This window comes from Cervus canadensis, chromosome 13 (assembly GCF_019320065.1).
Source record: "Cervus canadensis isolate Bull #8, Minnesota chromosome 13, ASM1932006v1, whole genome shotgun sequence".
In the NCBI taxonomy this organism is placed as follows: Eukaryota; Metazoa; Chordata; class Mammalia; order Artiodactyla; family Cervidae; genus Cervus; species Cervus canadensis.
This window is the reverse complement of record NC_057398.1, coordinates 25,337,598-25,409,283: the sequence shown is the minus strand read 5'-3', so window position 1 is coordinate 25,409,283 and position 71,686 is coordinate 25,337,598. Positions and strand designations below refer to the sequence as shown.

General features: G+C 44.4%; 3 protein-coding genes across 3 annotated transcripts; 1 reads left to right on the top strand and 2 right to left on the bottom strand.

Annotated features, from left to right (window-relative positions):
• Positions 1-23,962: 23,962 nt before the first annotated feature.
• On the top strand, positions 23,963-30,364 carry LOC122451722 (protein Shroom3-like). Its single transcript, XM_043484635.1, is given in 4 exon segments — positions 23,963-23,970; positions 24,039-27,874; positions 27,877-28,052; positions 28,055-30,364. Coding segments are annotated over 4 exon segments (5,709 nt in total). The 3' UTR covers positions 29,744-30,364.
• A 16,639-nt stretch (positions 30,365-47,003) lies between these two features.
• LOC122451721 (PRAME family member 12-like) lies at positions 47,004-49,594 on the bottom strand. The gene is made up of 3 exons (XM_043484634.1): positions 49,350-49,594; positions 48,359-48,928; positions 47,004-47,577 (listed from the first exon to the last, which is right to left on the bottom strand). The coding sequence occupies exons 1-3, from the start codon at positions 49,592-49,594 to the stop codon at positions 47,004-47,006; spliced, it is 1,389 nt and encodes a 462-aa protein (XP_043340569.1).
• Positions 49,595-65,493: 15,899 nt separating this feature from the next.
• On the bottom strand, positions 65,494-68,350 carry LOC122451719 (PRAME family member 12-like). Its single transcript, XM_043484633.1, has 3 exons — positions 68,064-68,350; positions 67,069-67,641; positions 65,494-66,067 (listed from the first exon to the last, which is right to left on the bottom strand). Exons 1-3 carry the CDS (start codon positions 68,348-68,350, stop codon positions 65,494-65,496), a joined length of 1,434 nt encoding a protein of 477 aa, XP_043340568.1.
• Between the last annotated feature and the right edge of the window lie 3,336 nt (positions 68,351-71,686).

Sequence of the window (71,686 nt, the reverse complement as noted above, 5' to 3'; positions counted from 1 at the left end):
CCTACAGTCTGAGCACCACACCAACCATATCACAGTGGTAAGTTACTGTCAGGACTGTTTTCAGACATCTTTAGCTGACCTTAAGGGTGGCATGGAACTCAAGATGACACAGAGAGGTTTTGTGATTTTTTTTTAATTATTTCTCTTTAGATGATAACATTTCAGGTTTTCATTGTGCCTCTCATTGTACTTTCCATGAATCCCAAATATTTCAATTCATGCTGTAGCTGATACTGTTTTCAGATAGCTTTACCATGATGATATTTTTAATAAAAATATTCGTAAATTTATTTTTTGAAACGTAAAATACTTTTTTGTGTACACCTAACATTCATGTAGTAGCATTTTTTTCAAATTTACTGTTCACTGTAACTGTGGTAACAGGATGGAGGCTGTGTTGCTCCACATGACACTCCTTTTCCCATAGACTAAATGATGATCTGAAAGTCTTCCCCAAATAAAGTCTGGAGTCAGCTTTCAGGCTCTTGGTACCCACTTCCCAGTGGGACATGAATTAAACAAAGAAGTGGATGGATCTGAATGTGCTAGTGGTTGAGATGCTTGTTACTGAAACCAGTAGGGAAAAGGCTACAGCTTTGTGCCCAGTGAACCCACAGTATCAAAAAGAATAACTGAAGGGTTTCCACCCTTGCCAGTGCATAGACCTTGGCCCTGAGTAGATTCTTCTGAAGGGTTGGGAGACAGTCTATGGTATGCTCACATTTGCCCTGAAATGGATGCTTTGTTGCTTGGCAGTTTCCACAGGATTCCTTTTGGTGAAGAGTCAGGATGAATGTCCCAACCCCACCCAGACTCCTGGACCTCACAAGAACAAGCCTGCTGAGGGATGAGGACTCCATCATTTCTGCTCTGGAGTTTCTACCCACGGAGCTCTTCCTACCCCTCTTCGTGGAAGCATTCCAAGGGCGACACATTGAGACCCTGAAGGCCATGGTGCAAGCCTGGCCCTTTGTCCGCCTGCCTCTGGGGGCTCTGATTGACCTGCCTCATGTGGGGCCCCTACAAGCAGTGCTGGAAGCACTTGACATCCTGCTTGCCCAGAAGGTTCACTCAAGGTGAGCCTGACTTGGGGGACCTGGTAAAATCCTGGGTGTCCCAGAGAAGACAGCTAGGGTGAGGGAATGTGGGTAGAAAGGGATGGACCAGAGGGTTCTGAAGATGGAAATGAAGAAGGCTTGGCTCACTAACGGACATGCCTCTGGAAGGATAAGGGTGCCTGTAATGAACAGGAGCCTGAAATATCATGTACTTCTCCTCTTAGTGATCCTTAAAGTTACTAGAAGTGAAGATTCAGAGAGGACAAGAAATGAAAGCGAGATGGAAGAAAGTGAGTCAGAGAGGGAAGAGGGCAAGACAGCAGGTGACATCAGTAATCTGAAGTTACAGCAGAGGAGAGCAGTGTGGGCTTAATTTTTGTGGCTATTTTTTCTTTCTGGGTGGGTTTTAATGCATCTCTACCAATCTCCTTTTTCTCTACAGGAGGTGCAAACTGCGGGTGCTAGATTTGCGGGACACTGGTCATTAATTCTGGAGCATGTGGTCCGGAGCCAACAATCATGGATGCACAAGCTCAGGAAGAGCACCAGCGATTGAACCTAGCTCAATAACAAACCAACACTTGGCGCCATTGAGGGTTTTCACAGACCTTTCCCTGAAAAAGAGGACCCTGAATAACTTCCTCACCTACCTTCTCTGGTGGGTGGAGCAGAGAAAAGCTTCCATACATCTGTGCTGTAAGAAGCTGAAGATCTTTTCAATGTCAATGGAAAATATTGTGAAGGTCCTGCGCTTGGTGCAGCTGGACTGTATCCAGGAGGTGCAGGTGAATTGCACCTGGCATCTGTCCACCCTGGCCACATTTGCTCCTTTCCTGGGCCATATGAGTAATCTGCAAAGACTCCTTCTCTTCCCTGTCTACGTGCCTTCAGGAAGCAGGATCAGGATCACATTGTGCAAATTACCTCCCAGTTCCTGAGGCTGGGCCACCTCCGGGATCTTCATCTGGACTCTCCCTCCTTTCTTGAAGGCAGCCTGGACCAGATGCTCAGGTGAGTGTGCACCACTGTCTGGGTAACACTGAACATAACATTAGAATGTCAAAGTCACTGTCGCCTGAAGGGTGGTGTCCCATGACCACGAAAATAAAGATTGCATGCTAAACTGTTACAGTGGCTCTTGAAAGGGACATATTGCTGTGAAGGTACAGATTATTGACTGCGATGCTTGGATCTAGCCCTGGAAGGTTTGTAATTTCTTCATTCAGCAAAGGTGTTTATGTTCAAATGACTTCAAAGTAGAGGAAATAAACGGGACTTTGTGGGGGAATCACATCAGAGCAGAGCATTTCTGAAGAGAAGCTCTATGCTCACCAGGATTGTGACCACAACGAGCTTGTCTTAAACTATCTGTCTGTATAACTCGTTTTTTTGTGCTCCAGACAAGGTAATTAATATAAGGGTAAATGATGCTTCTGGAGATTATGTTAATCCAGCTGAGCCAAATGGATAATAAAAAGTGATGGAAAGTTTGTAGATGATCCAGGAATGTAAATGAGCCCATTTGACTGGCATCACAGTTGATGCTGTAGAATCTTGTGTAAGTTTATTCTTTATGAATTTCTCTCTAGATCCACACCTGGCCAAAGACATAGGCATCTGGAGCCCAAAGTTGGACTGAAGGAATCCCTAGATGAAATAATTTTTTATTTCATTCACCTAGCAATAAAATTCAGTGACAACCACCCTTGATTGAGGCTCTGTGTCAGGTTCTCCTCTGAGCATGTTCTAGTGCATTCTATTATACTCATTCAACCTCATAAGGAAGTGGAGTATGTTGTATTCTGCTTGATAGATGAGGGAGAGAATTTTCAAGATTCTGTGAGACTCAATCACATAGTGAAGGTAACAGGACTGAGCCTAGGTTGAGACTGGGCAATCAGTGTATTGCTCCTCATCAGATGGTCAGAATTAACTCTTGCCCTGAAGAAACCATTTGCCTATCACATGTAGCCACCATGGGGCTTCCCAGGTGGCACTAGTGGTAAAGAAACCACCTGCCAGTGCAGGAGACACAAGAGACTCAGGTTGGATTCCTGGGTCAGGAAGGTACCCTGGGGAAGGAAACAGCAATCCACTCCAGTATTCTTGCCTGGGAAACAGCATGGACAGAAGAGCCTGGTGTCTCTACAGTCCATAGTGTCGTCAAGAGTCAGACTCGGCTCAGCAACTGAGTACCACACCACCATGTAGCCACCTGGCACCCAGTTTCCAAGAACTAATTGTTTTGTTTTTCCCCAGGTGCCTGAAGACCACCTTGCACAACCTCTCAATGACTAACTGCCGACTTAAGGAATCAGACTTGATCCACTTGTCCCAGTGCCTGAACATCTGTCAGCTAAAAAGCCTGATTTTAGTCCTGAACTGCTCCAAGTTCTGCTGGAGAAAGTTGCAGCCGCCATCCAGGAATTGTACTTAGACCAGTGTGGGATCAGGAACTCCCAGTTTGATGCCATCCTGCCTGCCGCTGCTCCCAGCTCAGGTCCTTCAGCCTGTGTGGGAACCTCCTGTCCACAGCCGTCATGGAGAAGCTGCTGCGACACAACGCTGGGCTGCCTTGTTTAAGTCAGGAGTGGTACCTTGCCCCTCAGGAGACTTACAGCCCACAGGGTGTTCCCCTGAAAGGCAGACTTGCTCACCTTCGGACTCAGCTGTTAGAGATTCTGAGAGACTTAGGCCAGCCCAGAATCATCAGGATTTTCCTAAGTCCCTGTCCTCACAATGGTGATGACTTATGTCATCATGTGGAGCCCATTATATACAGCTATACTATCCCTGCCTAGATTGTCGCCTCCATGAAAAGCTTTCTTCTGGGCACTGGGAAACAGAAATCTAGGACATGTGTACTTCATAACATGAAAATCTATGGTTTCAGATATCAGCTCAATGTGAATGGGCAAAGAAAAGATGATCCAGTGGAAGTTCAAGATTGTAGGGGGAAATGTAGACTCTGGAAAATGATGGGACTTTCAATGACATGGGTTAAATAGCATAAGAATACTGAAAGTAATTTTCTGAGTATACTTGTGACGTACATGTTGACGTTATCCTTAGGTGCATGATTGTAAAGAAATGGTCAGAAATAAAGAAATCTTCAGTATATTTGGACTGGTGCCCTCCATGATACAGAATCATTTTCTCTGTTTTCACCTCAAGATCTTTAGTTACTGATGAAAGAAAATGCACCGAATTATCCATGATCTGAAACCTTACTATTCCCACTAGTTCTCCATTCTGTCTTGGATTCAGCATTTATATAAAGCTACCAATGAATTATAGTTCACCTAAGCTGCTTTACGGAGAAGGCAATGGCAACCTACTCCAGTACTCTTGCCTGGAAAATCCCATGGACAGAGGTGCCTGGTAGGCTGCAGTCCATGGGGTCGCAAAGAGTCAGACACGACTGAGCGACTTCCCTTTCACTTTTCACTTTCACGCATTGGGAAAGAAAATGGCAACCCGCTCCAGTGAGATTTGCTGAAGGCCAAGTTTTGCCTGTACATCTTATAATGATCATTATCCAGAATTCCTAGTCTCATTTAAGCCCGAGTCCTCTAACCTTCACAGTATGACTAGGTCAAGTTCACAGAACCTGGAAATCTCTCTTTCTTCATCTATGTGGCAGAGTAAAACACATTCCACTTCCTTATAAGGATGAATAAGATAATAGAATGGACTAGAACAAGCTCACAGCAGAGCTGCCATCTTGTCTCAGTCAACAATGGGCATCACGAATGTTAATAGTAAGAGACATACTTAAAATGCTTCCTACTCAGACTTCCTTCCACCCATGCTTGGGCCCCAGGCATCCATACCCAGGGTGACACGCATAGAGGACCAACCTGGGCATGTACCCACAACATCTCCCTAAGATGGCAGTTTGCAGGAGCTCACTTACATCCCTACATTATCTGCAAACCATCTACCAGTTTTTATGGTCCCATTGCTCCTGTTCTATTACCATCACCTCCAGAATCACGCATTTCCTATATATCAACTATCTTATCTGCGGCAAAAAGCCTTTTACTGACAGGGAATTTGAGACAGACTCATTATGGTCACAAAAGTGTTGAGCACAGAGCTTTGGTTTAGAAATGCTCAGACTTAGAGTTTTCCATCTTCAATTCCCCCTTCCCTTATTTATTTTCAAGTCATCTAAACTAAGATATCTCTTCCTAAAGAAGAAATCATATAGCCACCACACTAGATCCTCGCCCTTAATCTATAGCAACCTACAAGGTGTCCCTTTCCAGAGCCTCTATCCAGTTTGGACCTCTGCCTTGATTTGGGTGGTTATGTGATACCACAGTTCAGGATAAAGCAGCAAAGGAAACAGTGTGATTGACATCTAGAGGGTTTTTTTTTTTTTTTTCTTTTTGACCAATAAAAAAAGGTGCTTTTTTAAAAATAGTCTGGGTATGGCCTGGGTTCTGGACCCTTCAGCACCTTTCCCAAGTCAGCTCATCTGAGGCTCCTGTGACAGGGGTTTGACTGTCCCCTCCTTGGGTGCCTGAACTCTTTCCCCAGAGGCTAGGCACAAAATGTCAAGCTGGAGCTTCTGCTATTCGCTTCTCAACTTTGCCATCTACTGGGCCTCAACCTTTGCAAGTCCCCCCTACCCCAGCCTTTCTCCTGATGTAGATAAAGAAATACTGTGCATTTATATGTTATAGTCCATCTATAATTTGGAGGGCTATGGAAATTATGAGGAGAAGGGGATGACAGAGGATGAGATGGTTGGATGGTGTCATCGACCTAATGGACATGAGTTTGAGCAAACTCCAGGAGATAATGATTGCACAGAGTTGGACATGACTGAATGATTGAACAACATGAAAATCTACAGGAATTCTCCTTTGATACCCCATCCTCTGTTGTCCCTGCCCTGGCCCCTGGGCTCTAAGAGCACAGGCTTCCCCAACTCAGATACCAGTGAAACTGAGTTCTGTGCCTGGAGGGGTGGAGGGTGGTGAGTTGCGTTCACTGTTACCTGGCCAGTGGTACACACTCACCTGAGCATCTGGTCCAGGCATCCTTCCAAGAAGAAAGTAGATACCAGAAGGAGATCCTGGAGGTGGTACAGCCTGAGGAACTGAGAAATAATTTGGACGACATGCAGCTCCTCCTGATCTTCAAGTGGAGACACGTCCGTGTGAGAGAGAAGGAGTCTACACATTGCTCATCTGGCCCAGGAGAGGAGCAAACACAGCCAGGCTAGACAGACACCAGATGTAATTTACTCGCACATCCTTGACATAGTCCAGCTGCACCATACTCAGGATCTTCATAATATTGTCTCTGGGGATTTCCCTGGTGGTCCAGTGGCTTAAGACTCCCATGCTACCAGTGCAAGGGACCTGGGTTCGATCCCTGCTCAGGGAACTAGATCCCACATGCTGCAAGACCTGGCACAGCCAAATAAATAAATGATATTAAAAAAAAATATTGTCTCTGGACATTGACTCTATCTTTAATTTCTTACAGCACAGGTGTATGGAAACTTTCCTCTCCTCCACCCATCTCATGAGGTAGGTGAGGAATCCATCCATGGTCCTTCTATTGATGTGAAGTTCCATGAACACCTCCAAGGGAGCCAAGGTCCACTGTGTCCTTGGCCTCTTCTTAGCCACTGGTTCCATGAATGAGCTTGAGGACACCTGGACACTGGACCCAGACCATATTCTCCAGAAGTCCTGGCCAGTATTTCTTAAACCTAGCACCTGCAGTTTGCACCTCCTGTGGGGAAACAGCAGATTGGCAGCAATGATTTTAAGATCCACTAAAATGAAACCACAGCCTCAGGATTTAGGCAACACTCAGACATCCCACCTGGGCTTTTACTTCACATTCTTTTTTTTTTTTTTTCAAAGCAAGCACTTACTTCACATTCTTAACATTTCCCTCTTCTTCCATCTCTGCTTCAGTTTCCTACATCTCCTTTTCCCCTTCCATCCTTCCTTGTTCTCCATTTCTAATATCTTCCATAAGCATCACTAGAAGGAGGCAGAGAGTGTACTTTCAGGTTCTCTTGCACATTAGGCATTCATACACTTCCTCAAAACTTTCCCCAAAGGGTGCTCAGCAATGACTAAGTCTCTGTACTTCCTCATTGACATCATCAGAAGCCTCTGAACCCAGCTGTCTCTTGAAAGACTCCCCTAACTCTACCAGTCTACCTAAATCAGACTCACCGGGGGTGATCCTTCTGGACAAGCAGGATGTCAAGTCCCTCCAGCATTGCTTGTAAGGTTCACAGATGAGGCATCTCCATCAGTCCCCCCAAAGGCGGGTGGACAAAGGGCCAGGCTTGCACCATGGCTATCAGTGTCTCTCTGCAACTCCCATAGAAGGCTTCCATGAAGAGTGAGGGGAAGAGCTCAATGGGTAGAAACTCCAGAGCATTGATGGCCAAAGCCTCACCCCTCAGCAGCCTTATTGCTGCCAGGTCCAGGAATCTGGGTGGATTCCAGGCACTCATCCTGACTCTGATCCAAAAGAATGGTGTGGAAACTTGCAGTGAACAAAGTGTATCTCTCAGGCAAGCATGATCACCCCTTCATCAGTCTCCCCACTCTTCAGAGGAGCCAACTTATAGCCATATCCACTTCTCCCACGGGGTTGGAAAACCCAGGAATCAATCCCTGGTCTCCAGCATTACAGGCAGATTTTTTTTTACTGTCTGAGACACCAAGGAAGCCCAGAAGACTCCCAGTTTACTGAATTTTACTCTAATCTCTATGGGCGCAAATCCATAATGCTACCTCTGTGAGAACCAGAGCAAGCATCTCATAAATACCAAGGAGGAAGAAGCCCAACCACTTGCCCATTCATTTCCACTCACTGCTTTGCTTTATTTTGATGAACTGGTAAGTGGGTACCCCAAGCCTGAAGATTGACCCTAATTATTTTGGTGGAAACTTTTAGACACTTTCTTAGGACCCTAAAACTACTGAATAGGAGCAACTCAACTTTCATCAATTCTCACAGTTAACTGAGCTGGGAAAGATGGGCATACCCCCTAAAATGAATGCCACTGCACAAATTACATATCTTTTTTTTTTTTTTTTTTTTGCTTTTAATTTATTTTTTTCCATTTATTTTTATTAGTTGGAGGCTAATTACTTGACAATATTATAGTGGTTTTTGCCATACATTGACATGAATCAGCCATGGATTTACATGTGTTCCCCATCCTGAACCCCCCTCCCACCTCCCTCCCCATCCCATCCCTCTGTGTCTTCCCAGTGCACCAGCCCTGAGCACTTAATCTACATATCTTAAATGTCAAGAAATAAAGCTCCAAACAGTAAGCTGTTTTTTATCAAAAGGAGAATCTGCTTGGTTAAGACAGTTAAAAATGATATAAACCAAATGACAAATCAAAATGCTGAGAAAGAGGCAAAACTACAATGAGAAGCAAATCGAAGCTTTAAATCTGTTAATTAGTAAAGAACTAACTAGGGACTTCCCTGGTGGTGCAGTGGATGGGAATCCATCTGTCAATGCAGGGGACATGGTTCGATCCCTGGTCTGGGAAGATTCCACCTGCTGCAGAGCAACTGAACCAGTGTGCCACAACTGCTGAGCTCACATCCTGCAGCTACTAAAGCCCGTGCACCTAGAACCTATGCTCTGAAATGAGAGGCTAACGCAGTGAAAAGCCTGTGCACTGCAATGAAGAGTAGCCCCTGCTAGGTGATATTAAAGAAAACCCAAGTGAAGCAATGAAGACACCACAGCCAAAATCACTGCAGATGATGACTGCAGCCATGAAATTAAAAGACACTTGCTCCTTGGAAGAAAAGTTATGACCAATCTAGGTAGCATATTAAGAAGCAGAGACATTACTTTGCCAACAAAGGTCCATCTAGTCAAAGCTTTCGTTTTTCCAGTGGTCATGTATGGATATGAGAGTTGGACTATAAATAAAGCTGAATGATGAAGACTTAATGCTTTTCAACTGTGGTGTTGGAGAAGAGGAGATCCAACCAGTCCATCCTAAAGGAAATCATTGCTGAGTATTCATTGGAAGGACTGATGCTGAAGCTGAAACTCCAATACTTTGGCCACCTGATGTGAAGAAATGACCCTGATGCTAGGAATGTCTGAAGGCAGGAGAAGGGGACGACAGAGGATGAGATAGTTGGATGGCATCACCAACTCAATGGACCTGAGTTTGAGTAAACTCTAGGAGTTGGTGATAGACAGAGAGGCCTAGCATGCTGCAGTCCATGGGGTCGCAAAGAGTCAGGCACGAATGAGTGACTGAACTGAACTGAACTGGCAGCTGAACCATAATCCTATTCCATAAACCTTTCCAAGTATATATAAATAATGCTATTTCCTCAAAATTAACAAAGCTCAAAAAAATTCTGGCCAAAGGGATGCCGTTAGCCACAAAATAAAATTCTGTTTTTCTCATATTAAGCACCGTTCACAAATACCAACACTTTTCCCTACAAAATTCAGAATCTATCTGTCTGTCTATCTATCTATCTATCCTAAGGATCTGCCATGCTCAGGGATGACCCCCAACCTGGGATGCATCACCCAGAGATTTTTCGCAGTTTCAGGATGCAAAGAAAGCATGACCCTCCCTCTATCCCCAAGAAATCCCCATGCCTTTCTTTCTTCCATTCACTGAGATGTCCAAGTAATTCAATTATAAATCAGTCTACCAGGACTAGGATTTTTGTAGTGTTCTAAATCTTGTTAACCTTCCAAAACATTCCTTTCACCACATTTCTTCCATGGGTATAAATGGCCTTTGCATAGAATTGGGCTAAACTGGATTGTACTCAATATTCTTTGTAAATCTCAGTCTTTATTCATGAGCTGTTATAAACTGAGATTAGTAACAACAATAATAAACATCTATGTTTACGAAACACAAACTGGCTGAGCACTGATGCCAGTAACTTTCATCCACTACTTTAAATAATCTGCACAGAAAATGTAAAGTTCACTGCTTTTCCCCATTTTTAGCCTGGTGGATCTGAGCCTGGGCTTGGAACAGAAACCCACCCAGTTCCACATAGTCAATAATTGGTAGATTCCCTCAGGTGAGGGGTTCAGAACATCCCTGGCGCTATCAAACAACCTAAGTGTTAGGATGGACTGACTGACAGACTTCATGTGATGTCAGTGGATATTAAGAAATTGCAGAGTCCAAGCTGGCAGTCCCAGGGTCCCTGATATTCAAGGAGGTAGAAGGGTTCAAAATATTGGAATGTTCTAGAAGTTATAAAAACTCAGCTCTTCCCCTTACCCCTGAGAAGAATGTAACCTCCCCTGTCCAGTTCCACATAGAAACTACACTCAGGAAACACAGTGTTTCAAGGAGGAGTAAGAGGGAGACCACGTGCACAGAGGTGCCACCTTTCCCACCCAGCTCTGGGCCAGTAGGACTCCCAGGTCTGGTGAGACTCTGGATTTGGCATTTCTACCCTCCTCTGATTGTCTGTCCTCATGACCTTGCTTGCTGCCCAGGTCAGAGCAGTGCCTTAGCCCATTGGAGTGTTGTTCCATCCTGATTCTCCAGTCACCGTATTCCACATGAGATTCCAAAACATCTGCTCCCCAGTCCCTCCACCGGAGTTTAAAATGTTTCTTTTTTTTTTTTTTTTTTCACTGATTTTTATTAGTTGGAGGCTAATTACTTTACAATATTATAGTGGTTTTTGCCATACATTGACATGAATCAGCCATGGATTTACATGTGTTCCCCACCCTGATCCCCCCTCCCACCTCCCTCCCCATCCCATCCCTCTGGGTCTTCCCAGTGCACCAGGCCTGAGCACTTGTCTCATGCATCCATCATGGGCTGCTAATCTGTTTCACCCTTGATAGTATACTTGTTTCAATGCTGTTCTCTCTGAATATCCCACCCTCACCTTCTCCCACAGAGTCTAAAAGTCTGTTTTGTACATCTGTGTCTCTTTTTCTGTTTTGCATATAGGGTTATCGTTACCATCTTTTTAAATTCCATATATATGCATTAGTATACTGTATTGGTCTTTATCTTTCTGGCTTACTTCACTCTGTATAATTGGCTCCAGTTTCATCCATCTCATTAGAACTGATTCAAATGAATCCTTTTTAATGGCTGAGTAATATTCCATGGTGTATATGTACCATAGCTTCCTTATCCATTTGTCTGCTGATGGGCATCTAGGTTGCTTCCATATCCTGGCAATTATATACAGTGCTGTGATGAACACTGGGGTGCACGTGTCTCTTTCAGATTTGGTTTCCTCGGTGTGTATGCCCAGGAGTGGGATTGCTGGGTCATATGGCAGTTCTATTTCCAGTTTTTTAAGGAATCTCCACACTGTTCTCCATAGTGACTGTACCTGTTTGCATTCCCACCAACAGCGTAAGAGGGTTCCCTTTTCTCCACACCCTCTCCAGCATTTATTGCTTGTAGACTTTTGGATAGCAGCCATCCTGACTGGCGTGTAATGGTACCTCATTGTGGCTTTGATTTGCATTTCTCTGATAATGAGTGATGTTGAGCATCTTTTCATGTGTTTGTTAGTCATCTGTATGTCTTCTTTGGAGAAATGTCTGTTTAGTTCTTTGGCCCATTTTTTGATTGGGTCATTTATTTTTCTGGAATTGAGCTTCAGGAGTTGCTTGTATATTTTTGAGATTAATCATTTGTTGCTTCATTTGCTATTATTTTCTCCCATTCTGAAGGCTGTCTTTTCACCTTGCTTTCTGTGCAGCCAGTTCCCTCTCCCAGAATGAGCTGGCTCAGCAGCCCTCTCTTTCTGTAGCTCACCTGTCACCTCCCCTACAGGACTAAAGTAGACTTTCCCTTCCAGTTATACTCAGTCTTCTCCTAGTTTCAGAAGGATAAGTATTAACTCTTCACTAAATATCTGATAGAATTTGCCTGTAAAGACATCTGGTCCTGGACTTTTATTTTTTGGAAGTCTTATAATCACAGTTTCAATTATAGTACTTATGATTAGGCTGTTTATATTTTCCATTTCTTCCTTTGTGTAGTCTTGAATAGTTGTAACTTTCTAAGCATTTTTCCATTTCTTCTAGGTTGTTCATTTCATTAGCATATAGTTGCTTTCAGGAATCTCTTAATTCTATGTATTTCTGTGGTGTCAGTTGTAACTTCTACTTTTTCACTTCTATTATCATTGATTTGAGCCCTATTTGCTTTTATCTTGATGACTCTGGCTAAAGGTTTACCAGTTTTTTTAAAAATCAACTTTTAGTTTCATTGATCTCTTTTATGGTTTTCTTCATCTCTGTTTCATTTATTTCTCATCTAATCTTTTTTTTTTATTATTCCTCATCTAATCTTTATTATTCCTTTCCTTCTACTAACTTTGGGGTTTGCTTTAGGTTTAAGGTAAGGTTGTTTATTTGAGATTTTTCTTGTTTCCTGAGGTTAGGTTGTGTTGCTATAAACTTGTCTCTTAGAACTGTTCTTGCTATATCACATAGGTTTTAGATCATTGTGATTTCATTGTCATTTGTCTCTAGCTATTTTTTTTATTTCCTCTTTGATTTCTTTGGTTATCCATTGGTTGTTTAGTAACATATTGCTTAGTCTCACACCAAAAAAAGTTTGTGTTTTAACAGTTTTTTCCATGTATTTTATTTCTAATATCATAGCACTATGATCTGAAAAGAAGCCTAATAAGTTTTCAATTTTCTTATGTTAATCAAGGTATGATTTGTGGCCCCAGATGTTATCTATCCTAAAGAATGTTCCATGTGAACTTGAAAAGGTGTATTCTGCTGCTTTTGAGTGGAATGTTCTACAAGTATCAAGTTCATCTAGCCTAATGTGCCATTTAAAGTATATGTTTCTTTATTGATTTTCTCCCTGGATGATCTGTCCATTGATACATATCAGGTGTCACAGTTCCCCACTATTATTATGTTGCTGTTTATATCCTCTTTTGTGGCTCTTAATCTTTGCCTTATTTATTGAGGTGCTCCTATTTGGGGTTGCATATATATTTACAATTGCTATATCTTCTTCTTAGGTTGATTCCTTGATCATTATATAGTGTCCTTCCTTGTCTCTTATAACAGTCTTTATTTTCTGATATAAGTATCATTACTGCAGCTTAAAAAAAAAACAAAAACAAAAACAAAAAAAAAGCCTGTTGCATAGGCTATCTATTTTGGTCTCCTCACTTACAGTCTGTATTTGTCCCTAGGTCTGAAGTGGGTCTTTTGTAGACAGCATATATATGGGTCCTGTTTTTGTATCCATTCAGCCAGTCTATGTCTTTTCATTGGAGAATTTAATCCATTTATATTTAAGGTATTTATTTCTATGTGTGTTTCTATTAACAGTTTTTTGTTTTCAATTTGTTTTTGTTGAACTTTTTTCTTCCCTTCCCCTTCTATTTTCCGCTGTTGTGATTTGATGCCTATCTTTAGTGTTATGTTGGGATTGCTTTTTATTTTTCTTTTTTTGTTTGTGTATCTTTTGTAGTTTTTTTATTTCCAGTTCTTATGAAATTCTAATTTAGAAGTCTTTAGCACTTGTTTTGTAAAGCTGGTTTGATGGTTCTGAATTCTTTTAGCTTTTGCTTCTCTGTAAAGTTTTTGGTTTCTCCATTAAATCTGTATGAAAGCCTGGCTGAGTAGAGCATTCTTGGTTGCATGTTTTTCCCTTTCATCACTTGAAATATATCATGTTACTCCCTTCTGACCTGCAGAGTTTCTGCTGAAAAATCAGCTGATAACCTTATGGTTATTTCTTTGTATGATGTTTGTTGCTTTTAATATCTTTTCTTTGTCTTTAATTTTTTCCAGTTTGATTAATATATGCTGACATATTCTTCCTTGGTTTCATCCTCTATGGTACTCTGTGCTTCCTGGACTTGAGTGAGTGTTTCATTTCTCGTGTTAGTGAAGTTTTCAGCTATAATCTCTTCAAATATTTTTTCAGGAACTTTCTTTTTCCTTCTTCTTCTGAGACTCCAATAACAGGAATGTTGGTGTATTTAATGTTGTCCCAGAGGTCTTTGAGTGTATCCTCCTTTATTTTTATTCTTATAGTCTTTATTTTGTTCTGTGGCAGTGATTTCTGCCTCTCTGTCTTCTAGCTTACTTATTCATACTTCTGCCTAAGTTTCTGCTATAGATTTCTTCTGGTGTATTTTTTCACTTCACTTATTACATTGTTTATCTCAGTTTGCTCTTTAAATCTTCTGGCTCCTTGTTAAACATTTCTCGTATCTTCTTGATCTGTGCCTCCATTCTTTTTCTGAGATTTGAGGTCATCTTTATGATCATTATTCTACATTATTTCTCAGGTTGACTGTTTTTCTCCTCTTCATTTAGTTTTTGTGGGTTTTATTTTGTTCCTTCATTTGCAATATGTTTGTTTAACTTTCTGTGTTTGTGGTCTCTTTTCTGCAGGCTGCAGGATTGTAGTTCCTCTTGCCTCTGGTGTCTGCCCCCTGGTGGGTGAGGTTGGTCCAGGGCTGCAGGCTTTCTGGCGGTGGAGAACTGATGCTTGCCCTCTGATGGGTAAAGTTGGACCTTGTTCCTCTGATGTGAAGGATCATGTCAAGGAGTGTGTTTTGAGGTAGCTGTTAGTTCAGTATGACTTTAGATAGCTTGTTTGCTGAGAATCAGTTCCTGTCTTGCTGGTTGTTTGGCTTGAGATATTTCATCTCTCCTTGTTGTTGTTCAGTCACTAAGTTCTGTCTGACTCTTTGCTACTCCATACTACAGCACGCCAGATTTCTCTGTCCTTCACTGTCTCCAAGAGTTTGCTCAAATGCATGTCCATTGAGTCTGTGATGCCATCCGACCATCTCATCCTCTGTTGCCCCTTCTCCTCCTGTCCTCAGTCTTTGCCAGCATTGGCATCTTTTCTAATGAGTTGACTCATCACATCAGGTGCCAAAGTATTGAAGCTTCAGCTTCAGCATCAATCCAACCAATGCATATTCAGGGTTGATTTCCTTCAGGTTAACTGATTTGATCTCCTTGCTGATCACCTTGCTGCTCTCAAGAGTCTTCTCCAGCATCAGTTCTTCCATGCTTAGCCTTCTTTATCATCCAACTGTCACATCCATTCATGACTACTGGAAAAACCATAGCCTTGACTAGACACTAGATGAACTTTTGTTGTCAAAGTAATGTCTCTTCTTTTTAGTAGGTTATCTAGTTATGTCATAACTTTTCTTCCAAGGAGCAAGTATCTTTTAATTTTGTGCCTTCAATCACTATTCACAGTAATTTTGGAGTCCAAGAAGAGAAAATCTGTCACTGTTTCCACTTTTTCACCATCTATTTGCCATGAAGTGATGGGGCCAGATGTGATGGTGTTAGTTTTTTGAAAGTTCAATTTTAAGTCAGCTTTTTCACTTTCCTCTTTCACCTTCATCAAGGGGCTCTTTAGTTCCTTTTCACATTCTGCCATTAAGGTGGCGTCATTTCCATATCTGAAGTTGTTGATATTTTTCCTCCCAGCAGTCATGATTCCAGCTTGCGATTCATCCAGCCTGGCATTTTGCATGATGTACTCTGCATATAGGTTAAATAAGCAGCATGGTCATATATAGTCCTGATGTACTCCTTTCCCAATTTTGAACCAGTCTGTTGTTACAGACTACTGGGTGGGCCCAAGGCTTGGTGCCAAAATGGGGACCTCTGGGATAGTTCATGCTGACTGATATTCCCTGGGGCCTCTACTGCCTGTGTCCTTGCCCACACAGTGAGTTACAAACAACCCCCACTACTGCAAGAGACTCTCCAAGAGTTAGGTCTACCCTGATTCCTGTGGAGGTATAGCTAAATGCTGTGTCACAGTGCTTGTGAGTTCTTATGTGCATGCTCCAAGAGTGAAAATTCACTTTTTCCCAGGCCTGTGGCACACAATGCCCCACTGGCCTTCAAAGTCAAATGCTCTGTGAGTTCTTCCTCTTGTCTTAGAGGGCTATTTTTTATGTGGGAATGTCACTGTGTAGCCTGTGTGGGTTTAATATTTTTCTGGTGCAAAAGCTGTTTTTAATACGTATATCTGTCTCCTCTTTCCTCTGTGTATGAAGGCCATTATCCTATTGAAAGGAGGTGTGGCTGAGGTCGTGGTGACCTAAGCCTGCACTGGATATTAAGCAGGACTGCCCCTTTGGTCTGGGGTTGTCACTGCCCTGTTAGGAGGCAGATTTGCTCCCTAGTTGTTGGAGTAGAGACCCTCAGATCTTTTCCTGAGCTGTGTTTGTGATCTGCTGTGTGAGGTAGGTGGGATTGGAACATTCCAACTGGGAGAGTGGTCACTGAGTTTTCCTCATCTGGAGCTGTTCACCTTTGACTGTACTCTTCTTATGTCACTTTTTATCCATTGGGCTGACTCAGAAGTTACACTGCTATTGGAAAAGCTCTCAGCCCCACCTTGACAATGGGAATACAGGCAATTGGTCCTGGTGCATCACAGGTGTTGTTTTCACCAAGCCACCTGCTTGAAGTCAGGTCCCAGGACTTCAGGAATCATGCACCTGAACCCACTGTAGGAGCTAAGATGGCACCTCTGATTCTGTCCTGAACCAATCCCCATGGGTATGTGCCCAGAGCCTACAGCTGCTAAAGGTAGACCTGTCTCCACTGTGTGAATGCTCATCCATTTAGATGTTCCATAGGCACTGAGTTCACAAAACTAGCAGCTGGGGTGTAAATCCATGATTCACAGTCGCAAGGAGAGAGTTCAGCTCTTCTCCCTTAGTTGCACAACTCCTGGGGCTCAGCTGTGGCTTCAGCCCCACCTCTTTGTGTCATTCTCCCACCAGTATCTGCTCCAGGGGCTGCCCTGGAGCACATTCCCTCACTCAGGTGGGCAGGTGCAGAGGTGGTGATTAGCTGGGTGACTGAGGGCTCTCAAGAGTCTGGGAGGCTGTGGTGGGTGGGGTATGCAAGCCTGCTCAGGTGGGTGTTGCTCCTTATACCCATGGAGCCTGGGACCAGCATGTGTGGAAGGCTGCCATAGTGGCCCTGCCCTGGTGTGTAACTCAGCAGCATCACTGTGGTTCTATGGTAGCCTGAGCTTCTTCCACAAACATCCCTGGTTGTGGAGCGCCTTACTCCCATCCCTTCAGTCTGTCTCTTTGCACCTGACAGCAGCCCCCTCACAGGGTCTGCTCTCCAAATCCTACGTTCCAGTGTTCAGCCCCCATCCACAATAGCAGACACACATCTCAGGCTGGGGCATGCAGGATAGTAGCAAGGACCTTCAGTGTACGTCTTACTCTGTCCTGTCTGCCACAGACATGTTGCTGCACTATCTTCTGAGCCCCTGAAGCTTCCCTCCTGTCTTAGCTGATCTCCCAATCAGCGAGGGGGCTTTTCCAGGTATGGGACCCTCTCCTCTCCTTCCACTCCTCCACCCCATGGATGTAGGGACCATTCTGTTCTCTCTTTTCTTTTATCTTTCTCTCATCTTACCTGGTTGCCAGGGTATTTTTCTAGTCCTTTTAGATGCCCAAGGTATTCTACTAGTGTTCAGCAGGTGCTCTGTGATAATTGTTCCATTTGCAGATGTATTCTTGAAGTACTTGTGGGGAGAGGTGAGCTTCACATCCCCCTATTCTGCCAATTTGACTCCACATCAAAAAGTTTTAGAGGTCTTTTAATTTCATTAATGGCTGAACTATTATCATTTGTCTCGCTTGACTATTTCCCCACTTTCTCTTATTTTCTTTTGCTTTTTTAAATTAGAATTGTTTCACTATGGTTTATTAAATAATAATCGCTCTCAAGGCACAAACAGGATTTATTAGGCATTTCATTTTCATACAGTTTTCAAGGACAGTGCTGGTGCATACAGATGAGAAACCCCAACAGCCTAGGAGGAAGTTCCTGAGGTCTAAAATATATTCTGCACCTCTCCTTGGATTACCACACAACCTCTGGTAACAGCCTGAATGGTTTTCAAATATGTTCCAAAAGTATCTCTATAGGGTCCCAGAAATAGGTAGGTTTTCTCCTTTACCTATCAGTTATCCTCCAGAGTCCACTATGACCGCAAAGGACGGGGACCTCCTCTCCTCCTGCTATCTTCCCATTTACTCACTCATAGAAAAGAAACCACTGAAAACAAAAAACCAAGAAAAATTCAAACAATACCTTCTTTTAAAATTCATGTCAATTCTATATGATGGTTATAGTCAGTTATGAGAGAAAGAGGATAGAAGACAATAGAAAGAAGACAAAGTCACAAACAGTACAATGACACTCAACTGGGGTGGGGTGAAAAATAATATAGGTAAAGGCAGAATCTCTGCAATAACATTCTCATTGGTGGCATTAAAGCCATGGTCACTAAATATTTTTTAAATCTACTTTGCACCCTGAAGATCGGAGTCTTGGCAAATCCGTTTGTCAATTCTCCCATCTACCCCCACATTCACTCTCAAAGGACCTAGCCTCAAGGCCTCATACATGTTTACTGAATGAAAACAAAATCAAGTGCCCTCTGGCACTCCCACTAGTGTCCAGACTCCTGTTAATAAGTGTGCAGCACAGGACACATCAAAAAGCATTTGGGGAAAGGAGAGTCGACTGTCAACCATCTCAGACTAGCCCTGAGGCCTAAAAACACTGCTTTGGACCAGAGTTCCTCACATTTTTAAATAGTAAAACCTCCAAGAAATAAATGAAGAGGATAAGAAAATTATGTGGTATCCAAATGTCAAGAGACATTTAGGTTGTTTCCATGTCCTGGGAACTGCAAATAGTGCTGCAATGAACCCTTGTGGTTCAGATGGTAAAGAATCTGCCCGCAATGCGGGAGACCTGGGTTTGATCCCTGAGTCAGGAAGATCTCCTGGAGAAGGTCATGGCTACCCACTCCAGTATTCTTGCCTGGAGAATTCCATCGACAGAGGAGGCTTGTGGGCTACAGTCCACGCAGTCAGAGTCAGACACAACCGAGTGACCAATACAGGGTATATACCCAGGAGTGGGATTGTTGGGTCATATGGTAGTTCCATTTTTGATTTTTTAAATAAACTAGCACAATATTGTAAAGGGCTTCCCTGGTGGCTCAGAGGTTAAAGCGTCTGCCTCCAATGCGGGAGACCCGGGTTTGATCCCTGGGTTGGGAAGATCCCCTGGAGAAGGAAATGGTAGCCCACTACAGTATTCTTGCCTGGAGAATCCCATGGACAGAGGAGCCTGGTAGGCTACAATCCATGGGGTCGCAAAGAGTGTCCATGCAGTCACAGAGTCAGACATGACCGAGTGACCAATACAGGGTATATACCCAGGAGTGGGATTGTTGGGTCATATGCTAGTTCCATTTTTGGTTTTTTAAATAAACTAGCACAATATTGTAAAACAACTATACTCCATAAAAAAAAAGAAAGAAAGAAAGAACGTGTAATGAGAAGCAAGTAAGAGGCTACCATGTGGTTGAGTCGATTTCCAGGGGACCATAACATTTTTGCCTGAATAGCTTAAGAGCAATAAAGATCATGCATTAAAAAAAAAGAAAAAGAAAATTATGTGGTAGATAAGATTAGAAACAATTTTATAACATGAAATGGCATTAATTTTTTAAAACTATTTTTCAATTTAATTGTTCAAAACAATGATACTGCCCTTCACTGGTAGTTCCTTACTCTACTTATTGCAGTTTTATTATTTTTTCATAATACAAGAACAACAAAATGCTATGCTTTTAGCAGTTCTGATTCTCATTAACTCATCTGAGTTGGGCAAAAAGTAAACTACACAACAATCTCTAGATGGCAACTCCTATCACTATTTAATCTTAATTTGACTTCAAGGAAATTCAGATTCCATTAGAGATGGAAATGATTCCACCACTTTCTATTGGTACTGTTTTTAACAAATTATCATAAATTGTATACAAGCTAAAAAGGCATACTGTGAGAAAATCCTGCTCAAATGTGCAGGCTCCAACTCTAGCCTAGGCTCAAAGGACAGTGTGGAGATTCCAGACATTTTTATCTCTGCCCATCTGAATAAAAGCAGGTATGTTATGAGTGGGCAACCATATGAAGTGCAAATTGCCTTTGCGTCCTTTGCTGAAGGACGGAATCAGGTCCTTCAGCTCCAGGTGCACGTCCCGAATCCCTGTGGACCCATAAGCCACACTGGAGGTCAGGTACTTCCCGATGCTTTTAGGACTTTCCACTTCTTCTTCAGCAATGATGTCTTTGGGTTCTAAATAAAGAAGTTTGACCAGGGTCACACCAGTATCCACTCCAAACCAAGGGAAAAGCGGCCGCTTCTTCCTGAGGCTTTTGAGGGCCTGACTGGAAACTGAGGCAGCGCCGTTGGAAGAGCCGGTCCAGTCCCCGCTTACGTCCAACACGAAGGGGAGGCCCAGGCCGAGGCCCGGGTGACAGGAGCCGATGCGCTGCTCGCCCTGCACAGCCCACTGGGGCCCTGGACACCGGCGCCCGGGCGACGAGGCGGAAGTGGCGGCGGCCCTGCCCTGGCGCCGAGCAGAGCCGCTGCATCCACAGTGGCTCCGCTGCCACCCGAGCCAGCCCCTCAACGCCCATCGCCTCCTCGCCATCTCCATGGCAGACCAGCCAGAGTAGAAGAACACCTCCTGCAGGCCACCTCTTCCCTCTCTTACCTTCTGATTAAATTCACTCACTGGGACTCAGGGAAGACCTAGGAGGCTAAATGTTTTCTATAATTAAGAGGTAAAAGGAGAATGTGGGGTATCTGGCCTGGGAAGGACCCATAGGTTCCTGGTTAGTTATACTTTGATGTACAGTTTACTGTACAAATGTATTGAGCACAGTGCTATTTCTTCCCTATTCACTTTATTTATGTTATTGGCAGACAACTAATGTTGAATTTCCTCAAATTAGCATCGCAGTATGAAATAACATTTGGATATAATCTAATGTTAATTATTTTTATGACCCAAGTTAGATGCATTTAGTGTCACACCAGGCTTTTTGTTCAGTTGTGAGAATCACAGGATGATAGAGACAAAGTCCCTGCCTTTTGTGGGACCATCTGTAACAGGAAAAATTGACAAAAAAGAAAAAAAATTGTAATGCACTCCCTTTTCATTTTTAAAATTTTCCTTAACTTTTAATTTTGTTTTGGGGTGTAACTGATTAACAATGTTGTGACAGTTTCAAGTAAACAGTGAAGGGGCTCAACCATACATATACATGGATCCATTCTCCCCTAAACTCCCCTCCCATTAGAGCAAAGTTCCATGTGCTCTACAGTAGGTCCTTGTTGGTTATCCATTTTAAATAGCACAGTGGTACATGTCCATCCCTTTTTATATGATCCGACAGTCTCACTCTTTGGTATCTACCCAAATGAATTTAAAACTTATGTCACCATCAAATGTGAACATAGATACTTATAGCAGCAAACTAAGTAAGTAACCAAGATATGCTTCTGTAAATGAATGAATAAATAAACTGTAGTGCATTCGGGCAGTGGAATATTGTCAAAACATGAAAAGTCATAGAGGAAACTTACATGTATATTACTAAATAAGAAGCCAATAAAAAAGACTATATACTGTATGATTCCAATTATATGACATTTTGGAATAACTGTGGGGAAAGCAAAAAAGACTAGTGGTCTCCAGGGTTGTAGGGACAGAAAGATAAAGAGTAAAGTAAAGCTGACAGGCTACAGTCCGTGGGGTCGGAAAGAGTCAGACATGACTGAGCATCTAAGCACAGCAAAGCAGAGGAAAGAGGATTTTTAGGGCAGTACAGTTACTCTGCAGGATATCAGTTCAGTCACTCACTCATGTCCAACTCTTTGCTACCCCACAGACTGCAGCACTCCAGGCTTCCCTGTCCATCATCAACTCTCAGAGCTTACTCAAACTCATATCCATTGAGTCAGTGATGCCATCCAACCGTCTCATCTTCTGTTGTCCCCTTCTCCTCCTGCCTTCAATCTTTCCCAGCATCAGGGTCTTTTCAAATGAGTCATTTCTTCACATCAGATGGCCAAAGTATTGGAGTTTCAGCTTCAGCATCAGTCCTTCTGAGAGGGTAACAGGCAGGAAGGCCAGGGGTCTCCAAACAGAGGAAATAGGCTGCAAGTGCCAGACATTTTTATCTCTCTTAAGCAGCAGGAGGAAACAAACCAGCGATATTTTTTTCTTCTCTATACAAATTTAAAAGGAGGTTTCTCTTAAAAATGCTGTGTTGCCATGACACCTGGTTTCACCTGAAGCTAACTACTCTCAAACCTTGAGTTAACCAATACTTTTTTTTATGGAAATGTTTGTCTTAAGATATGTTAAGTTACCCCAGACTCTGTAAGTTCCGCCAAATGGCCTAACCTACTTACTCAGATATTGTTCCCCTAATCTATGTAAACGAAACTATTTGTTGGTAATCTGCCCTTCTACAAGATTCAAGTCAATCGTTTTATGGCCAGGGATGAATTATCTGGTACCATTCTAAATTCTAAGACATTCCTTTCTTTTCATTAACAGACTGTGAGTGACTATATAACTTACAGCTAAAGACTAGGAGGCGGGTATTCTTTCTGATGCCTATGTCAGAAGCTTTCTCTATCTCCTTTATACTTTAATAAAACTTTATTACACAAAAGCTCTGAGTGATCCAGCCTCGTCTCTGGCCCCGGATTGAATTTGTCTCCTCCAGAGGCCAAGAATCCCGGCGTCTTATCGTTCAGCAACAACCTTTCACTTCCAGTGAATATTCAGGACTTTAGGATGGACTGGTTGGATCTGCTTGCAGTCCAAGAGACACTCAAGAGTCTTCTCCAACACCACAGTTCAAAAGCATTAATCTGTAGGATATACAAGTACATATTTCCCCAAACTCATAAACTCTACAACTCCAAGAGTGACTCTTGGTGTGAACTATGACATGTGGGTGATAATGATGTCTGTCTCAGTGTAGGTTCAAGAATTATAACAAATGTATTACTCATACATTATAATTATGTATTTATAAAATTATGCGTTATAAAAATGTATTACTCATACATTATAATTTGTGGAACAAATTATAACAAATGATCACGATGCTGGTAGAATGGTTGTGTGTATGTGGGGTGAGGAGCTAGATGGAAATTCTCTGTACTTTCTGCTCGATGGTTGAGTCACTAAGTTGTGTCCGACTCTTGGTACCCCATAGACTGTAACCTGCCAGGCTCCTCTGTCCATAGGATTTCCCAGGCAAGAATACTAGAGTGGGTTGCCATTTCCTTCTCCAGGAGATCTTCCCAACCCAGGGGTCAAATCCTGGTCTCCTGCATTGCATGCAGATTCTTTACGGACTGAGCTACGAGGGAACAGTTATATTGTAAATGTCAAACTGTTCTCACAAATAAGTCTGCTTAAAAAAAAACATGATTTCAATCCTTCCATCTCTAAAATTTGATTATTTCTAAGGGAGAAAAAGAACTTTGTTCATTGACTTTTAAAATCAGTTTTAAAATCCTAAGTGGCCCTCCGGCTCGGCCCCGGCGGCCCGGTAGGCGTGGTGGTCGGGCGCCCCCGCACCCTCCGGGCGGGGCGCCCCGCTTCACCCCCAGCAGCCTCGCGCCCCAGGCTCGCCGCTGTAGCCGGGGCGCAGGGCCCGGCCGAGCCTCCCATTGTTAAGCGCGGCCCGGCCCCGCCGGCGATGCCCCGCGCCGCCTCCTCCGAGCTGCGGCGAGGTTTGAACTTGGCGTTGGCCCCGAGCCCCGCGCTGCTGCCGGGGGCGACCGCGGCCGGGCAAGCGGCGATGGTGGCGCTGGCCCCTGGGTTGGAGGGGGACTGGAGTGGAGGTGGCTGGCAAGGAAGCTTCCCCAGGCAAAACACAAGCAAAAGAACAAAACTGCTGATTGTCAGAACTGAGTTCTTCCTAAGGCTGTAACAGCCCACACGGAGGAGATTGGAGCCCCCTCTGCCCATCCTCATGGAAATGTAGTAGAAATCAGGAGCTAAAGGGATCTGGAGAGACCCTCCCCAGACACCTCCCCTTGGTGTTCAAGAGAGCTACAGGAACAGGGCGATCTGGAACTGCTTCTTCAGTATTGGCTGAAGCTCAGTTCAGAAAGCAGAGATGCATGTGCAGACCCAGGCCCTGCAGACACTGGCACCTCTGACTCCTTCGGCCCAGAGCACCTCACCTCTGACCCCCAGCACGGGAAAGTGGCATGGTCAGGAGGGGTTAAACCTCGGCTGAAGCACAGACGCACTGAACCTGCAGGCCAGCCCCACTCTTGGCACTCGACCAAACTTGGGGAGAACCAACCCGATGCCAGCATGATGCAGATATCTCAGGGTGCAATTGGCACGCCTTGGCCCCAGAGCTACCATTCCAGCTCCTCCACCAGTGACCTCTCTGGCTATGACCACGCGTATCTGAGGCAGAGCCCCGACCGGTGCAGCTCCCAGGGGAGCATGGAGAGCCTGGAGCCCGGCAGGGGATACCCACCCTGCCACCTTCTCTCCCCAGCCAAGTCCACCAGAAGCATTGACCAGCTCAGCCACCTCCACAGCAAGAGAGACTCGGCTTACAGCTCCTTCTCCACCAGTTCCAGCATCCTCGAGTATCCACCCCCTGGCGTCTCTGGCCGGGAGCATTCGGGCTCCACGGACACCACTTCTGCTCGAGGTGGCCTCCTAGAAGGGATGAGGCAGGCAGATATTCGCTATGTTAAGACGGTCTATGACCCCTGGAGGGGGGTCTCCGCAGAGTATGAGGTGAACTCTTCAGGCCTGCTTCTCCAAGGTAGGGAGACTCGAGCCTCGGCTGATGGTCAGGGCTACGATAAATTCCATAATGTTCCTCGAGGCAAAGGCACGCCCCCCTCTTCCTGGAGCCAGCAGTGCTCCGGTTCCTTAGAGACCGCTGTGGACAACTTGCCTCCTAAAGTGGGTGCGCCCCTGCCCCCAGCTCGAAGTGACAGTTATGCAGCCTTCCGGCAGCGAGAGCGGCCCAGCTCCTGGTCTAGCCTAGATCAGAAACGGTTCTGCCGGCCTCCGGCAAACTCGGCAGGCACCCTGAAATTTCCCTTCATAGAGGAACAGCTGCATACTGTGCTAGAGAAGAGCCCAGAAAGCAGCCCTCCAGTGAAGCCCAAGCACAATTACACCCAGAAGGCCCAGCCTGGCCAACCTCTGCTGCCGACTGGCATCTACCCAGTACCTTCCCTGGAGCCACACTTCGCCCAGGTGCCCCGGCCTTCTGTGAGTGGAAATGGTACCCTCTACCCTGCCCTGGCCAAGGAGGGTGGGTACACACCTCCTCAGGGAGCGTGCGACAGAATGGCTGCCCTTGACGAGAATGGGAACCAGAACGGATTTAGCAGGCCTGGCTTCGCCTTCTGCCAGCCCCTAGAACGGGACTCAGTGTCCCTAGTAGAGAGGAAACCTGAAACTTCAGCCAAATGTGTCGCCTATAAAGTCCATTTTCCCTTAGTGCCTGAGAACGAGGAGACCTCCCAGAAGAGACTTCTCACACCTCTAGAAGGCCACAGCCCACATCCCAGTGAGAGAAAGAGCACCCAGGGCAACAAATATTCTAATTACCACAGCCTCCAATCCCCTCAGGTTCAGGCATGGCAAGTGGGTGAAGACAAGAGATCCTTCCTGCCCTCAGAGCCTTGGGAGGGGGATTCCCATGAAGACCACAATGCCAACCTCTGGGGGAGGTTCCACAGAGGCAGCCTGGGCCAGAGTGTGCCAGGCAGCTTCAGCAAGACTGCAGCTGCCTTCTCCTCCCTCCAGAACATTCCTGAGAGTCTAAGAAGGCAAAGCAGCCTGGATCTCGGAGGAGCAGCCCAGGAAGTCTATCTGGAAGGCTCATCTGCCTGCGCAGTCGATACCAAGGGAGAAGAGTCTGGAAGGACTCCTCTTGCTGATCACAAGAGCCAGCTGGACAGGTCGGTGTCCTATCCAAGGCCAAAGGGGAGAACCTTGGCCTCTTTCCACAGTTCAGACCCGACATATGAAGAGCCGCCCTCCCCATCCCCACAGGAGACCTCCAGTCTGGGCCGGAGGAGGCTGAGTTCCAGCAGCACCTCGGCTTTGCAGGGCTTTCAGTAGGGGAAGCCCCACTGCTCCATGCTGGAGAAGGTTTCCAAGATCGAGCAGCGAGAGCAGGCTGGCCAGAGGCCCCCGAGTGCCGGCGGCTCTACCTACGGCTATAACTACAGGCCCCACAGGACACTCCCAGCCTCCAGTACTTTGGGGAATGACTCGGAGGAGACTAAAGGCCGTATACATTTTTCCGAATCCACTGAACCCCTAGGCAATGGAGAGCAGCACTTCAAAAACGGGGAGCCAAAGTCAGAAGAGGTTTCCTGGCAGCCGTGTGGTCAACAGCCGAGGCGGGCTGCGGAGGGTGGCCGGGGTGCCCCACTCCAGGGTGGGGAGCTCCCGAGGCGGGACGCCCGTCTGCTCCGCAGCCAGAGCACTTTCCAGCTCTTCAGCGAGGCCGAGAAGGAGGCCATGTGGTCAGACGACAGGCCCCGCACGCCCGAGTCGCCCGTGCAGGACACCCCCTTCAGCCGCGCCTACCGGAACAGCATCAAGAACGCGCAGTCCCGCGTCCTGGGGTCCACGTCCTTCCGACGCCGGGACCTCGAGCCCGGGACGCCCGTGGTCTCCAGACCCTGGCGCCTGCGACCCGCCTCGGCCCACGTGGGGCTGCGCAGCCCGGAGGCGCCGATTTCCGCCTCCCCGCACACCCCGCGCGAGCGGCACAGCGTGACCCCGGCCGAGGGGGACCCGGCCCGGCTCGCGCCCCCCGCCACCCGGAGGGGTCCGCGCCGGCATCTGACCCCCGAGCGGAAGAAGCGCTCATACTTGGAGCCCGAGAAGATGCACGAGGTGGGGGTCTCGGAGGAACCCGAACCCGAGCCCCCTGGGCCGCCGAGGAAGGGGCCGCATTTTATGGATGGCTCGGTGACCGACCGGCGCCGCATCTTCGAGCGAGACGGCAGAGCCTGCTCGACCCTCAGCCTGTCGGGGCCCGAGCTGAAGCAGTTCCAGCAGAGCGCGCTGGCCGGCTACATTCAGCGCAAGACCGGCAAGCGGCCCGCGGGCGCCGGCTGCGGCCTGCAGGAGCCCGGGCGGCTGCTGGAGCGCGCCCAGAGCACCTACCTCCTGCCCGAGGGCCCGGGCCTCGCCACGGCTTCCAGTCTCTGCTCGCTCCGGGAGCCTAGCCTGCCGCCCCGCAGGGAGACCGCCCTTCTGCCAGCCACTGCGGTGGGGAGTGCTGGGGAGACCCAGCGGGCCTCCCGAGATCGCAGCAGCTCCTTTGCCGGCGGCGGCCACCTTGGGAAAAGGCACCGCGGGGACCCAGCGCCAAGAGAACTGCTCGGTAGAGCTAACAGTGGATCAAAGGGCCCCCAGAGACTGAATGGGACCCCAGGGGAGCCCTCCCCGTGAGGGGCCACGGCTGGGAGGGCCGCAAAGTCCATGTCTGCCGAGGACCTGCTGGAGCACTCGGATGTCCAGACTGTCCCTGTCCACATGAGGTCACGGTCATCTCCCACCGCAGACAAGCGCCAGGATGTGCTTTTGGGGAAAAACAGTGACTTTGGTCTCATGAAGGATCCGTGTTATTTGGCTGGCCCAGGTTCCAGGCCATTCAGCTGTTCCAGCCGTGAAGAGATGCCAGCGCTCAGACACTATCCCAGCCCTCACTGGGGGGATTCGGGCTGCAAAGCAGGTAGTGGTGGTACCTCTGTGCCAAACGGGGGTCCGGGGCCGCTGGACCCTCCGAGACAGGCCAGCAGAACGCCTTGCCCTCCGCCACTGTCCTCGGGAGCTCACAAGCATCTTCCAGACGCCAGGGCTGCACCTCTGAGCTCGGTCCTGCCTGCCCTGGCCCTTCGAGCTATTGCTCACAGGCCGCAGCACAGCCCTCCACACCAGCCGGGACCCCCAGAAGCAGCGGCAGCCACAGCCCGGCCCAGCCTCCCAGCCCTGAGTGTGGAATGGAAGAGCGCACAGGGATGCGGGCCTCCCCGCCCTGGATGAAGCGGGCCTATATATGGTCAGAGAGGAGAGCCTCCCCGAGGACCCCCCGAAGCACTATCCCAAGCCACGGAATGCCCCCAGCTCGAGCAGCACTTCCGACCCGGATACGCCTCTCGGGGCCCCAGGCATGCCGGGCAGGCTTTCCCTCCGGATCTCCGAGTCAGCCTTGCTGGCTTCCCCGCCACCTCGCGAGGACTGTGAGGACGACGAGGTGTTTGTGAGGGACCCACGCCCCACCACCACTTCCAGCCCCCGCTGTGATGACCTGCTGCCGCCCCCACCGCCGCCGCCCCCGCCGCCAACAACCAGCCAGGCATCCCCGGCCCAGGGCCTGGACCATTTCCCTCTGCCTCCCCCCGAAGCTGTGTGCCCGACCCAGTGGGAGGAGGGCTACCTGGAGCCCTGCTCCAGCGCCAGCAAACTTGCCAAGGTGACAGTTGCCAAGGAAAGGTCCATGCCTGGTGCAGCCCTTCTGGTTGATAATCAGCTGCTGGGTTCCAGATCGCAAACTTCAGGCAAGAGTTTGGAGGCCAAGGAGACCAACCCGCCCTCCACCACAGGCACTCTGCCCCAGCCTGCTGGGTCCCTAAGCAAGCAGCCAAGCCCAGGCCAGCCATCTGCCACACAGACCCACAGCCTCATGCACGAGCCAGCCAGTGGGACTGCAGGTTTAGAAAAGCATGTCACTTCTGGTCCTCAGAAGACCTCAGAAGACATAAGAACAGAGACCCTGGCCAAGGAAATTATCCACCAAGACAAATCTCTGGCAGACATTTTGGACCCAGACTCCAGAATGAAGACAACTATGGACCTGATGGAAGGTTTGTTTCCTCGAGATGTTAATTTGCTGAAGGAAAACAGCATAAAAAGGAAGGCCGTGCAGAAAACCATCAGCTTCCCAGGATGTGAGACCAAGAGGAGTGACGACAAGGAAGCGGTGGGCATGTTGGTCAACTGTCCTGCCTACTACAGCGTGTCTGCTCCCAAGGCCGAGCTTCTAAACAAAATCAAAGCTATGCCAGAAGAGGTGAATGAGGAAGAGGAGCAGGCAGACATCAACGAAAAGAAGGCGGAGCTGATCGGAAGCCTCACCCACAAGCTCGAGACCCTCCAGGAAGCCAAGGGGAGCCTGCTGATGGACATCAAGCTCAATAACGCCCTGGGGGAGGAGGTGGAGGCCTGGATCAGTGAGCTCTGCAAGCCCAACGAGATTGACAAGATGTTCATTGGGGACTTGGACAAGGTGGTGAACCTGCTCCTGTCCCTCTCGGGGCGCCTGGCCCGTGTGGAGAACGTGCTCAGCAGCCTCGGTGAAGATGCCAGCAACGAGGAAAGGAGCTCACTCAATGAGAAGAGGATGGTCCTGTCTGCTCAGCACGAGGACGCCCAGGAGCTCAAGGAGAACGTGGATCGGAGGGAGCGTGTGGTGCTGGACATCCTGGCCAATTACCTCTCCAAGGAGCAGCTCCAGGATTACCGGCATTTCGTTAAAATGAAGTCGACACTCCTCATCGAGCAGAGGGAGCTGGACGACAAGATCAAGCTGGGCCAGGAGCAGGTCAGGTGCCTGCTGGAGAGCCTCCCCTCGGACTTCGTGCCCAAGGCGGGGGCCCTGGCCCTGCCCCCAGGCCTCACCAGCGATGTGACTGCCGTGGGGGGCTGGACTGGCCACGGTGGTTTCCCAGCGGTGACCTCCCCACTTTAACCTCCTCTCCAGTACCCACCCCAAAGACTACTCCTTCTCTCAACACTATTTAATCTGAAAAATGTTTCAGTACAAGCCGCCCGTTAAGCTCTGTGGGTTATTGGTTTTTGTTTTTTTTTTCTGGATAAAAGCAAAAATTCCATCCAGGAAAAAGCCTGTACTTCTCCTTCTCGCCCTTCATGATTGATCTCCCGAGGGCTTGAATGCCACTGGGAGGTGACCCCCTTTCTATCGTTACTTCGTAGTAGAAAGAAAATTAATGGAACTGTGAGCAGAGATCGGAGGGTGTCTGATTGATGGTCTAGTTTTTCACAGGCCGAGGCAACACGGATCCGTGGGAGTCACCCTCAGGACCGCATCCACAGTGGCCTTCCCTGCCTGTGGGCAGTGGACAAGTACGCATACTTATCAGTGAAGGGCCTGCAACGTACCGCCTTAAAGAGAAACACACACGGGAGAAAATTGTCCAACCTTGAACACTGTTATTTATATTTTTAAAAATGAAAAAGATCATTGTGTGCTAACCACTTACTTGATTCTGTTCTGTGGTGGATATAGACAGTTATGTTTGAGCTTTGTATTTTGTGAAAACCTTAATGAAATGAAGAATTCCAAAGACAGTAAAAAAATAAAATAAAATAAAATAAAATCCTAAGTGAAGCATGTTTTTTTAAAATCCACATTCATTCTTTAAAAGTAATTATTTTCTAATTTTCAAATGACATTTATTAGCTAAATCACAACACAATTATTTAGTCAACTAGCATTTACATAACAGCAGCTTTAAAAATAAGCCAAAACTGAAATATACAGACCTGCTTACAAAACTGTTTTATATCCCGTGGTCTGATCTACAAGCAGGTGGCCTAGGAGACCTGAGGCTCAGAATGTCTATCTCTAGAGATAAATTCAGTCTCTCCTATACCCTCCTCAACCCTTCCAGCACTGGCCGAGACTTACAGGCCCAGCAGGAGAGCCATGAGGATGTTCATGTCTAGGGTCCTTGTCTCAGAGAGCAGTGAGGGCCCTTCCCAGAGCTCTCACTCAGGTTGCTCACTGACCACTGACTATGTTCCTTTTTGTGTGTATTAACCTATTGAAGAGCCACAGAAATAAGTATGGTGGTAAGAGATGCCCCAGACAGAATAAAGAAGCTGTATGAATGGTAAGTTTTCAGAACCTAGCAACTCAGTGCCTTTTTCTATTATCAGTGTCTGGAGATTCCTGAAGTATACACAGAAAACTGAAGAAGACATCACACAACACAGCAGTAAGTTTACACTGAGGGTGTTTTTGCTTTTGACCTTTTCTTTACAAACATCCAACCATGGATAATGCCTACATGTGTAGGCAAGCTCAAATTCACCTAAAGAAATTTAGGCTCATATTTCTGGCTCCACAGGACCCATCACCCTAAGACACCCTTTTACCTCTCAGACTCAGCTTTTCCCTCTGCAACCCTGCATCCCCACTGAATCACATTTTCTTCTCACATTCACTTGAGCAGACATCCAAAACCATGGGTTTCTGTCCACTCACAATGCAACTATGTCTTAACTTTCAGTTTCCAAGAAAACTTTTGACAAATGCACCCAGCTTGGCAGGGGTATTACCCCAGTATATGAAGGGCTCAGAACGATAGCATGTGTCATCTCCACAGTGTGGACCAGAGATGGAGCTAATGCAGGTGGTATTGGGTGACCTAAGACTTTCAGGATCTCAAGTAATTCAGCCCGACACTAGGCAAGTCTTCTGAGTTGGAGGATTCCCTGAGAGCTGAAACTTTCCCAAGGGACCAGGGACAGCTCTTGACTTAAACTGGGCAGCTCGGAGTTGAGTTGCAGCGTCTTCTCTATGATGGCTGTGGAGAGTGGGTTTCCATGCATGCTGAAGAGTGTGAGCTGAAAACAGTGGTTCAGGGCAGGCAGGATGGCCTCAAGGTGGGAGTCCCTGATTCAACACTTTTCTTTTTTTTTTTTTTAACACTTTTCTAAGTACAGTTTCTGTAGGGTGGCTACAACTTCCTCCAGCAAAGCTATGTATGAGGAGCTCAGAACTAGAATAGGTCAGGGTGACACCACTCAGATTCAAGCTCTTTAGCTGACTGATATTTGGACACCGGGAAAGGGGTCAAATCTGAAGCTGTAAGGAGGCAGTGAGTTGTAACAAGATTGTCCAAGGGGGTCTTCAGGCATCTGGGATAGAAAAAGAGGAATTATGTGTTAGAAACTGGGGTAGAAGGTGACCTCAAATTGGAAGACAAGTGATCTGGCCAAGGCTACAATTGGTCTGACTGACCATCTGATAATGATCAAACCCAGGGTGCCCAGTCTTATTTTAGCCAGAGTCTTGATTACATAGTATCTTGAAAGTTCCCTTTCCTCATCTGTCCTGCAGAGTAGAACATACTCCACTTCTTTATAAGGATGAAAGAAATTAATGGAATGGACTAGAACAAGCTCGGAGTAGAGCCTGCCACTTTGTCTCAATAAACAGTGGGCATCCATGGTACTTTCAATGAGGTGAAGTCCTGTGAACACCTCCAAGGTAGCTGAGAGCTGTCCTGTCCTCAACCTGTCCTCAGTCACTGGTTCCATTGATGACCTTGAGGACACATCAACACTGGATCCAGACCACATTCTCCAGAAGTCCTGGCCAGTATTCCCTCCTGTGGGGCAACAGCAGATGGGCAGTGATGGTTTAAGATCCATACACAGTGAAGCCAGTCTTAGAATTTAGGCAACAGTCTGACTTCCCACCTAAGCTTTTACCACACATTCCTGATGTCACCTGCAGCCTTGCCCTCTTCTTGCCTCTCTGGCTCAGTTTCCTCCCTCTCCTCTTCCCCCTCCATCCTTCCTGGATTTCTGCTTCTAGTACACTTAAGCATCACTAGAAGGATGTATAGCATGTACTTTTAGGTTTCCTTGCATCTTAGGCACTCTTGCACTGCTGGAAGGCTTTTCCCAAAGAGAGCTTAGCAATGGCCAAGGTCTCCGAGCTTCTTCACTGACATCATCAGAAGCCTCTAGTCCATCTTTTGGCCATCCACTCTCTGATCCCAGGTCTCTCTTCAGGTTGTCTATTAACCTACTAGGCTACCTGGATTAGACTCACCTGGGGCAATCTTTCTGGGCAAGCAGGACATCCAGCACTGCTTGTAAGGTCCCCACATGAGGTTTCTGCATCAGGCCTCCCAGAGGCAGGAGAACATAGGGCCAGGTGTGCCTCATGGGCTTCAGAGTTTGACTGTGTCTTCCATAGAAGGCCCCCATGAGCTGTGAGGGGAAGAGCTCAATGGGCAGATATTCCAGAGTAGTGATGACTGAGGCCTCATCCCTCAACAAGCTCATTGCCACCAGGTCCAGGAGTCTGGGTGGTATCCAGAGATGCATCCTGACTCTGCTCCAAAAGGAATCCTGTGGAAACTTCCAGGGAACAAGACATCCTTCTCAGGCCAAACAAGAACACACCTCAGTCTGTCGCCCCATGTTCAGAGGAAACTTTTTTGGACCAAGGGCAGTGACTACTCTGGCAGTGGTGCAAGTGCCTGTTAGGCCCAAACACACTCTGGGCTCAGTGGGCACAATGGCATAGCTTTACCCCTTTGGGCACTAGAGCAAGAACCTCATAAGAAGCAAAGAGGAAGAAGCCCAGCCACTATTCCATCCATGCCATCCACTGCTTTGTTTAATCATGTTCCACTGGGAGGTGGGGACCATGAGCTGAAAGTTAAGCTTCATCTTTTTGGGGGAAAATTTTAATCCATCACTTAGAGCCTTAAAACTAAGGGAATAAGAGCATCATGTGGCCCAACACAGCCTTTATCCTCAGTTCCCACAGTTCACTGGGCTGGGAAACCGTAAGTGAAGTGTGAAAGTCATTCAGTCGTACCCGACTCTTTGTGACCCCATGGATTATACAGTCTATGGAATTCTCAAGGCCAAATACTGCAGTGGGCAGCCGTTCCCTTCTCCAGGGGATCTTCCCAACCCAGGAATTGAACCCAGGTCTTCTGCATTGAAGGCTGATTCTTTACCAACTGAACTATAAGAGATACCCCTACAATGAATGCTGCTTATGCACAAATTAAATATTTTAAATTTCAAGAAATAAAATTCCAACAGATGATTTTCACTAAAAATATCATCTGCTCCTTAAAAAAATATTTTAAAATGGTATAAACCAAGGCACCAATTAAAGTATTTGGGATTATGTCAAAACCACAGAAGAAGCAAAATAAAAACCTTAAATCAGTACATCAAAAAATAAATAACTTTTGTTCATTTTAATTTATTTATATATTCAATTAGGCCATGTGGCATGCGGGATCTTAGTTCCTGGACCAGGGATTGAACCCATACACTCTACAGTGGAAATGCAGTGTCTTAACCACTGGTTTGCAAAACTATACAAACCTAGAAAACATATCAAAAAGCAGAGCTGTCACTTTGCTGCCAACAACAGCAGAGCTGGTGAGGTACTGATATGAAGTATTCCTTCTGCTAAACTCCTTTCCTTCATATCCAGTACAAAGACTCCACTCTCTAAAAATAGCATACAGAATGTTATTTTAAGCTTTTATTTTAAAAGCCTAACTAGTAAAATTACAAAGTGTATGAGCCGTAATCTAAGTGCAGAAATGAAATACTTCATAATCTAAGTGCAGAAATGAAATACTTCAAATGTCAAGAAATAAAATTCCATACAGTTTTTTTTATTTAAAAAAAACTTACTTAAGTCAGTTAAAAGTGACTTAAACCAAGCACACACAAAAGGTATGGAAATAAGGCAAAACTACACTTTGACACAAAATCAAAGCCTTAAATTTGTTCATCTTGAAAAAAAGAAAACGAACGACTTTTTCTGCCATCCTGAACTGTTTGCCACCATTCAAGACCCACTGGCCATGAGTAAGATGAGGATGTTTTTAGCTGAGATCAGTAACTCACCAGCTCTGCTGTTGTTGGCAAGGCACTCCAACCTAAAACCCCTTGTAGAACCCAGGCAATGACTATATCTCTTCTTTGGTGCCTGAGGATTTTATAGGATTTTCTCATCATTTCTTCCCCCTTCTGATTAGTAACTCCCAATTGGAAAGTGAAACCTGGTTAGATTCCAGAATATCCAGCAGGTTAAACCTGATATTTGTCTGTCTCCAGATTGATTGACTCAGATTTTCATTTTTAAGAATTAGGTTGAAGGGGAAGTCAAAACACATTCCTAGATTTACCCCCTACAAACACTGATTGAATTTTATTAATACAGACAACTGTAGTAGGGTGTGATCAAGGAGGGATTAATTTGTTTCCAACATTGGGCAAAAAAAGAAAAACCTGAAAGCATATTCCTGGAAGATCTTTGGCCATATCAAAAGTATCAAAATGTCCTACAAATAAGACAGCTTTGCAAGGGCAGTAGTGCTATCCCAAAGAAAACAAAATAAATTTCTCCATGTATCAAGCTGTCTGGTTTCAAATTGAGAAAGGAGTACATCAAGGATGTATATTGTCACCTTGCTTATTTAACTTATATGCAGAGCATATCATGCAAAATGCTCAGCTGGAAGAAGCACATGTTGGAATCAAGACTGCTGAAAGAAATATCAATAACTTCAGATATGCAGGTGACACCACCCTTATGGCAGAAAGCAAAGAGGAACTAAAGAGCCTCTTGATGAAAGTGAAAAAAATAGACTGATAAAGCTGGCTTAAAACTCATTCAAAAAATGAAGATCATGGTTTCTGGTCCCATCACTTCATGGCAAATAGATGGAAAAACATTGGAAACAGACAGTGAGAGACTTTATTTTCTTGGGCTCCAAAAATCACTGCAGATGATGACTGCAGCCATGAAGTGAAAAGATGCTTGCTCCTTGGAAGAAAAGCTGTGACCAACCTATATAGCATATTAAAAAGCAGAGACATTACTCCGCTGACAAAGGTCCATCTAGTCAAAGCTATGGTTTTTCCAGTAGTCATGTATGGATGTGAGAGTTGGACCATAAAGAAAACTGAGTGCCAAATAATTGATGCTTTTGAACTGTGGTGTTGGAGAAGATTCTTGAGAGTCCCTTGGACTGCAAGGAGATCAAACCAGTCAGTCCTAAAGGAAATCAGTCCTGAATATTCATTGGAAGGACTGATGCTGAAGCTGAAGCTCCAATACTTTGGCCACCTGATGTGAAGAACTGATTCATTGGAAAAGACCCTGATGCTGTGAAAGATTGAAGGCAGGAGGGGAAGGGGATGACAGAGAATGAGATGGTTGGAAGGCATCACCTATTCTATGGACTTGAGTTTGAGCAAGTTCGGGGAGTTGGTGAAGGATAGGGAAGCCTGGCATGCTACAGTCCATGGGGTCACAAAGAGTCTGAGTGACTGAGAAACTGAACTGAACTGACTGATCAAATTGCCGCTCCAGTGTTATGTTGGAAAAATAGCTGATCAGGAGCCTATTAGATAGCAAGAGCAGTCTCTTGGGGATGTGGTTGGTTCTCCAGGCTCAAGTCATGGCATCTCTGATGGAGATCAAGTCAAACTCACAGTGAGAAGTGAGGGGGGAGGCGGTTGGAGCAGCCTGTAACTGGGCATTCCTACAGCAACCCTGTAAATGACTGAAGACACTGTAAAACATGGATATATTTTCCCCCATTGAGTGGCAGAGAGATTAAAAGATCTTTCTCTGAGTGGAGTTTAGAAACCAAAGGCTGTGGCCAAGAAAAGACAGTTGTCACCTTTGAGGGTATTTCTTCCCAGAAAGATGGGATCATTTGCAAGACTAAATCTGAGAATGTGAGCAGAGGGAGAGGTGGCCAGCCCTGGGCCCATCCCCGCTGAGCAGATGTCAGAAACCATGAGTGGGTTTTCCCTTCATAGCATCCCCATGTCCTAGATGTCAGATGTCACCAAGTGCCCAGCGGAAAGTTTTATAGAGGCAATCAACTAGATGTGAGTATTACAGCTGTATACATGGGTGCTATATGTAATCACCATGTGTGGACAGGGGTTGAGGGTAATCCAGATGCTCCTGGGACATCCTAAGTCTCTCAGAATCTCAACAGCTCAGCCTGAAGCTGGGAAAGTCTCCCTTCCTGGAGAACACACTGATGACTGATCCTCTCCTGAGGGGTAGGATACCACTTGTGACTTAGACAGTTGCAGCATCTTCTCCATAATGGCCATGGACAGGAAGTTCCCACTTAGGCTGAAGGACATGAGCTGGGAGCAGCAGCTCAGGGCAGGCAGGAGGGCCTCACACTGGGAGTCCCTGATCCCACACAGATCTGAGTCCAGTTTCTGGAGAGTAGTGGAAGCTTTCTCCAGCAGAACTGGGAAGATCTCGAGACTAAAGTCGGTCATGGTGACACCACTCAGATCCAGAACTTTGAGCTGACTGATGCTCAGGCACTGGGACAGATGGATAAAGCCTGATTCTGTAAGTTGGCACTAAATTATTGACAGGTTGTCCAAGGTGGTTGTCAGGCACCTGGGGGAGAAACAGCAGTTAGTTCTTGGAAACTGAGGTACCAGGTGAGCTGGAGGTGAGAGACAAATGATTACTACAAAATTGGTCTGACCATTGGATGCTGGCCAATACACTGGTTGTCCTGTCTCATTCTAGGCTGAGTCCTGTCACCTTCACTGTGTAACTTCACAGAATCTTGAAATCTCTCTTCCTCAAATATCAAGCAGAATATAACATACTCCACTTCCTTATGAGAATGAAGATAATGGAATGCACTAGAGCATGCTCAGAGAAGAGTTAGAGGGAGTCACAGTCAAGTGTGGCCCTCCTTAATTTTAGTACTGGGAGATGAGATTAAAAAAATCATTTCATTCAGATTCCTCCAGTCCTTGCTTGGGCTTCAGACAACTATATCTCTGACCTACTGAGGTTCTAGAGAGAAATGCATAAAGAACCCACCTGCACAAGATCTCACAACATCAACTAGGGTTGCCAGTCTGCATGGACTCACTCACATCCCTGCATCACTTTACAGAACCTATTACTTTTTACTATTCTTTAGGCCCCGATCCACAATCATGATTTTCTTATATATTAATCACCTGCTCTGGAGCACAAAACAATATTTTACAGCTAGGGAATTTAAGACAGGCTCATTGTATGCAAAAACACAATGTGAGCATACAACCTCTTCAGAGATACTGTGGTCTGATGTGATTTTCCTACTTTAGTGTCCTGTCTACTTACCCAGTTTTCTGTCATTTAAGCATAGATATTTCTTCCTAAGGAAGAAATCAAAATCTCCCCATTGATAGATCAAAACATTCCTGTCTATAATCTGTACCTCCCTAGCAGGGTGTCTCTTTCAAGACTGCTAAGTCACTTCAGTCGTGTCCAACTCTGTGCAACCCCATAAATGGCAGCCACTAGGCTCCTCTGTCCATGGGATTCTCCAGGCAAGAATACTGGAGTGGATTACCATTGACCTCTCCCTTTCAAGACTACTATTCAGTCTATCTTCCCCTCCTTTCTGATTCTTTGCTTCAAGTAACTTTAAGGAGGTGGGGCATGTTCTTTCAGGTTGCCCTGCATCATAGACACTTCATGCTTCCAGAAAGCATTTCCCATAATGAACCACAGCCTCTGAGTTTCTACACTGCATCTTCAGAATCCTCTGGTCCATCCATTGGCCATCCACTTAGTCTATGCCAGGTGTCTCTTCTGGGATGTTCAGGACCCTCTCAGGCTACCTGTGTCTGACTCACCTGGAATAAACCTGGTCAGGCATGACATAAAGTGCTTCCAGCACTGCTTGTAGGGGCCCCACATTATGCAGATCAATGAGGATCCCTAGAGGCAGGCAGACAAAGGGCCAGGCTTCCTCCATGGCCTTCAAGGTCTCAATGTGTCTCCCATAGAAGGCGTCAATAAAGAGGGGAGGGATGAACTCCATGGGTAGCTCTTCCAGAGCATAAATGGCTTAGGCTTCATCCCTTAGCAGGCTTGATCCTGCCAAGTCCAGGAATCTGGGTGGGATTGGGCACTAATCCTGACTCAGTTCTAAAAGGACTCCTGTGAAAACTCCAGAGAACAAGGCATTCATTTCAGGCCAAACTTGAGCACATCTTAGACTGTCTCCAAACCCTTCAGAGGAATTCACTCAATGCCAAGATCACTGCACTGGCAGGGATGGAAGCACCTCACTTATCCCCAATTACACTCTGGTCTCAGTGGATACAAAACTATAACATTATCCCTACTGGAAGGAGAACAAGCAGCTCAAAAGTACCAATGAGGAGGAAAAGCAACCACTATCTCATTCAGGTCCATCCTCTACTTTGCTTAATTCATGTTCCACTGGGAAGTGGGTACCTACGAGCCTGAATGCTAACTCCAATTGCTATTTGGGGGAAAACATTCAGACCACCACTTGCAGTCCAAAATCTATGGGAAAAGATTGTCATATGGACCAACACAGGCTATATCCTCCTCAGTTACCCCAATTAACCTGGCTGGTGAAGATGAAAGAGAACCTTTAACATAAATTCCATTTATGCACAAAATATGTATTTTAAATTTTAATAACTAAAATTCCAAAGAGAAATTTTTATTAAGACCATCTGCTTGATCAAGATATGTAAGGATGATATTAGCCAAATCACTAATCAAAATGCTTAGAATTCAGCCAAGATTACTTTGAGAGGCAAAACCAAAATATGAATGAAGTGTGTTACTCTAAAGGAAATGATTTTATTTAAAACTCTCCAGACACTCTAGGAAGAATTTGTTAGAGAGTTCCTGAAGCTAACCTTCAAGATTAGCTAGCCAAGGGAAAGAAAAGAGTCCCCGTATATGAGGTTGGAAACTTACTGCTCTGATGTGGCTGGAGGAATGGATCAGACCTCAGATCTCAGACCTCAGACCTCAGACCTCAGACCCTGAGCTGAGAACCCAGCTGGTGGCTTCAGAGCAGGAAGATTCTGTTTCTTTGGTGTTTGAGAGTTTTATACACCATTCTAATTCCCTCATCCCTGTTCACAACAAACTGTGGAAAATTCTTCAATAGGTGGGAATACCAGACCACCTTCCCTGCCTCCTGAGAAACCTGTATGCAGGTCAAGAAGCAACAGTTAGAACCAGACACACAACAACAGACTGGTTCCAAATCAGGAAAGGAGTATGTCAAGGCTATATATTATCACCCTGCTTCTTTACCTTCTATGCAGTGTACATCATGAGAAATACTGGTCTAGATGAAGCACAGGCAGGATCAAGATTACCAGGAGAAATATCAATAACCTCAGATATGTAGATGACCACCCTAATGCCAGAAAGTGAAGAGGAACTAAAAAGCCTCTTGATGAGAGTGAAAAAGCTGGCTTAAAACTCAACATTCAAAAACAAAGATCATGGCATGCAGTCCCATCACTTCATGGTAAATAGATGGGGAAACAATGGAAACAGTGAGAGACTTTATTTTCTTGGGCTCCAAAATCACTACAGATGGTGACTGCAGCCATTAAATTAAAAGACCCTTGCTTCTTGGAAGAAAAACTGACCAACCTAGGCAGCATATTCAAAAGCAGAGACATTACTTTGCCAACAAAGGTCCATCTAGTCAAAACTATGGTTTTTCCAGTAGTCATGCATGGATGTGAGAGTTGGACCATAAAGAAAGCTGAGCACTGAAGAATTGATGCTTTTGAACAGAGGTACTGAAGAAGACTCTTGAGAGTTTCTTGGACTGCAAAATCAAACCAGTCAATCCTAAAGGCAATCAGTCTTGAATATTCATTGGAAGGACTGATGCTGAAGCTGAAGCTCCAGTATTTTGGTCATCTGATGCAAACAGTGGACTCTTTGGAAAAGACCCTGATGCTGGGAAAGATTGAAAGTAAGAGAAGGGAATGACAGAGGATGAGATGGTTGGATGGCATCACCAACTCAGTGGATATGGGTTTGAGCAAGCTCTGAGAGTTGCTGATGGACAGAGAAGCCTGGCATGCCAGGCTGTAGTCCACGGGATTGAAAAGGGTCAGACACAACTGGGTGACTGAACTGAACTGAACTCAACCCGAAACGGATTCCTGATTAGATTATAGAGCACCCATTGAATTGATCATGACTGGATCATCATTTTTCTCCAGATTAGTTGATTGAATCAGATATACCTGCAGGGTGCAAAAAAAAAAAAAGATGGAGGGGGAATCAAGAATTCATTCATTGATTAACTGTGCAAAAGTTGATTGAATTCTATCAATATGGACAGTTACTTCCTGAGTATGAACAAAAAAGTAAATTATTGATTTATAACATTGGACAGATGGAGAAGGAAATGGCAACCCACTCCAGTACTCTTGCCTGGAAAATCCCAAGGACGGAGAAGCCTGGTCGGCTACAGTCCATGGGGTTGCAAAGAGTCGGACACGACTGAGTGACTTCACTTAAAAAACCAAAGTGGAAAGTATCATTGCTGGGGGAACTTCTGCCATATCAAAGTTATAGAAATGTCCCTGAATGGACACAGCTTTATGAAAACAGTCATATTGTTCACAAAAGAAACAAAATACAGCGGTCTCTGTATAAATTTGTCACTCAGGTGTTATGTGGGAAGCATAGGAGATTGTGAGGCTATTTAGGCAGCAAGAAAGAGCTTGGGGGTGGGGGGGATGGTTGGTTCCCCAGCCTTAAGCCAGGTCTTCTCTGAAGGTGGACAGGTCAAAATTACGGCAGAAGTAGGAGTGGGTCTGGCTGGGTTGCATCTGGGCATTCATAGAAGGTCCACATGAATGATCCACAATGTGACATAGAGTTTGGGGTTTTTCTCTCTTTTATGAAAGAGGTAGATTTAAAGAAGTTATTCTGGGTGATATTAGGAAAGTAAAAGAGAATGGCTCAGAGGATACAGTGTTGTGTTTGAGAGTGTTTCCTCCTAGAAAGTTTGCTCCACACAGCATTTGATCTTTGAAGTTGTTTAGTCACTAAGCCCTGTCCAGCTCTTTGTGACCCCATAGACTGCAGCACACACACCAGGCTCCCCAGCCCTCCACTGTCTCCCTGAGTTTGCTCAAGTTCATGTCCATTGAGTCTATGATGCTATCTAACCATCTCATTCTCTGCCACTCTCTTCTCCTTTTGCCTTCAGTCTTTCCCAACATGAGGGTCTTTTCCAATGAGTCGGCTGTTCTCGTCAGGTGGCCAAAGTATTGGAGCTTCAGCTTCAGCATCAGTCCTTCCAATGAATAGTCAGGATTGATTTCCTTTAGGATTGATTGGTTTGATCTCCTTGCTGTCTGAGGGACTTTCAAGAGTCTTCTCCAGCACCACAATTGAAAAGCATCAATTCTTCAGTGCTCAATTTTCTTTATGGTCCAATTGTCACATCCATATTTGGCTACTGGGAAAACCATAGCTTTGAACATACAGACCTTTTTCAGCAAAGTGATGTCCCTGCTTTTTAATATGCTGTCTAGGTTTCCCATAGCTTTCCATCCAAGAAGCAAGCATCTTCTCTTCAAACCTCAGAATCTTCTTGTTTTTCTTGCTCACGCCCAAAATGAAACTGGCCTAGTAACAGAATATCATAATTCATATTTGTGATCATCTTAGTCAGCAGCTAAAATATCCAGAGGGTTATCATTATGATAAAAGTGCTGGTGATAGCAAATTTCTTTGGAATTTTTGTTGTGTTTCTGCTCAACTTTCTGTATTTTATTGAATATTCTCTATTATCAGATTCTTTCCCATGACCAGTGTTGAAAATAAAGCATCATCCTTTCAGAAAATCAAAAGTAAGCATACAGTGAATTGGAGATTTAAAGAGAGTTTAACAAGCTTGCATGAAGAAAGAAAAAGAGAAATTCAGTTATTTAGATTTCACAAGTAAATGAGAATATTCAGTGTTTATCTTTCTCTGATATATTTCACTGAGCATAATGCCCTCAAAACTCATCCTGTTTTGTGGAATATGGTAGGTTATCCTTCTTTTCATGTCATAATTATATATATATATATATATATATATATATATATACACACACACACACACACACACACACACACATATATATACATATATGTATTTGCACACACACACTTATGAGGAGAAAGTTCAGGGGAGTTGTTTATTCTACCTGTAGTACTAGAATTTTTTTTTTCTTATTATTTGGGAAAATTAAGAAAGACATGGAAAACAAATGGGATTTTTGTTCATAAGCCTTTTTCATGGACATATATATTGACCAGAAAAGTTATTTCTTCTGTATGTTTATATTTCTGTTATTGGCAGCTGGCTAGCATTGATTTTCCCCAAGTTGGCTGACCCAGACTTGCCTATGAGTGTCCAGGAGTCTCGAGCGGAGGCATGGGTTGGCGGTGGCCTGCTGCAGGATCAGAGGCACTCAGCTTCCATAAGCCTCTTATGTTTATCAGAGGGCAGACAGAACGAAAACCACAATCACAGAAAACTAATCAAACTAATCACAAGGACCACAGCTTTGTCTAACTCAGTGAAACTATGAGCCATCCCTTGTAGGGCCACCCAAGACAGACGGGTCATAGTGGAGAGTTCTGACAAAACATGGTCCACTGGACAAGGGAATGGGCAAACCACTTCAGTATTCTTGCCTTGAGAACCCCATGGACAGTATGAAAAGGCAAAAAGATAGGACACTGAAAGATGAACTCCCCAGGTGGGTAGGTGCCCAATATGCTACTGGAGAAGAGTAGAGAAATAACTCCAGAAAAAAAGAAGAGATGGAGCCAAAGTGAAAACAACACCCAGTTGTGGATGTGACTGGCAATGGAAGTAAAGTCAGATGCTGTAAAGTGTTCCAGGGACTATGCATTTATAATTATTTACTGCCTTGCCTTTCTCCATGATCAGTTATGGGCCACAGGAACACAGTTCCCTACCATTTATTGGACAATAATTGTCTAAATTGGGAGTTTGTTAAGAAAAAAATAATAATTTTAATACATATTAGTATCTTACAATCCAGCAATTGTGCTCCATACAGATGAGTTGAAACACTCTTTCCAGGCAAACACATGCATATGGAAGCTTGTAGCAGCTTTACTCATCTTTGCCAGAACTTGAAAGGAACCAAGATGTCCTTTAATAGGTGGAAAAAACCAATGAACTGTGATGTATACTGACAATGAAATGGTGTCAAACCATGAAAAATCATGGAGGAAATCACGATGTCTATTACTAAGTGAAAGAATCAATCTGAGAAGCCTACATAAAGTGAGTCCAACTACAGGACATTTTTGCAAAAGGCAAAATCACAGAAGAGTGAAATAATCAGATTTTTTTCCAGAGGTTGAGATGGAGGAGGGATAAATAGGCAAAGCAAATACTTTGTGTGATTCTGCAGTGTTATTATATACTTGATAGAAGCCATAGAACACACAACATTAAGGGGGAACCTCCATGTAAACTCTCTACTTTTGGTGATGATTTTATGTCAATGTAGGTTCATCAGTTATAACAAATATACTAATCAAATCAAATGGGGAATGTTGATAGCTGGGGGGTCAATGCATGTGGAGGGATTTAAGTGGAAGGATTTAAGTGGAAATGCTCTGTACTGTGTCCTCTATTTTACTCTGCACACAAAACTGCTCTTTAGTAGAAAGTCTACTTTAAAATTTACAATCATAATCCAGTTCTGAAATTTTCTTATTCTAAATATTTTCAAGAATAAATTATTAGTTTGAATGATCTTCAAAATCAGTTATAAAGCTATTTTTCTTTTGAGACTCAAAATCAAGTTAAATACTTTTTAAAAATATCCACATGTATTCTTTCAAAGTACTAAATCTTCATAATTTTAAAAGACAATGTATATCTTCTATATTTATATCAATCACAACACAAATATTCATATTAAATAAGCATTTACATTACAGCAGATGCTTATAGGATGCTGAACCCGACAGACCTGCTTGCAACGTTAGTTCATGTCACCTGGTCTGATCTCCCAGCAGGTGGCCTAGGAGTCCTGAAGCTCAGAATATGTGTCACTAGAGAGGAATGGACTCTTTCCTACAACCTCCTCCTGACCCTCCCTGTGCTGGCTACTAGGGCAGCTTGGGGGAATTCTGATTCATCCAAGACCTCAGGTAAATGCTGAGCCCTCCTTCTTTCTTTCTGTTATAGAAATATAGAGTAAGCTTAAGGAATGAAGAATCCTGGGGGTGTCTGTTCGAAAGGGAAAAGAAGGAAATGACTCATTTGTTGAGCTCCTACTGTATGCCAGCTCCAGTACCAAGGCCTCAACATCTTTTATCTCATTAATTTACAGGAACCCCATACACTGTGGGTGCATCATTACTTCCATTTTATGGAAAGCAGAGCCTCTTGCTTAAGATCCCTCAGTCCAATATCCACACCATGCCCAGAGCCAACAATACAAGCCCTTGAATCCTCAGCAGGAGCCTTCATTTGGGTGCCCTTTTTTAATGGTCTTTGTGTTGGTTACATTTATGTGACCTTAAGGGTGGGTTTCTGAGATGGTGTTTCAGGAAGAGAGTAGCATTTAAACCTATCAAGTGAGTGAAGAAATATGCCCTCACCAATGTGGCTGGGCTTCATCCAATTCCTGAGGGCCTGAATGGAACAAGATATCATCTTCTCTCCCTCTTCTTGTCCATGAACATAGCAGCTTCTGGATCTTGAGACTTGAAACTCCAGGACTTACATAAGTGTTTCCCTGGTTCTCAGGCCTTTAACTTCACACTTTGAGTTACATCACCAGCTCCCCCAGTTTTCAGCCCTAAGCACTGGCCTGAGATATAAAATTGGATTTGCTGGTTTTCTCACTTAGAGTAGGCCATGGGACTTGTCCATCTCTGTAGCCCCTTTGTACCCATTCCCACAATAATCCCTTCTAATACATATCTACATATACAGATCACTCTTGACCAACATGCCTTTGAACTGCTCAGATCCTCTTTCTCATGGACATTTTTCTACAGTAAATGTAGCACCACTCCACCTGCAGATGATTAAATCTGAGGATGTGGAACTGAGGACAGAGAGAATTGACTATGAGTTATAAGATATATATAAGAATTATTTTGGAGAGCAGACTGATATGTTGATAAAACATGTTACTGGTCTTCCCAGATAGGAAGAGATAGTAGGTGTTACAGGAATGTCAATCACTCAATGACATGACCTACTCCCACAAAAGGATGCAATCTCTTAATGCGGTTTAGAAATAGTAAAACCATGTTATATGCCTGTATGATTTAGTATTGATGATTCAGTGGTAAAGAATCCTCCTACTAACGCAGGAGATGTGGGTTCAATCCCTGGGTCAGGAAGATCCCCTCGAGAAGGACATGGCAACTCACTCCATATTCTTGCCTGGGAATCCCAGTGGAGCATGGAGGACTACAGTCCATAGGGTCACAAACAGTCGGATGCGACTTAGCAACTAAACAACAGCAAAGAAAATTGTGTCTCTTTGCTGGTCACAACTAGTTTAATTCAAGGAGGACAACTACACATGCATGACAGGCATGGATTGGTGAGGACAGGGCCTCTGGTTCATCTGCAATGTGGATGACATTTTCCAGAATGGAGGGTCTTGACTTGTGTAGTGAAGCCCTTTCCCAGCTCAGAAAGGGCAGGAACTGAGACCTACGGACCCACCAGGAGAACCATGAGAACACCTCACATCAAGGGTCATGGCCTGAGTCAGCAGTGAGTACCCTGTCTAGAGTTCTTCACTCCAGTGATTCATTGGCCACTGAGTGTGTCACCCTCGTTGTGTGCAGTAACGAAGTGAACAGCCACAGAAGTAAGTAAGGAGATAACATGTTCTCAACAAAATAGAGAACTAGTGAGGATAGTGGGGTTTCTGATCATACAAATTCTGTGTGTTTTCTTTCATGAGTAACTGGGGATTTCTGAGGTAAAAACAGACAAAACACGATAATATATCAGAAGGGCACCAAATACAAATACAAAGGTTTCTTTATTTGTGACCATTTATTTACAGTCTCCACTCAAGGATAATGACACATATGCATACAAGATTTCCATCCAGAAAATTAGATTCATTTTTGTGATGCTATAAACCCAAATCTCTGAGAGTCCCAACACCTCTCAGAGTCTACATTTCTCCTTGCAATCCTGCATCTCCACTGTATCATCTTTCCTTTTCCCATTCATACTGAGCTGATGTCTGAAACCATGGATCAGTTTTCCTTTTATGATGCATCTATTCCCCATATTTTAGTTTCCAAGTGCCCAGAAGAAAGCTTTGGCAGGTGCATCCAACTAGGCAGACATGTAACAGTGGCACAGAAAGGGATCCTCAGGATATAATGTCTTATTGCTCCAGTGAGGACATGGGCTGGAGCTAAGCCAGATGGCCCTTGGACGTCCTAAATCCCGCATAATGTCAATGAGTTTATCCCGAAGCTGGGCCATTCGGCCCAGGTGGAGGGCTCCATGAGGGCTGTAACTCTCCTGAGGGGCAGGGTAAAACTCATCACTCAAGTTGATCAGCCCAGTGGTGTGACTCAGCAGCTTCTCCATGATGGCCATAGAGAGGACATTCCCACACAGACTGAAGGTCCTGAGCTGGGAACAGCAGCTCAGAACAGGCAGGATGGACTCAAGTTGGGACTCTGTGATCCCACACTGCTCTAAGTTCAGTTCCTGGAGGGTGGCTGCAACTTGCTCCAGAAGAATGTGGAGGATCTCAGGACTAAAGTCAGTCATGGTGACCCCACTCAGATCTAGGCCTTTGAGCTGACAGATGTTCGGGCACTGGGACAGATAGGTCAGGTCTGATTCTGTAAGCTGGCAGTTAGTTATTGCCAGGTGGTCCAAGGGGGTCCTCAGGCATCTGGGGAGAAAAAAAGTGATTAAGTCTTAGAAACCCAGGGGGCAGCTGTTTTGGGCAAGTGATTGGCCCAAAGACAAGGTCCTACTAACTGTCTCCTGAAGGTTAGTACTCAGAATGATGAGTCTCCTTTTTAACCTGACATTTCATCTCTACATCACCTGCAAACCACCTGTGGTTTGTATGTTCTCTGGTCATACTCCACTACTATCATCTCAGAATCATGCGTTTCTTAAATATTAACTACTTATCTGGAAAAAGCAACATTTAGGGACTGGTAATTTGAGACAAGTTCACTGTGTTCAGAAACTTGGAGAGTACAAAGTTCTTTCTGTCTCTGTCTCTCTCTGTCCCTCACATTCTTTTTCTCTTTTTTCCTGGCCATATCACAGGTGTAGCTCGTGCAATCTTACTTTTCCCACCAGGGATCAAACTTGGACATTCAGCCCTGAAAGAGCAGAATTCTAACCACCGGACTGGCAGGTAATTTCCCAGACCATCTCTTTAAAATTGCTCTGATTAGAGGTGGTTTCCCTTCTTTGATCTCCTTTCACTTACCTATTTTTGTAGGTCATGTTACATAGATTTCCCTTCCTAAGAATGTACCCTCACTGGATCCAAGCCACATCATACGTAGCTTTCTAGTACTGTGTCTGTGTTTGTTTTTCTACCTTGATTTCAGTGGTGAAGTGATACCACAGCTCAGGATAGAGCAGCTAGGGACCCTGTGTGCTTCACATGCCAGTGATGTGTTCACTGTTTCCAGCCAGTGTTCCACACTCACCGGAGCATCTGGTCCAGGCAGCCTTCAAGAAAGGAGGGAGAGTCTAGATAGAGATCCTGGAGATGGTGCAGCTTGAGAAACTGAGAGGTAAATTGGACAACTTGCTCTTCCTGCTGCTCAAGAGCAGACATGTGAATGCGGGAAAGATGGAGTCTCTGCATGTTGCTCATCTGACCCAGGAGAGGAGCAAACTTGGCCAGGGTGGACAGATGCCAAATCCAATTCACTTGCAACTCCTGGACGCAGTCCAACTGCACCGTATTCAGGACCTTCATGATATTTTCCACCGGCATTGCAAAGATGGTCAGCTTCTTACAGCAGAGGTGTATGGAAGCTTTTCTCTGCTCCATCCACCTGAGGAGGTAGGTGAGGAAGTTATCCAATGTCCTCTTTTTCAGGCAAAGCTCTATGTATACCTTCAGGGGAGCCAAGGGCTGGTGGGTCCTTGAGCTCTGCTCAGCCACTGGTGCCATTCCTAAGCTTGAGAACCCATGGGTGCTGGCTCCAGACCACATCCTCCAGAAGCTCTGGCCAGTATTCTGCAAATCTAGCACCCACAGTTTGCACCTCCTATAAGGACAGAGATTAACAGGGATGTATTAAAATCCACACAGAATGCAACCACAGTCTCAGAATTTGACAACTGACCGCCCACCCATGCTTTTATTTCACATATCTCATCACCTGCTGCCTTGCCCTCTTCTGCCTCTTTCCTCCAACTCCCTTTCTCCTCTTCTCCTTTCTAGTTCCCCACTTCTAGTGGGATTAAGCATCATAGGAAGGAGATGGGGCATGTTCTTTCAATCCCGCTTTCATTGTAGGCACATTTACACATCAGTAAAGTATTTCCAATAGTGAGCCAAGGCCTCTGAGCTTCTTCACTGCCATCCTCAGAACCCCCTGGTCCATCCATTGGCCATCCACTTAGCCCACCCCAGATGTCTCTTCCAGGATGCCCAGAACCCTATCAAGCTACCTGGATCCGACTCACCTGGAATGAGCCTTCTGGGCAAGTAGGACATCAAGTGCTTCCAGCACTGCTTGTAGGGGCCCCACATGAGGCAGCTCAATGAGGCCCCCCAGAGGCAGGCGGACAAAGGGCCAGGCTTGCACCATAGCCTTCAGGGTCTTGATGTGTCTCCCATGGAAGGCGTCCATGAAGAGGGGTGGGAAGAGCTCTGTGGGCAGAAACTCCAGAGCAGAACCGACCAAGGCATCTTCCCTGAGCAGGTGCATTCCAGCCAGGTCCAAGAGTCTGGGTGGGGTCGGTATACTCATCCTGACTCTGCTTCAAAAGGAATCCTGTGGAAACTGCTAAGGAACAAAGCATCCATGTCAAGCCAAAGAGGAACACATCTAAGACAATCTCCCAACCCTTCAGAGAAATCTACTCAGGACTGAGGTCTCAGCTCTGGCAGGGGTGGGAGTGCCTTAATTAGACCATATGACATTCAGGCCTCAACGGGCACCAAGTTATAACTCTTTCCCTTTTCAATTCAGAACAAGCTTCTCACAAGACCATTGAGGAGGAAAGGCAACCACTAGCTATTTCAATTCAATCCAGTGCTTTGTTTAATTCATGTCCCAGCTAGAAGTGTGAAGCCAGGAGCCTGAAAACTCACTCCAGTCTTTATGAGTGGAATATGTCAGACTATCACTTGTAGCCCTAAGTCTATGGGAAGAGGAAGGTCATGTGGACCCACACAGCCTCCATCCTCAGTTACCTATAACACAAATGCCATTTGTATAAAAAATACGTATTTGAAATTTCATGAAACAAAACTCCAAACAGATAGTTTAAATATCTGCTGGGTAAAGACATTAAAAAATGATACCAGTTAAAGCACTAATCAAAATGTTTTGAGATTCAGGCAAAAAACTACACTGAGAGGCAAAACTAAAACCTGAAATGGGTTCATCAGAAAGAAATGATTTTTTGAAAACTCTCCCTGCCATCCAGAACTACAAGTCACTTTTCAAGATTAGCTAACCATGGGGAAGGAATGGTTATTCTTAAATGACGAAGGTAACTTACCGGTCTGATGTGGCTGGAGGGGTGCTCAGACCTCAGACGCAGTGAAGAACTCAGCTCGTGTCTCCAGAGCAGGAGGATTCTGCATCTCTTCTCCAGTGCGTCAGAGTTTTATACACCTTTCTTGTCCCATAATCCCTCTGTTCCACTGCTAATCCAATCAGAAAGGGACGTCTGATTTAACGATAGAAGACCTATTGGATTGATCCTGATTGGATTATCATATTTCTTTAGAGTAGTTGACTGAAATATATACACAGTCAGGAAACAAAAAGAATGATAGTGTGGCTGGGTAATCCAGGACCTATTCACAGATTCACTTCCCTGATACTAACTGAATTCTACCGGTATGGACAGTTATATTCTTGAGGGTCAGACAGGAAAGGGATTATTGGTTCCTGCCACTGGACAAGAAAAAAAGTTGACACAATCATTGTTGGGGAACTTTGGTCAAATCAACATTAGCAATATGTCCATGATTAAAACAGTCTCATGAAAATGGTGGTGTGTTATAAAAGAAAACAAAATATACTCATCCCTATATCAGCTTTTCACTGAGGAGTTATGTAGGAAACACAGGAGGTTGTGTGCCTATTTAGGAAGCCAGGGAAGAGCTTTGGGGATGCGGTGGTTTTTCCAGCCTTAAGTCAAGCCTCCTCTGAAGGTGGACAGGCTGGAATCTCAGTGAAAATATGAGGGGTTCTAGACAGTTTGGAGCTGGGCATTCCTAAAAGACAACGTGAATGATAGCAGCAATGTAAAATAGAGGTTTATTTTTATTTCTTTTTTTTTTGAACAGGGAAATTTAAAGACATTTCTCTGGATGATATTAAGATAGTAAAAGAAGGCTTCCCTGTGGCTCAGTGGTGAAGAATCTGACCACCAATGCAGGAGACACAGCTTTGATCCCTGGTTGGGGAAGATATCATGTGACACAGGGCAACTAAGTTGGTGCGCCACAACTGTTAAGCCTGTGCTCCACAAAAGAGAAGCTACCGCAATGAGAAGCCCATGCAGAGCAACTAGAAAGTAGCCCCCTCTCGATACAAGTAGAGAAAAGCCCCCACAGCAATGATGACCCAGGGCAATAAAAATAAATAAATAAACTAAAGAAATATAGTAAAATCTTAGACAGCATTTTTTCCAAAAAGTTGAGATCGGAACAACCAACTGCAAGAAAAGATTAAATCTAAGATGTGAGAAGAGGAACAGGTGTGAATACTGGAATCAGATATTTCCCAGACTCAGAAGCAGTGAAGGTGGGCACTCTGGGTTCTTTGGGAACTTGGAGCCAGAGAAGAGATAAACCTTGTTCAGCTCCAAATAACCCTGTCATCCAGGGGCAAGTGCTATCAGCTGAGGTTTGTTTATTTATTCATTCATTTATTTTTTCTCACTGAGGACAATTTTCAGATGGCAAATTCCCCAGCCATTTTTCAGGGGTGCATGCATTTGTGTGCTAAGTCACTTCAGTCATGTCCAACTCTTTGCAACCCCATGCACTGTAGCCCACCAGGCTCCTCTATCCTTGGAATTCTCCAGGCAAGAATACTGGAGTAGAAGCCAAACAAACCACAATTTCATTGGCGCTTTCCCTAGTGCATTTAGATCATGACTGTTTTACTCATAACTAGCCGTGTTCAACACAGATTCTGATCAAAGTGGCACCATTAGGCACAGAAATAAAATTCTGCTTTTCTTGTCATAAATGCCAACACCTTTTCTGCACTAAATATTGAAACACTTATTGGTGTTTAATGTTCTACCACATTCAGGTATGATTCCCACTTTGGGCTGCATCATACAAGGATTTCTTTGAAGTCTATGGCCACACATAAAGGGAGCCCCTTTCTCCATCTTTAAGAATTTTCCATGCCTCTCACCCACCCAGTTATTTGATGCCAAAATTTTTCTTATACACCTGTGGCCACCAAGGTGAAGACACTCTGTAGGTAGTTCTCAGTCTTGGTCACTTTCGGGAAGATAGCTTCCACCATATTCTTCTCATGTACATAAATGGCCTTTACATAAAATAGGATTAAACTGGATTCTACTCAAGTGACATTTAAATCCCAGGCCATCAATCCCTTTTATTAATAACTTGCAATTAGATTGAGATTAGTAACAACAATAAGCATAAACATCTCTGTTATTGAACGGAAACCAGGTGAACAACCACACAGGCACTTTTCATTCATTCCTTCAGATAACCTTAAGAGAAAATCTGAACTTCACTCATATTTTCCCTGTATGTAAGCTGTTGATTCAAGGTCACTGCCAAGTAGAAGAAACTGCCCATTTCTGTGAAGAGAATAAATAGTTGACAATATCAGAAGAACACTCCCCACCCCCCCACTCCCCGATCCCGCCAAAGTTGCCAGGAAACCTAAATGTTGGAAATGACAATCAGAGAGATTTCATGTGATGTTTGTGGAAATTCGGAAATTGAGAAGTCTAAGCTGGGAATGTCTCTATGGGATCACAGCTTCTGTGAGATCCAAAAGGAGCATTGTTCTAAAGGCTCACCTTTCATCCCCTTGTAGTCAGTATCTCCTGTCAAGTAATAAATCAAAAGAAGTTTAAATCTCCTTAATAATGCTAGTGAGTATGTGATGAAAAGGGTAGCCTCTTACACTGTTGGTGGGATGTAAATTGGTGCAGCCATTATGGAAAACAATATGTAGGTTCCTCCAAAACTAAAAATAGAGTTGATATATCATCTAACAATTCCACTTCTGGGCAATATCCATAAAAATCTATTATTCAAAAAGATACACACACCCTTATGTTCATAGTATTATTTACAATAGCCAAGAATGGAAATAGCCTAGATATTCATCTACAGAAGAATGAAAAAAGATGAGTTTTTTATACATATATAGGTCAAGAATATATAGCGCAGTTGGTAAAGAATCTGCCTGCAAGCAGGAGACCCCGGTTGGATTCCTGAGTCAGGAAGATTCGCTGGAGAAGTGATAGGCTACACGCTCCCAGTATCCTTGGGCTTCCCTTGTGGCTCAACTGGTAAAGAACCTGCCTGCAATGTGGGAGACCTGGGTTCGATCCTGGGTTGGGAAGATCACCTGGAGAAGGGAAAGGCTACCCACTCCAGTATTCTGGCCTAGAGAATTCCATGGACATAGTCCATGGGGTCCCAAAGAGTCAGACAGGACTGAGTGGTTTTCAGTTTCACTTTCACTGGAGCACAGCAGGCTTCCTGTCCATCACCAACTCCCGGAGCTTGCTCAAACTCATGTCCATTGAGTCGGTGATGCCATCCAACCATCTCATCCTCTGTCATCCCCTTCTCCTCCTGCCTTCAATCTTTCCCAGCATCAGGGTCTTTTCTAAGGAAGTCAGCTTTTCAAGTCAGGTGGCCAAAGTACTGGAGCTTCAGCTTAGCAGCAGTCCTTCCAATGAATACTCAGGACTGATGGCCTCTAGGATTGACTGGTTGGATCTCCTGGCAGTCCAAGGGACTCTCAAGAGTCTTCTCCAACACCATAGTTCAAAAGCATCAATTCTTCAGTGCTCAGCTTTCTTTATAGTCCAACTCTCATATCCATACATGGCTACTGGAAAAGCCATAGCTTTGACTAAACAGACTTTTGTCAGCAAAGTAATGTCTCTGCTTTTTAATATGCTGTATAGGTTGGTCACAGCTTTTCTTCCATGGAGCAAACGTCTTTTCACTTCATGACTGCAGTCACCGTCTGTAGTGATTTTGGAGCCCAAGAAAATAAAGTCTCCCACTGTTCCCATTGTTTCCCCATCTATTTGCCAAGCAGTGGTGGGACCAGATGCCATGATCTTCATTTTTTGAATGCTGAATTTTAAGCCAGCATTTTCACTCTCCTTTTTCACTTTCATCAAGAGATCTTTAGTTTTTCTTCACTTTCTGCCATAAGGGTGATGTCATCTGACTATCAGAGGTTGTTGATATTTCTCCTGGCAATCTTGATTCCAGCTTGTGCTTCATCCAGCCCAGTATTTCACATGATGTACTCTGCATAGAAGTAAAATGAACAGGGTGACAATATACATCCTTAACGTACTCCTTTCCTGATTTGGAACCAGTCTGCTGTTCCATGTCCAGTTCTAACTGTTGCTTCTTAACGTGCATACAGATTTCTCAGGAGGCAGGTCAGGTGGTCTGCTATTCCCATCTCTTGAAGAATTTTCCACAGTTTGTTGTGATCCACACAGTCAAAGGCTTTGAGGTAGTCAATAGAGCAGAAGTAATTTTCTGGGACTCTCTCACTTTTTCCATGATCCAACAGATGTTGGCAATTTGATCTTTGGTTCCTCTGCCTTTTCTAAATCCAGCTTGAACATCTGGAAGTTCACAGTTCACATACTGTTGAAGCCTGGCTTGGAGAATTTTGAAAATTACTTTGCTAGTGTGTGAGATGAGTACAATTGTGCAGCAGTTTGAACATTCTTTGGCATTGCCTTTCTTTGGTACTGGAATGAAAACTGACCTTTTCCAGTCCTGTGGCCACTGCTGGCATATTGAGTGCAGCACTTCATGGCATCATCTTTTAGGATCTGAAATAGCTCAACTGTAATTCTATCACCTCCACTAGCTTTGTTAATCGTGATGCTTCCTAAGGCCCACTTGACTTCACATTCAAAGATATCTGTCTCTAGGTGAGTGATCATACCATTGTGGTTATCTGGGTCCTGAAGATATTTTTTGTATAGTTCTTCTGTGTATTCTTGCCACCTCTTCTTAATATCTTCTGCTTCTGTTAGGTACATACCATTTCTGTCCTTTATTGTGCCCATCTTTATATGAAATGCTCCCTTGGTATCTCTAATTTTCTTGAAGGGATCTCTAGTCTTTCCCATTCTATTGTTTTCCTCTATTTCTTTGCCCTGATCACTGAGGAAGACTTATCTCTCCTTGCTATTCTTTGGAACTCTGAATTCAGATGCTTATATCTTTCCTTTTCTCCTTTGCCTTTCACTTCTCTTTTTTTCTCAGCTATTTTTAAGGCCACCTCAGACAACCATTTTGCTTTCTTGCATTTCTTTTTCTTGGGAGTGGTCTTGATCGCTGCCTCCTGTATAATGTCACAAGCCTCCATCCATAGTTATCAGATCTAATCCCTTGAATCTATTTGTCATGTCCACTGTATAATCATAAGGGATTTGATTTAGGTCATACCTGAATGGTCTAGTGGTTTTCCCTACTTTCTTCAATTTAAGTCTGAATTTGGCAGTAAGCAGTTCATGATCTGAGCCATAGTCAGCTCCCAGTCTTGTTTTCACTGACTGTATAAAGCTTCTCCATCTTCAGCTGCAAAGAATATAATCAATCTGATTTTGGTATTGACCATCTGGTGATGTCCATGTGTAGAATCGTCTCTTGTGTTGTTGGAAGAAGGTGTTTGCTATGACCAGTGTGTTCTCTTGGCAAAACCCTGTTAACCTTTCCTCTGCTTCATTTCGTACTCCAAGGCCAAAGTTGCCTGTTACTCCAGGTATCTCTTGACTTCCTACTTTTGCATTCTAGTCCTCTATGATGAAAAGGACATCTTTTTTTGGTGTTAGCTCTAGAAGATTGTAGGTCTCATATAACTTTTCAACTTCAACTTCTTTGACATTAGTGGTTGGGGCATAGACTTTAATTACTGTGATGTTAGATGGTTTGCCTTGGAAACTAGTAGAGATTATTCTGTCATTTTTGAGATTACACTCAAGTACTGGATTTCAGACCCTTTTGTGGATTATGAGGATTACTCCATTTTTTGTAAGGGATTTTTGCCCCCAGTAGTAGCTATAATGGTCATCTGCATTAAATTCACTTGTTCCAGTACATTTTAGTTCACTGATTCCTAAAATGTCAATGTTCACTCTTGTCATCTCCTGTTTTACCACTTCCAATTTACCTTGATTCATGGACCTAATATTCCATGTTCCTATGCAATATTGTTCTTTACAGCATTGGACTTTATTTCCATCACCAGTCACATCCACAACTGGGCATTGTTTTTTCCTTGGCTCTGTCTCTTCTTTCTTTCTGGAGTTATTTCTCCACTCTTCTCCAATAGCATTTTGGGCACCTACTGACCTGGAGAGTTCATCTTTCAGTGTCATTTCTTTTTGTCTTTTCATACTGTTAATGGTGTTCTCAATGCAGGAATACAGAAGTGGTTTGCCATTTCCTTTTCCAGTGGACCACGTTTTGTCAAAACTCTCCACTATGACCCATCCACCTTGGGTGGCCCTACACAGCATGGCTCATAATTTCATTGAGTTAGAGAAGGCTGTGGTCCTTGTGATCAGTTTGATTAATTTTCTGTGATTGTGGTTTTCATTCTGTCTGCCCTCTGCTGGATAAGGATAAGAGGCTTATGGAAGCTTTCTGATGGGAGAGATAGACAGGAGTCTGTTAGATCATATTAGACTTGATATGGTTACAACACTAAGTAAAAAGAAATATCAAGTACCAAATAGCACTTGCAACAAAATTCTATTGATGTAAAAATATATACATACTCGTTCAAGAGCTAATGGTAAATTCATCTCACAAAATTTCAACTTTATACCTGGCATAGCAGGATTGTGGAGGTGCAAAGGCAATTTCAACCCCAACAACATGAAAACCAGGCACACAAACCAATGTAGGTCTCAGGTCTAGAACAACAAAGACATGCAATTTCCCTTCTGATATTGTGAGGGTCATTGTGGGTCATATTAGCGTTCCTTGCTGAACACTTTTCTCATATCAGAGGCTATGGGGTTTCCAAATATATCCCACACACAATGTTTTAACAAAGAAAGTTTCTTGTCAGAGACAAAAAAAAAGAAAAAAAAGTGTTTTATACTACAATTTCCTCTCCACTGTCCCTTGGTGGAAAAATATTTAAAGAAAAATATAGCAACACTGGTCCCAATTTCCTAAATGGCATTACTTGGCATTAATTAAAAAGCAGCTCACAAATGTGGGGTCCCATGCCCTCCAGGTCTCCCTGCTGCCCTGCCATCCTTCACTCACCCAGCCTGATCCTGGGGAATGTGGGGTTCCTTTCTCATGGAGAAAAATGCCAGACAATTTGACCTGAGCCTGGGGTGTTGTAACAGGAAGAGAATAATACTGTTCTCCCCATAACTGCAGTGGGCAATGGAGGGGACGACCCTCTGGTGTGAGTTGGGATCTTGGGTTTCACAAACCACATTTACCCAAGATTCTTTTCCAGTAGCTATGGGAGTTCAAATCAAGGATTTTAAAAAAAAATCAGTATAAAAGGCAGATTCAGGAGCCACCCAGGGCACCTACAGTGTCACAAGAACCTCAAAAACAATTTATTCTTCCAATAAAGAACCTGAGACCCAGGGCATGAAATGAGCTGCCAGAAAGTTACTGGGAACTCCCAGTGAGCTCCAAAGGGTTTGTAGGTCAACAGAGTTTACCATTCTCTGAGCATCCCTATACCTATGATCAACTAAAGGCCCCAGAACTTTTTCAAAAAAAAAAAAAAAAATAGAAAGTCATCGGATGGGGAAATCTGATCTGGATTTTCTTTCTTCTCTGCTCCCTGGAGTTAGTGCCAATCAAAAGAATCCTGAGTGTGAAGCCATAGCCAATGGAAAGAATCATCAAACTGACCACCAGTCAGGACAGGCTTGTCCCAGCCAATAGGCTGACCTCCAGGCAGAGACACCCAAGGTGACGTTTAAAGTGCTGGCTTCTGTAATCAAAGCATCACACCTTGGCAGAGGGAATGACTGACCTGTGAGATTCTGCCTCAGGTTCTGATCGTCACTGAGGCCTTGGTTATGGTCTGATTATGTCTGCAGCCTTTAGGTCAAACAACAGCCCTGCCATCTATGGACAATTTATTATGCACTATGCACTTGGCTCAGTGCTTTTTTATGAGTTAGGGATTATATGGTACTCATTCAATACAGTGAGAGATAGACTCAGTGCAGGGCAGTAACTTCTTCCTGGAGGGCAGTAACACAGCCTGCTGGTGGAGGAACTTGAAGTTCTGTTTGTCAGTGCTCCTGAATATTAAACTGTGCTGTCCCAGCACCCTCCTGTGAGTTGACCACTGTGAGCTTTGTAATAAAATACTGGAGTCATAATTTCCTCTCTTATAAAAGGGAGAAGGAACAAGCATGAGGTTCAGGTATTTACCATGTTGCTTTCTCTTCAGAATCTGTTATTCCAAAAACTAGGCAGGTAAAAAAAAAGTGTAGTAGCTCTACTTACTGCAGTGGTTCCCAATGACTGGTCCCCTGACCAGCAGCATCAGCATCACTTGAGAACATTTAAAAAAGTGATTCTCAGCTTCTCCCCAGATCTACTCATTCAGAAACAGAAGAACCAACATCGGTGTTTAATGAAAACCTTCTCCATCCCTTACTACATCTGGGGGATGTGCAGACAGTCATAGGCTCTCACCTCCACCCTGAACCACTGTCCCTCCACCTTGTCAACTGCCTTGAAAAGAATAGGTGGATCTAGAGCTAAGCAATAGAATGTGTACTGAGCCCAGAGAATACTTTCATTTGGTGTTCCTAACATTGACCAGGAGGAAGTGATCAAAACCATCCCCAAGAAAAAGAAATGCAAAAAGGCAAAATGGTTGTCTGAGGAAGCTGAGAAAAGAAAAAAAGCTAAAGGCAAAGAAGAAAGGGAAAGATAAACCCATCTGAAGTTCCAAAGAATAGCAAGAAGAGAAAAGAAAGCCTCCTTAAGTGAACAATGCAAAGAAATAGAGGAAAACAATAGAATGGGAGAGACTGGAAATCTCTATAAGAAAATTAGAGAAACATTTCATGCAAAGATGGGCACAGTGAAGGAAAGAAATAGTATGGATCTAACAGAAGCAGAAAATATTAATAAGATATGGCAAGAATACACAGAGGAACTGCATAAAAAAAGGTCTTAGTGAGTCATAACCATGAGGGTGAGACGGCTCACCTAGAGCCAGACATTCTGGAATGTGAAGTCGAGTGGCCTTTAGGAAGCATTACCGAAACCAAGCTACTGGAGGTGATGGAATTCCAGCTGAGCTATTTAAAATCCAAAAAGATGATGCTGTTAAAGTGCTGCACTCAATATGCCAGCAAATTTGGAAAACTCAGCAGCAGCCACAGGATTAGAATATGTCAGTTTTCATTCCAATCCCAAAGAAAGGCAATGCCAAAGAGTGTTCAAACTATCGCTCAATCACCCTCATTTCACATGTTAGCAAGTTAGTTCTCAAAATCCTTCAAGCTAGGCTTCGACAGTACATGTACCAAGAACTTGCAGTTGTACAAGCTGGATTTAGAAAAGGCAGAGGAACCAGACACAAAATTGCCAACAAATGGTGGATCATAGAAAAATCAAGGGAATTAAAAAAAAAATCTCCTTATGCTTCATTGACTACAAGGAAGACTTTGATTGAGTAGATCACAGAAAACTATGGAAAATTCTTAAAGAAATGGGAATACCAGACCACCTACCTTGCCTCCTCAGAAATCTGTATGCAGGTCAAGAAGCAACATTTAGAACCGGACACAGAACAACAAAGTGGTTCAAAATTGGGAAAGGAGTACGTCAAGGCTGTATACTGACATCCTGCTTATTAATCTATACGCAGAGTACATCTTGGGAAATTTCGGGCTGGTTGAAGGTCAAATGGAATCAAGATTGCCAGGAGAAATAACAATAACTTCAGATATGCAGATTATACCACCCTAATGGCAGAAAGTGCAGAGGAACTAAAGAGCCTCTTGATGAAGGTGAAAGAAGAGAGTGGCAAGGCTGGCATAAAACACATTTTAAAAACTGAGATTGTGGCATTACGTCCCATCACTTCATGGCAAATAGATGGGGAAAAAATGGAAATAATGACAGATTTTATTTTCTTGGGCTCCAAAATCATTGTGGATGGTGACTGCAGTCATGAAATTAAAAGAGGCTTGTTCCTTGGAAGAAAAGCTATGAAGAACCTAGACAGCATATTAAAAAGCACACCTTGCTGACAAAGTTCCATATAGTCAAGCTATGGTTTTCCAGTAGTTATTACAGATGTGAGAGTTGGACCATAAAAGAAGACTGAGTGCCAAAGAATTGATGCTTTGGAACTGTGGTGTTGGAGAAGATCCTTAAGAGTCCCTTCAATGGCAAGGAGGTCAAACCAGTTAATCCAAAGGAAATCAGTCCTGAATATTCATTGGAATGACTGATGCTGAAACGGAAGCTTCAATATTTTGACCACCTGATGGGAAGAGCCAACTCATGGGAAAAGACCCTGATGTTGGGAAGGATCGAGAGCAGGAGGAGAAGGGGGTGACAGAGAATGAGATGGTTGGATGGCATCACCAACTCAATGGACATGAGTTTTAGCACACCCTGGGAGATAGTGAAGGACAGGGAAGGCTGGTGCGCTGCAGTCCATGGGGTCACAAAGAGTCAGTCACAGCTGATTGACTGAACAACAACTCAGTTCCCCTTCCAATCTTCTCTTAAGCTTTTCCTTGGGGACAAGTATTTCACTTGCCTTTTCAGTAAATAGAGGATGTTGGAGCCAAAAGGCCATTATCCACTGCAGTTCCCCTTCTCTCAAGATAGTCTGCCCTGAGGGTAATTCAAGAAGGAGAAAACAGGATGGTTTTCTGAAGCAGTTAAGATGCATATCATATGGATGACTTCAGTAAGTCTAGACTCTTTCCATACATAAAAAAGCATGAGAAGGAACTTCCCTGGAAGTTCAGTGGTTAAGAATCCACCTCTTGGGATACAGCTTGGATCCTTGATCCAGGAAGATCCCACATGCTGTGTAGCAACTAAACCCATGCCCCACAAACACTGAGCACTCAACTAGAGCCTGGGACCCGTGACTACTGAAGCCCACATGCACTGGAGCCCGTGCCCTGCAATGAGAGAAGCCAGCAAAATGAGAAACCAATGCATTTCATCTAGAGAGTAACCCCTGCTCACCAGAACAAGAGAAAGGCTGTGCTCAGCAAGGAAGACCCAGAAGAGCCAAAAAAAAAAAAGGTAAAATAAAATCATAAAAATAAATAACAACTTTGAAAAACATGAAAATATTTAATTTGAGATGTGTCATTTTTATAATATGCAGTAATCTTTTGATATTTTCTGAATTTTTTTAAGCAAATGACATTATGTATTCTGGCCCCCCTTATAACTTTTGAATAGTTCTTCAGATCTTTCTGAGAAGTCACCTTTCTGGCTATAATCTTTTGTAAATTCACCAAATAAAACATTTGTCCTATTTTAGGTTGTGCATTTCTTATCATTTTACATGCTCTTCCATGACATTTTCCCAATCCACAGTGTTCTGTTCCCATTCACCTGAGTTCCAGGTGTTACATGGAAACTGTCAGCTAAAACATTAGTCACCACCTGAAAGCAGAGAGTTATTTTATTTGGTGGAAATGTTTAGGACCCAAGCCAGGGAGATAGCATTTCAGAAACTCTGAGAAAATTGCTCCAAGGAGGCAGGAAGGAGAGTCAGGCTATATACAGGTTTGTAACAAAGGGAGCAGGCAGTCTGAACATTAAAGATTACTATGAGGTAAGAAAAGCCAGATATCAAGTTATATTTAGTTTTGTATGTATGGGAAGATGCAAGCCTCTGGGCTCACTAAATTGATTCCTTTCATGTGCACCTCAGCTCTCTGGGGCCAATCCTGTCTCCTTGTTCACCTTAGGGGTGGCAGACATGGCAGATGGCTGCTTCTTTCATTCTCAGCTCCTCAGCAATCACCGCAGGGAATGGCGACATCTGCTGGATTGGAGGATTACATCACTGTGCAAGTATTTTGTACTCAAGTGGCATTTAAAGGACAGCATAATTCTTTGTTTAATATTTATTATTTTTATTATTTGACTGAACTGGATCTTAATCATGCACGAAGGATCTTTGATCTCCCTTGCGCCCCTGAGGGATCATTTAGTTGTGGCAGGTAAAAGCTTAGTTGCAGGATATGGGATATAGTTCCTTGACCAGTGATTGAACTCAGGCTCCCTTCATTGGGAGCATGGAGTTGTACCCACTGGCCCACCAGGGAAGCTCCAGGATAGCAAGAGTTATTAAAAATTCTAAAGTATACAGTCCTGATTAGGAAATTGATTTCTCTCCTCTGGCCTGATCTAACCAGCATGTGGCCTAGGAGATCTAAGGCTCAGAATGTCTATCACTGAAGATGAATCCAGTCTCTCTTATTTCCCCCCACACCCTATCCCCCTAAACTGGCTACTGGAACAGTTTAGGTGAACCCTGACTCATTGGTGACCCCATGAAATATGTGAGTCCAATTTCAGTCCCTGGGTTTTGCTTTCCTCCCTGTTGTGAGCAACAGAGGGATAAAGACTTAGCTATTCACTGGGAAGGAGAAGATGTGGGGGAGGGGAAAGCATCATGGAGTTCTTTCATGATAAGGAGATCTTTCTAAATAAATCTAGAGCCAATCCCTCAACAAGCAATATCTCACTGAATCCTACTAAAAATCTCTTAAACCGTGTGTGCATCATTCTGTTCATTGTGGGGGAAACAAAGATCCGCCTAAGAGCTATATTTCAGCCCTATATCCCCTTCCTCCAAAAATAAACAATTACAGCCTCTGAATGCTTAGCAGTGAAACTTTATTTGGCTTCATTCTGTTTAGACACACTGTGAGGATTAAATTCATGTGTCAACTTCACTGTGAGATGAAATGCCCAGATCTCGGGTCAAACATTCATTCTGGGGGAATCTGCAAGGGAATTCCTAGAGAAGATTAACATTGGAATCGGTAGACTGAGTCAAGATATCAGCCCTCACCAGTGTGGGAAGGCATCGTCTTATCTTCTGGGGGCCTGAATGGAACAAGGGCAATTGCTCTCCCTCTCTCTCTTCTTGGCCATAAATACTGGAGTTTCTGGTTCCTAAACCTTGAAACTCCAGGACATACACAAGTGGTGCCCTAGATCTCTGGCCTTTAGCCTTGACTTAGAGCTCTGCCATCATTTCCCCTGATTTTCAACCTTAATGTCTGAATTATACCATAGCCTTTCCTAGTTCTCTAAGCAACAGACAGCAGACAGTGAGACTGTTCAGCCTCTGTAATCATATCAGCCTCTCTTCACTTGTCTGTATAACTGGTGAATCATGAACAACCCATGGTTGAACTGCTCAGGGTCACTTAGATGAGGGTATTTTTAACAGTGAATTTAGTCTGCATCATATGTAGTTGGTTGAATCCGAGAACGATGAGCTGAGGATAGGGAGAGCCAACTGTGAGGCATATGTAATACATAACACATATTTGTTGCATATTTGAGCATTCTTATATCCAGACAAGCTATCTTTGACCTTTCTGTTAGGGAAGGACTGGAATTGTAATGGGAATTATCCATTTATTCCAATATTACCAACCACCCAAAATTATATATCTATGGAATGTGGTATGGAAATAATAAATGCACGTTAAATGTTTTTGCTCTTTTAGCAATTTACTAAAAGGAATTTGGATGCCTGGCCACAACTAGATTATATCCATGAGGACCACTACTCACCCATGACAAGCATGGGATGGTGGGAACCAGGTTCAACCTTATTGGCAGTGTGGAAAACATCTTGCAGAACTGAGGAGATTGCCTTTGGCAGTAAAGCACACAGAAAGGAAAGCAACTGCAACTTGTACATCCCCTGGTACAAGCATGAAGAATACACGTGCCCCAGGTCATGGCCTGAGTCATCAGTGAGAGCTCTGCCAAGAGCTCTTCATTCCAGTAGGTCACTGGATACACTCTGTGTTCCCCTTTGTGTTATCAATGCACTGAACAGCCAAAGAAATAAGCACAGAAGTGAGAATTGCCCCACGGGGCTTACATGGTGGCTCAGACAGTACAGACTCTGCCTGCATTGCAGGAGTCCAAGGTTTGATACCTGAGTCAAGAAGATACCGCGGAGAAGGGAATCGCTACCCACTCCAGTATTCTTGCCTGGAGAATCCCATGCATAGAAGAGCCTGGTGGGCTACAGTCCATGGGATTCCAGAGAGTCAAAGATGACTAGGTGACTAAGCACACACACACATACATACACACACACACACACACACACATACAAACACAGGAGATGCCCCAGACAGAAAAAAGAAATTATAGGAATGGTAAGGTTTTGAATCATGGACAACACTGTGCCTAATTTTATCAGTAGCTGGAGATAATGGAGGCATAAACTGAACACAGAATAATACATCATGGAAGACAGCAGTTGATTTTCCATGATCGTCTCTTTATTTATTTCTGTTAATTATTTTTGATAGGACAATGTCACATTATGTCTTCTTTTACAACAAAATAAATGTCACATCTATACATTTATCCAGTCTCATTTTAAATTCCTTTCCTGTTTAGCTTACCAGGAGGATCTCTTTATTCCTGACAATTTCTTTTTTTTAATTTTTTTGAATTGTATTTTTATATTTTTAGCACTAAAAACATTTTGTATTGGGGTATAGCCTATTAACAATGTTGTGATAGTTTCAGATGAACAGTGAAAGGACTCAGCCATATATATACATGTATCACTCAACCCCCGCCCCCCCCATGCCAATCCAGGCTGGCACATAACATTGAGCAGAGCTCCATGTACTATACAATAGGTTCCCATTGGTTATCGCTCTACATAGCTGTATGCACATGACCTTCCTAAAGTCCCCAACCATCCCTTCCCCTGGGCAACCTTGAGTTTGTTTTCTAAGTCTGTGAGTCTCTTTCTGTTTTGCAAGTAAGTTCATTTGTATCATTTCTTTTTAAATTCCATATATAAGGGGTGTCTTATGACATTTCCTGACCAACTCTTTACAACAATCTCCTCAAGGATAACTCCAACACATGGGTCTCCAGCGTGTAACCACCCAGGTTCATATCAGATGCTAGAAGCACATGTCCATGAAAGTCCCATCCCCTCCCAGAATCTACATTTCCCCCTGCAATCCTGCACCACCCCCACTATCACCTTTCCTTTTCCCAATTGCATTGAGCAGATGTCTGAAACCCTGGGTCTGTGTTCCCTTCATGATGTCCCCAAGTTCTGGATTTCCATTTCAAGGTGCACAGAAGAAAGCTTCTGATAGAGGCAACCCCCTAGGCAGGGGCAGGACAGCTGTATATAATGGGCTCCATGTGATGGCATACAGCCTCATCACAGCGAGGACAGGGGCTGAGGCTAATCCAGATGATCCTGGGACGTCCCAAGTCTCTCAGAATCTCCAACAGCTGAGCCCGAAGCTGGGCAAGTCTCGCTTCCAGGAGAACACCCCAAGGTCTGTAAGTCTCCTGAGGGGCAGGATAACGCTCTTGCCTTAAACAGGGCAGCACAGCGGTGTGTCGCAGCAGCTTCTCCATGCCGGCTGTGGACAGGAGGTTCCCGCACAGGCTGAAGGACCTGAGCTGGGAGCAGCGGCTCAGGGCAGGCAGGAAGGCCTCCAGCTGGGAGTCCGTGATCCCACACATGTCAAAGTCCAGTTCCTGCATGGTGGCTGCAACTTTCTCCAGCAGAACTTGGAGGAGCTCAGGCTTAAAGTCAGTCATGGTGACACCACTCAGATCCAGGCTCTTTAGCTGACTGACGTCTGGGCTCTGGCACAGGTGGGTCAAGTCTGATTCTGTAAGCCAGCAACTGATTATTGACAGGCTGTCCAAGGGGGACTTCAGGCACCTGGGGAGAAACCAAGCAATTAGTTCTTGAGAACTGGGGTGCCAGTTGCATACAGCTGATAGACAAAAGGTTTCCACAGGGCTGAGTTTTGTCTGATTGTCTGTTCTGAGGATCAGTACACTGATGCACCAGTCTCATCCTAGTCTGAGCCTTGTCAACCTCACTTCTGTATTGAGTCACTTCATAACACCAGAAAGACTCTCTAGCCCCATCTATCAAGAAGATTACAACATATTCCACTTCCCTCCAGAGATAAATGAAGATCATGGAATCACTAGAACATGCTATGAAGAGATCCAGAGAGTGTCTCCATCAAGTGTGGACATTACTGAATATTAGTGTCGGGAGATGAGATTTCAAAATGGTGTAAGGTAAGGCTTCGTTCAGGCCAAGGTGGAGCTCCAGATCCTATCATTGGCCAGGTGAGGCTGTAGGGAGACATACATAAAGAACCAACTTACACAAGATCCCAGTGATGCCTGTCTAAAGGGCTCACTGACATTTCTGCATGGTATGCAAGCTTTCTATCAGTGTTTATGATCCTTTTCTCTCAGCTCAATTAACACAATCTCCAGAACCATTCTTCTCCTATACCTGGATTAACTTATCCAGAGCACAATACAATGTTTTACACAGAGGGAATTTAGAACAGGTTCGCTGTGTGCACAAACCTTGGGAGCATGGAGATTTTCTTCAGAAATGCTCTGATCTAATGTAGTTTCCCAACTTCAATGTCATTTCTAATTATCTTATTTTTACCATTTTGACATAGACACCTTCAAGGTAGGAGGAAATTGCAAACTCTGGGATGCAAGCATCCCAGTCATTACTCCATACCTTCCAAGCAGGGTGTCTCACAAGAGCCAGTAGACCACTTTAACCTCCTACCTTGATTTGTGTGGTTTGGGATCACCACACTCTAGGAGAGAGCAACAGAGGAGACTGTGCTTTTGACATCTAATGTTGTGTTCAATGTAACCCAGCCAGTGGTCCACACTCACCTGAGCATCTGGTCCAGGTGGCCTTCAAGGAAGGAGGGAGACTCCAGATGGAGATCCCGGAGGTGGCCCAGCTTCAGAAATTGAGAGGTAATTTGCACAATGTGGTGCTCTTCCTGCTTCTTGAAGGCAGACACGTGGATGGGGAAGAGAACCAGTCTTTGCAAATTACACATCTCACCCAGGAAAGGAGCAAATGTGGCCAGGGTGGACAGATTCCATGTGCAACTCACTTGCATCTCCTGAATACAGCCCAGCTGCACCATGCTCAGGATCTTCACAATATTGTCCATTGGCATTGAAATAATCTTCAGCTTCTTACAACACAGGTGGATGGAAGATTTTCTCTGCTCTACCCACCAAAGGAAGTAGGTGAGGAAGTTGTCCAGGGTCTTTTCCTTCAGGCACAGGTCTATGAAAACCTTCAGTGGAGCCAAGTGCTGCTTTGTCATTGACCTGGGCTCAGTCACTTGTGCCATTCGTGAGCTTGAGCACCCATAACTGCTGGCTCCGGACCACATGCTCCAGAAGTTCTGGCCAGTATTTCGTAAATCTAGCACCCGCAGTTTGCACCTCCTGGGAGAAGAAGATTGATGAGGATGCAGTAAAAGCTTCACAGGGTAGAAAAAAACAGCCTCACAAATTGACAGAAGACTGCCCATCTGTGCTGTCACATTCCTGACGTCACCAGCTGCCTTGCCTTCCTCCCTCTCTGCCTCACTTTCCTCCATCTCCCTTTCCTCCATCTCCCTTTCCCCTCTTAACCTTTCTGATTCTTCACTTCTAGTAACTCTAACCATGACTGGGAGGAGTTGGGGAATATTCTTTCAGGATCCCCTTCTTGAAAGGCACTCTTATGCTTTCAGAAAACATTTCCCCTAGTGAGCCAAGGCTTCTTCATTGCCAGTTTCAGAACCCTCTGAAGATGTTGTTACCCCACCCCAGGTGTCTCCCCTGAGACACCCAGGACTTTACCAGATTACCCGAGTCAGACTCACCTGGATCGAACTTTCTGGGCAAGCAGAGCATCAAGTGCTTCCAGCATGGCTTGTAGGGGCCCCACATGAGGCGGGTCAATAAGGGCCCCCACAGGCAGGCGGACAAAGGGCCAGGTTTGCACCATTGCTTTCAGGGTCTCAACACGTCTCCCATGGAAGGCTTCCAGGAAGAGTGGTGGGAAGAGCTCTATGGGCAGACTCTCCAGAGTAGAAAAGTCCAAGTCATTGTCCCTCAGCAGGCGCATTCCCGCCAGGTCAACGAGTCTGGGTGGGGTGTGGACACTCATCGTGACTCTGCTCCAAAATGACTCCTGTTGACGCTGTCAGGGAGCAAGGGATCCATTTTAGACAATGCAGGAGCACACCTTAGAATGTCTCCCTACTCTTCCAAGGACTCCACTCAGGGCTAAGGTCATTTATCTAGCAGTAGTACAAGAGAGGCACTTAGCCATATTACACTAAGCAAGGCTCAGTGGAGACAAAGTGATGACTCTTTCTGTATTTTGAATATGCATTTTACTAGTACTGAGGAGGCAAAGGCAACCACTAGCCCATTTGGGTCCATCTACCGCTTTTCTTATTCATTTGCATCTAGAAATGAATGCATACTAAAGTGCATGAAAACTGACTCCATCTTTATTTGGGGAAAATATTCTGACTATCACTTAGAGCTCTAACTCTATGGGAAGGGGAGAGTCATGTGGATCCATACAGCCTCCATTGTCAGTTATTCCTAAGATGAATGCCATTTGTATACTAATATGTATTTTAAATTTCATAAAATAAAATTCCAAACTGATATATTTCACTAAAAATATCTGCTTGGTATAGACATTTAAAGTGATACCAGCTAAATCACAAATCACAGTGTTTGAGATTCAGGCAAAACTACCCTGAGAGGCAAAACCAAAACCTGAAATGTGTTCATAGGAGAGAAATGATTCTTTTTGAAAACCCTGCCTACCATCCAGAGACACATGCCTCCCTCCAACACTAGCTAGCCATGAGTAAGAAAAGGACATCCTTATCTGAGGGTGGTAGCTTACTGCTCTGCTGTGGCTGGTGGAGCACTCAAACCTCAGATCCTGTGGAGAACCTAGCTGGTGTCTCCAGAACCAGAAAAGTCTATACCTCTTCTCCAGTGCATGAGGCTTTTAAGGGCCATTCTATTCCCATCATCTCTCTGTCCCACTACTAAACCAATCAGAGAGGGACATCTGATTAGGTTATAGACCTCCCACTGTATTGGTCTTGATTGGATCTTCATTTTTTCTGTAGGTTAGTTTATTGCATCTTATATACATTCAGGAAGGAGAAAATGATCAGGTATCTGGGTAATAAAGGACCTATTCACTTCCCAAACATAGAATGACTTTTACCAATATGGACAGTTAAACTCTTGGGAGTCAGACAGGAAAGGATTGTTGGTTGCTAACACTGAATACAAAAGAAAACAAAAGTTCAAAGTATCATTATTGGGGGAATTTTGGTGAAGTCAAAATTAGCAAAATATCCCTGAATTAAAATAGCTTCATGAAAACAGTGATGTTGCTCTTAAAGAAAACAAAATGCACTCATCCATGTATCAGCTTGTCACTCAGGTGTTATGTAGGAAACACAGGAGATTGTGAGCGTGTTCCGGCAGCAAGGGAAGAGCTGTCCAGGATATGGTTGTTTTTTTCCAGCCTTAAGCCACATCTTCTCTGAAGGTGGACAGTTCAGGACACTTACTTCTCAGAAGTAAGAGTGGGTCTGGGCAGGTTGGAGTTGGGCATTTCTAAAGGGACCACGTGAATGATAAACAACAATGTAAAATAAAAGTTTCTTTTACTTTTTGGAAACAGGGAAATTTAAAGATGTTATTCAAGGTGATATTAAGATAGTAAAAGAAGACTCCCCTAGTGACTCAGAGTAAAGAATCCCCCTGCAGATGCAGGAGACACTGGCTTGATCTTTGACCCAGGAGGATACTACATGTTCCAGGGCAACTAAGCCCAGGAGTCACAACTACTGAGCCTGTGCTCTACAATAAGAGAAGCCGCAATGAGAAGCCTGGGCACCACGAGGAAGAGTAGCTCCCACTCACCACAACTAGAGAAAGGCCTGCACAGCAATGAAGAGCATGGCAACCAAAACTCAGGAAAATAATTTTTTTAAAAAAACATAGCAAAGGATAATGGCTCAGAGGAGTCACTCTCAACTTCACTTCAATTCAGTTCAGTCGCTCAGTCATGTCCGACTCTTTGTGACCCATGGACTGCAGCACATCAGGCCTCCCTGTCCATCACAAACTCCCGGAGCTTTCTCAACTCATGTCCATTGAATCGGTGATGCCATCCAACCATCTCATCCTCTGTCATCCCCTTCTCCTCCCGCCTTCAATCTTTCCCAGCATCAGGGTCTTTTCAAATCAGTCAGCTCTTCTCATCAGATGGCCAAAGTATTGGGAGTTTCAGGTTCAACATCAGTTCTTCCAATGAATATTCAGGACTGATTTCCTTTTGGATAGACTGATTGGATCTCCTTGCAGTCCAAGGGACTCTCAAGAGACTTTCCAACACCACAGTTCAAAAGCATCAATTCTTCAGCCATCAGCCTTCCATAAGGTCCAACTCTCACATCCATACATGACTATGGGAAAAACCATAGCTTTGACTATGTACACCTTTGTCAGTAAAGTGGTGTCTCTGCTTTTTAATATGCTGCCTAGGTTTGTCATGGCATTCCTTCCAAGGAGTAAGCACCTTTTAATTTCATGGCTGCAGTCACCATCTGTAAGGATTTGGAAGCCCAAGAAAATAAAATCTGTTACTGCTTTCAATTTTTCCCATTCTGTTTGTCATGAAGCGATGGGATTGGACTCCATGAACTAGTTTATTTAATGTTGAGATTCAAGTCACCTTTTTCACTCTTCTCTTTCACCATCATCTGGAGTTTCTTTAGTTCCTCTTCATTTTCTGTATTATCTCCATATCTCAGTTTCTTGATACTTCTCCTGACAATCTTGATTCTAGCTTGTGACTCATCCAGTCCAGCTTTTCCTGTGTTGTACTCTGCATAGAAGGTAAATAAGCAGGGTGACCATATATGGTCTTGTCTTAATTCTTTCCCAGTTTGGAACCAGTCAATTTTTCCATTTCTAGTTCTAAGGATACTTCTTGACCCCCATACAGGTTTCTCAAGAGACAGGTAGGCTTTCTGGTACTTCCATCCCTTTAAGATTTTTCCACAATTTTTTGTGATCCACAGTCAAAGGTTTTAGTGTGGTCAATAAAAAGTAAATGTTCTTTTGGAACACCCTTGCTTTCTACCTGATCCAAGGAATGTTGGCAATTTGATCTCTGATTCTTCTGCCTGTTTGAAACCCAGCTTGAATATCTGCAGCTTCTTGGCTCATGTACTGCTGAAGGCTAGATTGAAAGATTTTTTAGCATAATGTTGCTATTATGTGAAGTGAGTACAGTGTGCGGTAGTTTGAGCATTCCATGGCATTGCCTTATTTGGGATTGGAGTGAACAGATCTTTTCCAGCCCTATGGTCACTGTTGAGTTTTTTTTAAGTTTGCTGACATATTGAGTGCAGCACTTTAGCAGCATCATATTTTAGGATTTTAAATAGCTCCA

Excerpts from the sequence above, each read along its gene's own strand:
- LOC122451721 (XM_043484634.1), bottom strand. The coding sequence starts at position 49,594 with ATGCACCTGCTCAGGGAAGATGCCTTGGTCGGTTCTGCTCTGGAGTTT. Across the intron at positions 48,929-49,349 it reads GCCCAGAAGGCTCATTCCAG|GAGGTGCAAACTGTGGGTGC; the intron begins GTGAGTCGGATC and ends CTGTCCTTATAG. Across the intron at positions 47,578-48,358 it reads TGCCTGGACCAGATGCTCCG|ATGCCTGAGGACCCCCTTGG; the intron begins GTGAGTGTGGAA and ends TTTTCTCCCCAG.
- LOC122451719 (XM_043484633.1), bottom strand. The coding sequence starts at position 68,350 with ATGAGTGTCCACACCCCACCCAGACTCGTTGACCTGGCGGGAATGCGC. Across the intron at positions 67,642-68,063 it reads GCCCAGAAAGTTCGATCCAG|GAGGTGCAAACTGCGGGTGC; the intron begins GTGAGTCTGACT and ends TTCTTCTCCCAG. Across the intron at positions 66,068-67,068 it reads CACCTGGACCAGATGCTCAG|GTGCCTGAAGTCCCCCTTGG; the intron begins GTGAGTGTGGAC and ends GTTTCTCCCCAG.